The sequence below is a fragment of the Neomonachus schauinslandi genome, chromosome 3, assembly GCF_002201575.2.
Source record: "Neomonachus schauinslandi chromosome 3, ASM220157v2, whole genome shotgun sequence".
Taxonomy (NCBI): domain Eukaryota; kingdom Metazoa; phylum Chordata; class Mammalia; order Carnivora; family Phocidae; genus Neomonachus; species Neomonachus schauinslandi.
In genome coordinates, this window is record NC_058405.1 from 102,943,330 (window position 1) to 103,015,418 (window position 72,089).

At 36.8% G+C, this 72,089-nt stretch overlaps 1 protein-coding gene across 2 annotated transcripts; it reads left to right on the top strand.

The window, feature by feature from the left end:
* Positions 1-13,982: 13,982 nt before the first annotated feature.
* On the top strand, positions 13,983-55,588 carry HNMT (histamine N-methyltransferase). 2 transcript variants are annotated; one of them, XM_021695828.1, is made up of 6 exons: positions 13,983-14,210; positions 22,811-22,863; positions 43,151-43,258; positions 44,281-44,411; positions 46,810-46,903; positions 54,719-55,588. In XM_021695828.1, the coding sequence occupies exons 1-6, from the start codon at positions 14,074-14,076 to the stop codon at positions 55,072-55,074; spliced, it is 879 nt and encodes a 292-aa protein (XP_021551503.1). In that variant the 5' UTR covers positions 13,983-14,073; the 3' UTR covers positions 55,075-55,588. The 2 variants fall into 2 exon arrangements, with proteins under 2 accessions (XP_021551503.1, XP_021551504.1); XM_021695829.1 differs by lacking the exon at positions 43,151-43,258 and having other exon boundaries at positions 14,067-14,210.
* Positions 55,589-72,089: the final 16,501 nt, after the last annotated feature.

Here is a 72,089-nt window from a genome sequence, read left to right on the forward strand (position 1 = left end):
TAGGAACCCTCTATTTCTTCTTTGTCTTGTCTCATTACTTACTCTTTCCATAAACATTTCTTATAAGTTGTAATCTCTAGAATATCACTGGTTGCTCTTCTACAATTCTTAACATTGTCTACCCACCCCTCCTCTTACCTCTCAACTAATTAGTCCCCAAATATTTCTTCTGCATTATTTCATTTGGTTTGTCTCCTCTTTGCTGGGTATTTTGGACCTTTTTAAATGTTTTTCTGTTCTAAGTTAATTAAAACAAAATTATTATAAATTTTAATTTATTTATTTATCAGAGAGAGAGAGCACAAGCAGGGGTTGCCACAGAGAGGGAGAAGCTGGCTCCCCGCTGAGCAGGGAGCCCGATGCAGGACTCAATCCCAGGATCCTGGGATCATGATCTGAGCTGAAGGCAGATGCTTAACTGACTGAGGCACCCAGGTGTCCCAAAACAAAATCATTATAAACTCCGTGCTAATAAAGTGCAATTGAAACAACTATACCATTAAAAACAAGACATATAGCATTATTACCAGTTGTGTGAGCTTAAGCAACTTACTTTGACAAAATGTGGCCGGGAATATTTCATGTACAGCCAAGGCGCTGCTTATGCAGAGACTATCTTCAGGTTATCATTTATGATTTATTGATAGTCTTTGAATACAGTGGCTCTGCCAGTTATGAATACATCAATTTTTAGTTTCACAAACCCCTAGTAATTTATCTTTTTTAAAAGATGAAGACTTATTAGAACTTCAAGAAACCTTAACAATCATCTAGTCTACCTTCTTTCCGCATATTTATATGTGGTAGGGATGGTAGGGGGTGTAGCATGTTACATTAGGTAAATGTTACATCATTTACCTAATGTCATTTACTTACTAAGAGGCTAAGCTGTATAGCACTGAAGTGTCTCCTTTCTTGGCTTATTTCTACACTTATGAGAAACTTAGCCAAATGTCCTGTTAAAAGTTAAGATTCTAGTATCTATCATATTTGCCTGACATTACCACTCTAATTGAGCTCTAATTTTTTTATGTACCATAATTTCAAACTTCCCTTCAAGACCACAGTTGGGTCAAACTGCCTGCTAAATTTCAAATAAACCAGCACATCAAATGAGCCAATCAGTTTGTACAGAATACCTTCCTCCTCCTTGTCTGTCATGAGAAAATAAAATGGGACTCTTCTAAATATTTGATTAAGATAACAATATTGCCATTATTATCTATATACATGTTACGCGAGGGGACATAAGACTAAGGATAAGAAGCCAGGCCAATAAGAACAGTGTTCAAAAGACTACAGACCAGAGTGAATAGAGATAGCTGAAGAATGTTATGTACAATAAAATGGGTACTTAGTGATGTGGAAAACAAAGGCAAAAGAAAAAAAAATTAAATTTCCTTTTTGCAGCCTGTTGCAAGTATTTGAGAAGGCAGAATGACCTTCCTCAAGGAGCTTGGCAGGCTTGATGTTAATATTTTGCTAAATGAAAAAACCCAACCTCCAGGATCCTATAAAAATCCCTTTGAGGGGTGCTTGGGTGGCTGGCTGGCTCAGCTGGTTAAGCATTTGACTCTTGATATCAGCTCAGGTCTTGATCTCAGGGTTGTGAGTTCAAGCCCTGGCAGGGCTCCACACTGGACGTGGAGCCTACTTAACAAAAACAAAACAAAACAAAACAAGTTAAAAAAAAACCCTTTGGAAACTTCCTTCATCTCTACCCCCCCAAGATATATGTTTGTAATCATCCCCCAAGCATATGGCCCACTGATATACATATGAAGGGTCTCATGACTATAAGGTTTTACTAGGCAGTAGTAAATGACCTTATTCTAACAACAGCTACCCCCTCAAGGTCCTGGAAGCCTTGTTTGCAAATTCCTTAGAGACTATGCTGTCCCTAACCCCCTCCCAACTTGAAAGTATATAATCAGCCATTCCTCATGACCCCAGAGTGGGTTCTATCCCTGTGCTTTAATAAAACCACCCTTTTGTACTAAAAATATCTCAAGAATCCTTTCTTGACTCTTTGCTCCCAAATCCCAACATTTTCACATCATTTTGGCATCAAAACATCTGGCTTGAGTCTTCTCATCTAGACTCCATGTCTCGGTGCAAACTTGGTGAATACTTTCTCTCCTCCCCCTTTACTTTCATTCCAGGGGCTTTTCAAGGAGTACTGTCTTACTGGAACACTTTCATGTTGATTGCTCAGCCTGCAATCGGCTGGCCCATGTCTACTCTAGAGGGAGGAGAAAGCCTGCCTCTCCTAGCTGGAAGTTAATCCCCTGGTTGGAATGGTAGTAAGACCCAGAAACTTGATGCCCTCTCTTTATTCCTGTCCTTATACAAAGTTGTCTGTCTTGGACATGGGACAGGCTCCTAAGTCACTAGGACAGCTGCCAATCTTAAGACTCCTGTGTATGGGTTCCTCCTCATTGGTCTAATGTGATCCCCTCCACATCTCTGGTCTAGCTGCTTCTGACCACAAGACCTCCACTCAGAGCCAGCCAAAACCAATTCCCAGCTGAATAAAAACCCAACCGGGAACTGTTTCCTAGGGAAGTTGGCTGTAAAGACTACATGTGTTAGAATGTCACTTAGACCATGATGGATTTCTATCTTTACTATTTTCCATCAATGTCCCCTACTAACTACTTAAATTACAAAATTGGGCAATTTCCCCTTGTAAAACTTTTCTAATATTTCCCATGGGTTAAAAATGGCAGGTTCTTCCCAGCACAGCCTTCACAGCACCACAAGGCAAGGCAAAGGCACAGCAAGGCAAGGCCTTCTTCAGTTCCCAAAGACTCTCCCTTGGAATGCCTTTTAATCCACTGGAAACAATTCAGATTGCAAAATTTAAGAAGGACTGAGCTTCTGTAACACTGCTTGGCCTCAGTATGATCTATTAGTTAGATCTCTTCTGGAGGAAATAGGGCAAATGGACACAGATACCCTAGGTCTAGGCCTTCATGGCTCTAAATCAGAACCTAGACCTCAGGGCCTCTTGTGGAATGTGTTTGGTCTCTAACCAGGCCAGTAAACTCCCTCCTGATATATTGGATGATAATTGTCCAACTAGGCCTCCTCCTGATAGAACTCATGTTGCTGGAGGAAACAGGCCATCCCTAATGAAGGGGATGCTAACTGTCTTTCACTGTTCCTCCTCCTAATAAATGTGGCGGTTTCTTCCTCATTCATTTCGTGGGTTAATGGCTATGATAATCAGAGACAACTGTGGTTGTCCCCTCGGGATGGGGACTTTAAGGAATATTCCCAAGCAGCTGCCAAAACTCCTTTTGTTTCAGAGAAGTTCCCTGTCTTAGACTGTATATTTCCACTTAGTTGGAAAAAAGCATGGTGTCTACTCATCTGTCTGAGCTAACCAGCTTTAGAAGAAGGAGTCCTGTTTCTCTGTCTTCTGGCAGCACTTTACCTCTTCCGCCTTCTTCCTCTCCTGTTTCTACACCACTTTGGGTGTGACCTGTATAACCGGCACCTCTTCCTTCTAACCTTGCTATAAAGGAGCAAAGAGCACCCCCTTGGACTTACACTGCCCACTTCAGATTTCCCCAAAGGTGCCCCAGGTAAAAATTAACAATGGGGAACAAACTGATTGACTTTTAAGTGGACCCAGGTGAAACATAATTCAATATTTAAACTAATTTAAGTTTGTTGGTTTAATTAACACAGACATGTCTTTGGAGTTATCACCATTAAATATGAAACTTTTATTCTACCAAGGTGTACTAAAGGTCAAATAAGCTCATGTTGTCTTTGTTGCAATTTGTTAGCAAAAAGATGACTTAAAATGATGGTTAATTTTCTCTGTCTCAAATTTTTCATGAGTAGTGGTTAAGAAGCTTTCAAAGTCTTTGGTAACCAGAAGCTTTAAAGTTTTTCTTGGATGATAAATTGGTATTGAATTCATTGGACATCTTCATAGGTCTTTTCCAAATAGGATGAAGTACTAAAGCATGGATTACTGAATGAAGGTTTGTGCTTTTGACTTCTTATTGCAAAGAAACTAAGGATAATTGGGCCTGTTGGAAAACATGCTGTATGCTTAATTGATTCATAAATTTACCATCTAAAGAATTCTGGTGTAATAGTACACAATTGGTTACCACTTAGTTTTCACTGGAGACTAAGGTTTCTAAGAGTTAAGACTGATGGAAATAAGGGAAGCAACTCTGCATGTAGGAAAGTAGGAGATGTATGAGAAAGATGTAAGGAACAGGAATACAGTTTTGTTGAAGGTAAAAGTAATTTTGTCCTAAAATGAGACTGGTTGTTTGGAGAGAGATGGCTTGGGACAAAATCTGAATGCAAAAGAAAGTTGTAGAAGGTTGTGAAGGGAAATCTTTGGAAAGATATTTTATGTGTGGCTGGGATGGACTAAGGTTAAAATGAATGGATTTTCAAAATACACTGGTATAAAACTGGAATTCTGCTTTCTCTCTGTTAAAAAGACAAAGTTTCCTTGGATTTGGTCTGCTTCTGATAAGAAAATGGAAACAAAGTTTTCTCTTTTCTTTATCTGCCCAGAAAAAACAGTTTCTATGTTTTGTCTTTATCAGGTCTTTAGTGATCTGTAATCCTACTTACGCATGTGCTTTAAAACTTTCTAAGGTTATAACAAACTTCCCTGAGATTTAAATCATAAACAAAGTCTCTGACTAATAAGGCTTGTTTATTTGGTAAGTCACTTTCTGGTATAAGATCATCAGTCAATATTCTGGTTATTGAAGTGTTATATGTCACAGAATAACTGAATTTCTTTGTCAGCTACATCATAATGAACTCTGTATCAGATCATTAACAGTGTCCATTTCTGAGTTTTTGTTATTTATAACTGTTCTGATGCTTTTGCAAAATGTATTTCATCTTTAAGGAGATTCATAAAAAGGACTTTTAGGACAAATACAGGTACTTGGTATCTTTAAGATCCTAAAACTGAAATGGGTAAGAATTTCAGAACTAAAAAGCTACATTCAAACTGAATAAGAATTAGTAATATGGGACTAAATGAGCTGAAGAAGAGGATTATAGTTTTGTGACTCTTGTTTGAAACACTGCTGGTTCTCTAATGTTTGCTTTTCCAGATTAAGGAAATTTTCTCTTAAGATATCTATGACTTAGAGAAATGTGATAAAATATTCCTTGAACAAATTGAAGCATTTAATGTTTCTCTCTACCTGAACCCTCTGAAATTCAAAAAGTCCCAGGAAGTATTCTTTCTTTCATGGCAATCATAGTTGTTTGCATAAGTTCAATAAGAATCTGTTCTCCTTACAGCAGGACACCACTGGAAACATTGGTTATTTTACCAAGGCTTTGACTGGAATGTCATATTTGAGAGAGACATGCATAGACTCAGATATGACCAGACAGCTTTAAGGAACTGAGGTTGACTTTATGAAACATGGAGCCACAAATCCCCTTAGAAATGTTGGCCTGATACTTTGCTTACAGAGTTCCCAACAGCCTTACCTAATAAGTAAAGAATATCACTTCCTGGCAGGTGCAGGAACCTCAGGATACTTTGGGGACCTTGAGAAGATAAATTCACCCAAATCTATAGGTATTGCAGTCATGTTTCATGGCAAGTATTTAGCTTGGCTTCTGGCCTAGAGACACTACTAAAAGTTCAACCTAGATTTCTTATGAAGAGTTCCAGCAAAGCAAATTTTGAAAGATCTATATGGCCAATTACTATTCTTGCTGAGCTTATGTAACTAATTAGGCCAACTTTGTTAAAACTTGGACATATTTTACAAATGACTTAGTCTCAATTTGGCTATCCCTGGAAATAAGGGTGATTCTGGAGAGAAAAATTGTTTCAGTAATGCATCTTTGAGGATATTAAATTCTAGTTCTGATTGACTTTGAGTGTTTGTTGTTCACCTAAGCTAGACAACTTGAGGTAAACTTCAGAGAAATTGCCGTAACAGCTCATATAGAGACAATTTTCATGCTTGTTATTCTGTGGGGATAATAACAGAGTCCCATGGGCATATGACTATTTGAACAACTGGAAAAATGGGATGGATTCCCCAATAATTGTATAACTCAGCTAGCACCTTGACCAATTCTGTGTGGCTGGAATGACAAAATCAATCCTTAAAAGCCAGAGTGTACCCCGTCCATAGGATTAATTATGGACTTGTGGAAATAATGGATGGCTCACTTTCCTTATGATTGTCTTGGATGTTACACTTGGGGATGCCCATATACCCAGACAAGTCTTCTCCCACTTGCCTGTGAGTCCCTGTAATTAGGATCTCGTTAAGGCTAAACATCAAATAAAGAGGGCTTCTTGGTGGTTTTTCCCTTAGCCATATTTGTCACAGGAGCTGCCTCTAATGATATAAAATTGCAGATAGAGGCTTTAGCCAAGCATACAGTGACCACCTTTAACTAAGCTAGACATGCAGTCACCCACAAATTCAAAATGTGGCCCCCCAAAACCAAATGGTCCTTGATACCCTGACTGCAGCTCAAGGAGGAACCTATGCTTTATTAAAACATAGTGTTATGTATATACTCCAGATTACCACAAAAATGTGCCAGGGCGCCTGGGTGGCTCAGTTGGTTAAGCGACTGCCTTCGGCTCAGGTCATGATCCTGGAGTCCCTGGATCGAGTCCCGCATCGGGCTCCCTGTTCGGCAGGGAGTCTGCTTTGCCCTCTGACCCTATCCCCTCTCATGTGTTCTCTCTCATTCTCTTTCTCTCAAAATAAATAAATAAAATCTTTAAAAAAAAAAAAAAAACGTGCCAGGGTTATATGAATATTCAAAGGTGGGTAGGTGCTTTAAATGATCCCTCTCTTTCCTTTAATGATTGGTTAAATTCCTGGACTGGAAGAGGATTTTTGTCAACTATCAAAGGACTCTGATTTGTGCTTCTTTTTCTTTTTATTATTCTAATCATGTTTTGCTGTTTTCTCCTGTGTCTCTCCACCTGATGCCCAGACTCTTTTACTGCCATATCTTTAAGCCAACAGATGATCCTTTGTACTGAGGGAGATTTTATATATGCAGTCTCCCTTGGTTTCAGCTGCCTCTGCCTTTTGTAACTCCTATACATATAAGTCCCCAACTGATCAATGTTGACTCATAGGTAGGGACATCTCTGTGCCCCTATTCAGCAGGAAGAAGTTACAGAAGATGAGACCTTCCACCCTCAGCAGCCTTGAAGATTTAAGGGTCAAAATTGTTCAGGGGGTAATGATGTGGAGAACAAAAGCAAAAGCAAAAAAAAAAAACTTCCTCTGCAGTCCATTGACAAGTTCTTGAGACAGGCAGAGTGATATTCCTCAAGGAACTTAGCTACTTTTATGTTAATACTTTGCTAAATGCAAAAGGCAACTTCAGCTTGACGTTAGCCCAACCTCCAGACCCTATAAAAAATCCCTTTCGAAACTTCCTTCATCTCTACCCTCCCCCCCAAGATACATGTTAGCAATCATCCCCCAAGCATATGGTCCACTAATATACATCTGAAGGGTCTCATCACTATAAGGTTTTACTAGACAGTAGTAAATGACCTTATCCTAACAACAGCTAGCCCCTCAAGGTCCTAGAAACCTTGCCTGCAAATTCCTTAGAGACTATGCTATCCCTAACCCCCTCCCAACTAGAGAGTATATAATGGGCCACTCCTCACAACCTCAGGGCAGTTCTTTCTGTCCATGGGTCCTGTCCCTGTGCTTTAATAAAACCACCATCTTTTTGCACCAAAGATATCTCAGGAATTCTTTCTTGACCGTTTGCTCCCAAACCCCAACATTTTCACATTGTTAGGATTTTGCTATTGTTTCTTTTTCTTTTGTTTGTTTGTTTTTTGGTATAGCACATACAAAGCAATAAGAATAAAGGGAAATGAACAAAAAGCAGAATCATACCTATAAATATAGAGAACTAACTGATGGCTGCCAGAAGGGAGGGGCATGGAGGTTGAAAAAATGGGTGAAGGGGACAGGGAGATACAGGCTTCCAGGTATGGCAAGAATAGGTCACAGGAATAAAATGCACACCATAAGTAATATAGTCAATGATATTGTAATAGTGTTTCAGGAATTTCTTTTCCTTTGGTGCCCACAGTTCTTGGTCAGGCCGCTTTGAAGAATGAAGAGGTAGACCAGACGAAGAGTGGTGGGCAGCAAAGCAAAGTTTATTGAGGGATAGTACAAAGCTCCTGAAGAGGGAGGGGGCCTGAGAGGGTTGCCATTAGGGCTTCCAAGTCTAGGGGTTTTTATGAGAATGTTGGAGGGCTGTTTTAATCTGATTAAGCCTCCCTGCACCCGTCACCCAATCAGGTTTTTGCCCACCACTCATCTACCTATCAGGTAGTTGTTCATGTGGTAAAGGGTAGAGGGCTCCTTCCATGATGATGTAGAATAACAGGATGGGGTATTTTTCCTTTTAAGGGTAGTTTCCTCTCAGGATGGGGGGCCCTTGTCTCTGTCTGCCTTTCTTGCGACTATCCTCCATTAATAGAGATATACCAGGACAGATGGCAGCTACACTCTGTGATGAACACAGCATAATGTATAAACTTGTCAGATCACTATGTTGTACACCTAAAACTAATGTAACATTGCATGTCAGCTAAACTCAAATAAAAAATTAAAAAATAAATAAATAAAAAAGAATAAACAAGGGAAATCCTTTGCTTTTTGACCTAGCGTGGATAGTACTATATTAATTTGTGGTAGGATGAATACAGAATTACTCTACTTTTTGTTTGTTCCAGAGTTCTCTAACATGGAAAATAAGCAAGTTGAAAAGGTACAAAGTGGTAAGAAGTAGTATATAATTTTTAAAAAAAATGGTCCATGGAGTTAAACAACATGAACTTGAATCCAGATTCTTTTCTCATGAGTTATAGATTTTGTACAATTTATTTGTTCTGAGTCTTGCTTGATGATCTCAATCGTTCCATTCCCAGAGGATTAAGAGTATTATCAGATAATGTGTGAAAGGCACTTTGACAGTAACAGCGTAATATATGGTAGGTTAAAGGGGACAAAAGCCCCAAAGAGGTAAGAGAACATCTAAGAATTCTGATTAAGATAATCTTTCAAAGCCCAGAAGAATCACATCCCAATGTATTGAAATAATTTATAAGAGCAATAATGATGTTATTGCCAGTAACCTTTGAGAAGTCATGGCAAATGATAGATTGCTAGACTAATGCCCCAATTTTCAAGAAAGAGGGGAAAAGAGGATTCTTAAAATTTAGTAATTCCAACCAGCCTGCTAGATATTTTAATCCCCAGGGACATTCCAGATTCATTATGGATTATGAAGCAGATATCCTATTTGTAATTTTAAAAGGAAGTTGTGATTGCTGAAACCAGCATTTAGTCAAGTGCAAGTCATGCTGAAAGCAACAAGATTTTCCTTTTTTTGGAGGGGCTGAAAGACTAATCAGAGAAATGCCCAAATGCCATAGACATGGTGTATCTGCATTTCAACAGGGCCTGTGACAAAGGTTTCATGAAGCTTTAATATGTTAATGTGCATTATGACTATCAGAGGAATCTATTGAACTTGTTTTTTTGTAAAGCATCTATAACATCTGAAAGAACTTGGGTTGGGCAGAACACTAGGGAAATATTAGTTTAGTCTAACCTGGACAGTAACAGTCTGTCTGGCTAGGCAACTTTTGGGATATTGTGTTTATTTCCAGACACCCATTTTTTAAAGAAACCCTGACAAACTAGTCTGTCTAAAGGAGGAAACTAGCATAGTGGATTATGTAAGGCTATATTGGAAATGGTATAACTAGTAACTGTTATGGACCAAGTATTTGTATACTCACCAAATCATATGTTGAAATCTTAACCCCCAGTGTTATGGTATTAGGAGGTGGGGGGCCTTTGGAGAGTGATTAGGTCATGGGCCCTCATGAACCAGAGCAGTGCTCTTATAAAAGAGATTCCAGAGAGCTTTCTTGTCCTTTCTGCCATGTGAAGAGGCAGTTAAGAAAATGACTGTTTAAGAACCAGAAAATGGGCCTTCACCAGATTCTGAATCTGCCAGCACCTTGAGTTTGGACTTCCCAACCTGCAGAATTCTGAGAAATAAATGTCTGCTTTTTAAGCTACTTAGTGCATTTCTGTGATAGCAGTCCAAACAGACTAAGAACTATGAAAGAGATACATTTGGGAGTAGGGCTATCTTATGAGCCAGTTTCAAATTTTTCTTCTTTTTAAAAATTAAATTTTTAAAGATTTTATTTATTTATTTGGCAGAGAGAGAGAGAGCACAAGCAGGGAGAGCGGCAGGCAGAGGGAGAGGAAGAAGCAGGCTCCCCACTGAGCAGAAAGCCCAATGTGGGGCTTGGTCTCAAATCATGACCTGAGTCGAAGGCAGACGCTTAATTGACTGAGCCACCCAGGAGCTCTCAAATTTTTCAATAGGTGTTACATGGGGAAGAAATTAGAATCGTTCCACTTAGATTAAGCAGCCAGAGATGGGAGTACCATGTACAAGTTATAAGGAGGCAGATTTGGGCTGAACACAGAGTTCGTGAGAACACTGGTTTGGGGATCTGACAGATTAGAATTAGATTCCCAGTCCTGCCCTTTCCTTGCTAGGCATCCTTGAGCAAAGGACCCAACCTCTTGGGGTGCCTGGGTGGCTCAGTTGTTAATCGTCTGCCTTTGGCTCAGGGTCCTCGGATCCAGCCCCACATCGGGCTTTCTGCTCAGCGGGGAGCCTGCTTCTCCCTCTCCCTCTGCCTGCCGCTCCCCCTGCTTGTGCTATCTGTCAAATAAATAAATAAAATCTTTAAAAAAAGAAAAAAAGGACCCAACCTCTTGGGATCTCAGTTTTCTCATCTGTCATATAGGAAAGCCCACAGAGCTACTGCAAAGTGAAAAATCCTACACTAAGTTAAAAAAGACCCACACAATTCTTGGCACATAATAAGAACTCAATAAGTGGAATTACAGTTTTATTAATAACAGAATTGCCAATCATGTAAAGGAGGAAGAATATCTGATGGTGGAGAGTATCTCAATAGTGAAAGTGATCAAGCACAATTTTATCTTTTAAAATAACTGAAAGCCTACTGTGCGCAGTTATGACTCAGTCCCTGTCCTTATTAGCTAGCAATCACATAGGGCCTAGCAGGGGAGAGAAGGCAAGTGCATTAACAAACCATAACACAAGGACAAATGCCATCAAAACTATAAGAGGCTCAGAAATTAAGAGCACAGTGCTAAGCCTGTTGAGGGAAATATGGAAGGCTTCATGGAAATGGTAGCATGTGAGGAGTGGGAACATTTTCGGTGGGTGGGGTAAGAGGAGAAGCAGGGCATTACTCACGGAGGGGCTACTGCATGGAGAAGCTGTAGGCAGGAAAGCACAGGGATATACCCAGAGAAGCAGTACAGTTTGAAGGGATGCACTAGAAAGTCTTAAAGGAAAATGAAACACAAGTCTGGATGATTTGGGGTATGGGAGTCAAAGAATGAGCCTCGGACTCAACTTAGGGTACAGTGGAGAGACAGTACACATTTGAGGGGGCAAGAGTGACTTTATCATTACTGTGCTTTAGAAAACTGAGTTTGGCAGTGGCAATACAATTGGCTAGGATCAGTGTGACTCCTAAGACAGGGAGGCCAGGGGCGCCTGGGTGGCTCAGTCGTTAAGTGTCTGCCTTCGGCTCAGGTCATGATCCCAGGGTCCTGGGATGGAGCCCCGCATCAGGCTTCCTGCTCTGCGGGAAGCCTGCTTCTCCCTCTCCCACTCCTCCTGCTTGTGTTCCCTCTCTCGCTGTGTCTCTCTCTGTCAAATAAATAAATAAAATCTTAAAAAAAAAAAAAAAAAAGACAGGGAGGCCAGTATGAAAATAGTGCAGTAGGTAAAAAAAAAAGGAGAATCTCAAGTAGTATAGAAGGCATGAGAAGGGGGAAGAAATCGCAAAGGAGACATGAATGAAGAGCAGACTGTTGAGGAAGATTTGGCAAGGGGCCAGATGATGGTCTCAGGTGAAGAGTGAGTTTTAGTCAACAGTAGGTTTTAGTAGGAACTTTTGAAGGTAAGGTCAATGCCGTTTCTTCACGACCGAGTATCACACAGTATACCCTTACTAAATATTTGTTAAAGTAGATGAATCTGTGAATGAATGATTTGGATTAGATTTAAAGGGAAGGGTGGGAGAGGGTAATGAAGAACCAGAAGCTTGTGAGAGTCAGTTTGAGGAAGATGAGGCTGGTTGGAGAGACACGGGAGTTAAGTAGCATATGTCTGTCTGTCTATCTGTCTGTATGTATGTAGTCCTAGAAGCTAAGTTAGGGCCCGTGGGCCAAATCCAGCCCAGCACCTTGTTTCCGTGCAGCCCTTGAGCTAAGAATAACTGTTACATCTTTCAATGACTGGAGAAAATCCAAAGAAGAATATTTCATGACATGTGAAAATTATATGAAACTCAATTTTCAGTGTCTGTAAATAAAATGGCAACTTTTTTTTGTTGTTTTCTTATTACAGAAGGGACTAGCCCGCCCCTTACAGGAGCAGTAAGCATCTGGTAAGCATATGAAAGTTATCTGTAGAATTCTCATTACAACCCCATGAGATTTAATTCATTGTTCCCATTTTACTGATGAGCAAACAGAAGCTTATGTTTCAGCCCGTGTCACACAGTTTCACACTATACCCACAGCAATCTGGTTTTCCAGATTTCCCATCTTCTCCTAGGGTAAAGGCACAGCTCTAAGAGTAGTGTGACCATGAAGTGCTTAGAAAAGAGTGTTTTGGAGCGTTGAATGCTTGGAGGACAGTTTTGGAACTGAATGGCTTAGGCAGACACAGTTCTAAGAGATGTATATGAACTAATTCATTAATTCTTATAACTCTTCCATGAGATGGATACTGTTATTAACATCCTATGCTGGAGGAGTGGTTTTCTTTCTTTCTTTTTTTTTTTTTTAAAGATTTTATTAATTTGGAAGAGTGTGTGAGAGAGAGCACAATCAGAGAGGAGGAGAGGGGGGCCAAGGGAGTGGGAGAAGCAGACGCCGTGGCTGAGCAAGGAGCCCAATGTGGGACTAGATCCCAGGACTCTGAGATCATGACCTGAGCAAAGACAGATGCTTAACTGACGGAGCCACCCAGGCGCCCTGGGAGTGGTCTTCTTTAACACCACTTCCCAGGTAAAAAGTCCAGCATGTAGATATTCTAACACTTTGGGTCTTTTACTGGTGACAACACTGGGCCACCAGAGGCTCGTCCAACCCTAAGTATCTAAGATTCTATGTTCAGAAGCACTTCGGGAATGATTCCTACAGACTCGGCTGGCTTTTACCCTTTCTCCTGCATTTGTGCCCTGAGAGTCTTCTCTCATTTCCTTCATTGCCCCCCAGGCAGGCTTCTCAGACCTTCTAGTTAAAAGTTCCTCCCTGATAGTTTACGCTAAAGAGACTTCCTTTACAACACAACACAACCAATCAGCGTTTGAAGAGATGCAGTGAATGAGTGTAAAGTTCAAGTACTGAGAAGGGGCAAGGCAAGAAATTCTCCTGTAGAAAGCATGGAGGCAGGCAGAGGACATTCTTCTGTCAAAGATTTCAGCAGGGGTAGATTTCTGAAAGTGGTCTGTAGCCTTTTACGTGGGTGTTTATCCCTGTGTTTGTCGCCTTTGGCCCTTAAAGCAGCCGGGGTCCCACTTGGAATTTAAATTTACTGCTAGTTGCTGCTTGCGAAACAGGAAATGATTAGAATCCAGTCTGGTTTTTTGGCTTTCTCAACTTCAGGCGTTAAAAAAACAAGTTTTAGCAGTGGATTTGTTGCTTTGCTTTACCACCTCCCTTTCTTACAAAACAACAATGTAGGGGTTAAAGTAGCAGCGCAAAGTCCTGTACAAATGACTGACGTAATGAGATTTGCACAGCCGCCTTCCGTGCCTGTTAAATTCAAAGCAGTTTTTTTTTTTTTTTTTTTTGCTGGGGAGGGAGGGTAGAAATTGGTGGCTGTGAGGAGAAAAAATAAGGAACGGGGAAGAAAAGGAGGGGGAAGTTAAAACTTCGTTCTCTGTCTTCCATCAGAAAACCAAACATGGCATCTTCCATGAGGAGCTTGTTTTCTGACCACAACAGATACGTTGAATCTTTTCGGAGGTTTCTCAACAGTTCCACGGAACACCAGTGCATGCAGGAATTCATGGACAAGAAGCTGCCAGGCATAATAGCAAGGTAACAAAAAAGGACGTTTTTGTCAAAGAGACAAGCCTCGGGCTCCTTGTGTGCAATGATAGATGGGTCGAGCCCAGCCCTGTGGGCTGCGCGCGGGGATAAGAAGGAGCTACTGATAGCAGCTTTCACCCGGCCCTCCTCGGCCCCCCCCCCCCCCCCCCCCCCCCCCCACCACGCTTTCTTCTGCGGTGCTTTAGTTAGATGCTCGCTTTCCACGTTCAAAGGCTCCGGTTTGTGCAGTACTTCCAGCTGCGCAGAGATAAGCGTTAACCATTTGAAGGCACACATCCATGTTCATTTGGGAAAAGATACTAAATCTTTGAGCTCAGATTTTTCAGCCCTCCTCCAGATTTTACATTTCAAAAAAGTCCCAAATGCAGAGTCTAGTATTCTTTTCATTAGAATAAAGTATAAATAATTACCAAATACTGTTTGCCCCTGAGGATTGAGGAGTGTGTGCTTCTCAGTTCTCCTAATACACATTTAAATTCACTTCCTTATCCATTCTTACAGTTATCACTCTAAAAAAAAAAAAAAAAAAAAAACAAAAAAAAAAAAACCTTTTTTTTTCTTTTAACTTCATATTAGCAGTATGGTTCTTTAAAAAAAAAAAAAGGGCATTTTCCCATTATCAGTGAAACTCACTAGTTCCTATCCTTCTTGCAGACTTCTTTTTTTGGTGATTAATGTGTTCAATTTGTGCTAGAGCTGATAAGCATTATGAGACTAAAAGATTCCACATGCTAAGGATAATCAAATCACCTATCTGGGGGTGGATTGCTGTAACATACTCTGCTTCAGGAAATAATGATAGAAAACTGGGAAGAAATGACTGACTGTGGGTCCAATTTGCAACAGCAAAGAAAACTGATATTTTATCTTTTGCTGGATTTCTCTATTGTAGGCCTGAAATTCTTTCACTGGGATAGTACCCCTGCCTGATGAAAGCAGGCATTTTTGGATGTGTATGGAATTCTATTTCCCTTTATATTTCTCATGGTTCAGTTTTTAATTTTTTTTAAATAGAGTGTTATATAATTTATTAATAATTAGTAAGTATTAGAACAATGATGCCAAAATCAAAGCATACAGCAAATACAGATAACTTCTTATCTAGGAATTAATAATTTACTTCTGTGGGTCTTTTTGCTCATTTCTAAAATTAAAGGAAATGAGTTAATTTCTGAATTCTTTTGCAATACTAAAGGTCTGTGTTCAGGTTGTAGCTTATCCAGACCCTTGGTTTTCTTCAGTCATCAGTGGTCTGAAGAGGCACCAGGGATGGATTAAACATTATGAATGATGATGACCCCTATCTTCATGGGGTACACAATCTGTTTAGAAATACTGAATGTAGAATTTGTGAAAGACTGAAGAACTTTCAAAAACATTAGCATTGCAGTGGTAAAAAAAAAAAAAAAAAAAAAACAAACCTGCCTCCTAGCCCTACTCACTCCCATCTCTCTGACTCCTCCAACTCTTCAGAAGGAACCACTTCCAACATTCTGAAGTATTTTAGTTGTTTCTTATGAAATTTTCTTTCCTAATTCTAAATAACATGTTATTTTTACTGTATTAAAATAGCTAAATAAACATATACATTTCCTCCCCTATCATGTCAGTTTATTTATGTCAAAATTTTCAGTTCAATAATTTGAATGTTTATATTATTTGCCTATGTACATATCATACATAATTGAATGATACGTTATACTACAATCACATGTCCTTTCAGGTACTTTTTGTTTTTCCTAGAGTTAACTATTTTTTTGATTTTAGTTTCTTTTCTTAGTTTTCTATATACCTGTCACTACTTGGACCCCAAGCAGAAGTATTAATCTTCTCTCAATATAGTCCAACAAATCAAGTCATCTGTTAATTTTTCCTCATGGGAACATCTTTTCTGGAGCTCTCTGTTCATCTTTTCCAGTCTGTGGTGATTTGCTGGTGATCTGCCATACAGTTATTGAAAAGAGAATTTATTTCACCTTCTAGAAATTCTCTTCCCCTCTCTGCAATATTGAATTCCCTGATTCTGGATCTCATGTCATTCTTTTCTTGGTTTCTTTAGACTTTTCTTCTTCTTCTCCTTCTTGTCCTTTAAGAGCTTCCCAAGAAAGAATGCATGAAAAGTAAACTTTTTTGAGATTTTGTATGTTTAAAAGTGCCTTCAATCTGTGGTCATCTTTATTAGATAGTAATTTCTATCCTGAAATGATATTATATTAGAAATTTAAAGGTACTTTTCCATTGTCTTTTAGCAACTAGAGTTTCCATTGAGAAATCCAATGTCCTTCAAATTGCTCATGTTTGGCTTGTGACCTTTTTTTGTTTTTGTTTTTCCTACTTAGAAGTTTTAAGGATGTTCTATAGTATTATGAAATTCTAAGAAGAGTTGTGGTGTGGGACTTTTTTACATTTTTTTTTTTTTAAGATTTTGTTTATTTGTCAGAGAGAGAGAGAGAGAACATAAGCAGGAGGAGTGGCAGGCAGAGGGAGAAGCAGGCTCCCCACTGAGCAGAGAGCCCAAGGTAGGATATGATCCCAGGACCCTGGGATCATGACCTGAGCTGAAGGCAGATGCTTAACCGACTGAGCCACCCAGGCATCCCTTTTTCACACATTTTTGTGGGTAGTGCCTGGGCCATTTCAATCAAGATTCATATCTTTCATTTCAGGGAAATTTTGGTATTATTCTATCATCCCTTCTCTCTGATTTTCTTTCTGGAAGTTCTATTCATCAAACACCAGACCTCCTGAATTAATTCTCTAATTTTCTTATATATCCAATTTTTACAATTTTATCTTATAGCCCTTCTATTAATTTTTTACTATTATATTTTTAATTTTCAAAAGTGGTCTTTTTTATAGCCTGTTCATGTAATACCTTTTTTATCTATTATAAAAATTTCCTCTGCTCTCTGCATGTTTCTTCTGAGTGCTCTTTTTCTGTTTCTTTTGGTCTCTCTTATGTTAGGGGAGCTCCCTAGCTACCTGATGTGATTTGATTGTCCACCCAATCAATAGTGAGACACTAAAACGGTGTTCAGATCCTCTTTGTGTGTGTAAGTGAAGTTTGTTCACTGGGTGTGTGAGTGGGTGGCTCACTGTAGCAACTGGATGTGGATTCAGTTGTTTGTTGGGAGATTCTCAAATGTCAATATTGTAAGTTTATTCACCAAGATGGTTTGTTTCCTTGGAGAAACAATCCCCATCTGGAGGTGAGGTGTGGGATGGGGAGAGTTCCAGTATATTGCTGTAAATAATAAACTTTGTTGTTGTTGTTGTTATGTTATGCATTTAGATCCTTGACTAGAAAATAGTAAGTTTTCAATAATTATTAATCATAATATATGAAGTGAGTTCATAATAGTGTCTAATTCATAGAAAAATTGTGAAGATTCAAAGAGTGAAATCACTTAGCTGTGGCTGGAATAATAACAATTGCTAATATATGTTGAGTACTTGTCATGTGCAGACACATTTCTAAGAGATTTACATGAATTAAATCATTTAATCCCCACAACTGTTCCTTAAACTAGATACTATTACTACAATTCTATACAGTAGGTGATATTATTATCCTATTTCATAGGTAATAAAGATGCAGAGAAATTAAATAACTTGCTTAAGGATAATGTACCAGTAGGATAGGACTTCAACCTTGGTGTTGTGCTCCATAGCTTCATTATGCTATCTACAGATATAAAGCAGTTTTTTTTTTTTTTTTTTTTAAGATTTTATTTATTTATTTGACAGAGAGAGAGACACAGGGAGAGAGGGAACACAAGCAGGGGGAGTGGGAGAGGGAGAAGCAGGCTTCCCGCCGAGCAGGGAGCCCGATGCGGGGCTCGATCCCAGGACCTGGAATCATGACCTGAGCCGAAGGCAGACGCTTAACGACTGAGCCACCCAGGCGCCCCAGATATAAAGCAGTTTTAAGAATTAACCAAGAGCATAGATAGGGATGGTTGTATTAGGACTATGATTATGAGTGGGAAGATAATTAGAACAAAGGAAGGCAATTCATTCATAGGTGTCCTTGAATCTATCCTTTCCAGTTTCCTTAAGAACTTGTTTAAATCTGTTTTTGTTCTACTACTCTGTCCATTGAAGTTCTCATGAAGTTTTCCTGACCTTAGAGGAAAAGCTTTTAGCTTTTCACCAGAATATGATGCTAGCTGTGGGTTTTTCCTATATGGCCTTTGTTATGTTAAGGTATGTTCAAGGTATGTTCCCTTTAAGCCCACTCTGTTGAGAGTTTTTATCATGAATAGATGTTCAATTTTGTCCAATGCTTTTTTGCATCTAATGAGATGATATGATTTTTGTCCTTCATTTTGTTAATGTGGTATATCACATTGATTGATTAGCAGATACTGAATCATCCTTGTATCCCAGTATAAACCCTACTTGATTGTGGTGAATGATCCTTTTAATGTGTTGTTGAATGTGGTTTGCTAATATTTTGTTGAAAATTTATGCATCTATGTTGGATATTGGTCTGTATTTTAAAAAATTTTTTAGTATCTTTATCTCATTTTGGTATCAGGGTAATGCTGGCCCCACAGAGTGAATTTGAAAGCATTACTTCCTCTTCCATTTTTTGGAATAGTTTGGGAAGAATAGGTATTAATTATTCTTTAAAAGTTTGGTGGAGGGCGCCTGGGTGGCTCAGTTGGTTAAGCGACTGCCTTCGGCTCAGGTCATGATCCTGGAGTCCCGGGATCGAGTCCCGCATCGGGCTCCCTGCTCCGCGGGGAGTCTGCTTCGTCCTCTGACCCTATCCCCTCTCATGTGCTCTCTGTCTCTCTCATTCTCTCTGTCTCAAATAAATAAATAAAAAAAAAAAAAAAAAAATGTTTGGTGGAATTCTCTTGTGAATCCCTCTAGTCCTGAACTTTAGTTTGTTGGAAGTTTTTGATTACTGATTCAATTTTGTCAATAGTAATCTGCCTCTTCAGATTTTTCTATTTATTCCTGATTCAGTCTTAGAAGATTGTATTTTTCTAGGAATTTATCCATTTCTTCTTTTTCTCAGTGTATAATTTATTGGCATATAATTTTTCATAGTAGTTTCTTATAATCCTTTGTATTTCTGTGGTGTCAGTTGTAACTTCTCTTTCATTTCTGATTTATTTGAGTCCTCTCTCTGCTTTTCTTAATGAATCTGGCTAAAGGTTTATAAGTTGTTTAACTTTTCAAAGAACCAGCTCTTGGTTTCACTGATCTTTCCTATTGTTTTTTAAGTCGTTATTTCATTTATTTCCTTTTCGATCTTTATTATTTCCTTCCTACTAACTTTGAGCTTCATTTATCCTTTTTCCAGTCTTTTAGGTGTATGATTAGATTGTTTATGTGATATTTTTCTTGTTTCTTAGGTAGACCTGTATCACTATAAACTTCCCTTTTAGAAATGCATTTGCTGCATCCCAAACATTTTGCACTGCTATGTTTCCATTTTTATTTGTCTCCAGGTATTTTTTTTTTTAATTTCCTCTTTGATTTTTTAGTTGACCCATTGGTTTTTTAGTAGCATGCTATTTAGCCTCCATTTGTTTCCTTTTTTTTACCTTGTAATTGATTTCTAGTTTTATATTGTTGTGATCTTTTCTGATGTTTGATACAATTTCAATTCTCTTAAGTTTATTGATACAAGTTTGTGGCCTAACATGTGATCTATCTTAGGGAATGTCCATATACACTTGAAAAAAATGTGTATTCTGCTGTTTTTGAATAGAATGTTCTGTACGTATCTGCTAAGTTCATCTGTTCTGATGGATTATTCAAAGCCACTGTTTGCTTATTAATTTTCTGCCAGGATGATCTATCCATTGATGTAAATGGCATGTAAAGTCCCCTACTATTATTGTGTTACTGTTACTTCTTTATGTCTGATATTTGCTTTATATATTTAGGTGCCTCTATTTTGGGTGAATATTTACAATTGTTGATAATTGTTTTTGTAGTTCTTCTCTCTTTTCTTTTGCTCTTGCTCTATTGCCATGTGATTTGATGACTTTCTTTAGTGTAATGCTTGGATTACTTTCTCTTTATTTTTTGTGTATCTATTAATAGGTTTTTGTTTTGTGGTTACTATGAGGTTCACATATAATATCCTATGTATATAGCAGTCTATATTAAGTTTATGGTTGCTTAAATTCAAACACATTTTAAAATAAAAACATTTTTACTCCCCCTCCATGTTTTATATATATGATGTCATATTTTACACCTTTTTATTCTGTGTAATCCTTAACTAATTTTGGAGCTAGAATTTATTTCACTACTTTTGTGTTTTATCCTTCATCCTAGCTTTATTTGATTTTTATCAGTGATTTTTTTTTCCTTTTATAATTTTCTTATTTCTAGTTATGGCTTTTTCTTTTCCACATAAAGAAATCCCTTTAACATTTCTTGTGAATCTGGTTTAGTGGTGATGAACTCCTTTAATTTCTGTTTGTCTGGGAAACTCTTTATTTCTCCTCCAATTCTGAATGTTTATCTTGCAGGTAAAATACTCTTGGTTGTAGCCTTTTTTTTTTTTTTTTTTTTCTTTCAGCTTTAAATATATCATGCCACTGTCTTCTGGCCTGGAAAATTTCTGGCGAAAAATCAGGTTATAGCCTTATGGGATTTCCCCTGTACGTAACTGCTTTCTTTTCTCTTGCTGCTTTTAAGATTTTCATCTTATCTTTAATTTTTGGCATTTTAATTATTATGTATCTTGGTGTAGACCTCCTCTGGTTCATCTTGTTTGGGGCTCTCTGTGACTCCTGGAACTGCTTCCTTCTACAGGTTGGTGAAGTTTTCAGCAATTATTTCTTCAAGTAAATTTTCTTCCCCTTCTTTTCCTTCTGGCACCCCTGTAATACAAATGTTAGTACACTTGATGTACAGATGTCCCTTAACCTATCCTCATTTTTTTGAAAATTCTTTTTTCTTTTTGCTGTTCAGCCTGGGTGCTTTCCACTATCCTGACCTCCAGATTGCTGATCTCTTCTTCTGCATCCTCTAATTTGCTGTTGATTCCCTCTAGTATATTTTTCATTTCAGTTATTGTATTCTTTAGCTTTGATTGGTTCTTTTTTACATTTACTGTCTCTTCACTGAAGTTCTCATGAAGTTCACCCACTCTTCTTCCAAATCTGGTGAGCATCTTTATAAACATTACTCTCATTTTTGCATCAGGTACCTTGCTTATCTGTTTTGTTTAGTTCTTTTTCTGATTTTTATCTTGTTCTTTTGTTTGGAACATATTCCCGTGTCTTCTAATTTTATATGACTCTCTGTTTATTTCTATGCATTAGTTGGTCAGCTATATCTCATGGTCTTGAAAGTTGTGGTCTTATGTAGAAGGCATCTTGTGGGGCTCAGTAGAGCAATGCCCCCATTTGCCAGAACCAGGTGCTCCAGGGGTGTCCCTTGTGTGAGCAAGCAGTAGACGGAGAGTGTCAGCATTGTCTCCTACCAGCATCCAGCTTGCCAGACTGAGAAAGGGCAAGAAAAATGATGCCTGCCAGCACTTCCATTCCTGGAGAAAGCTTCTATAGATCCCTGCCCCTCCAGCACAAATCCCAAGATTAGTCAATCAATTTCCTCCCTACATGTCCAGGTACTTTTCAGACTTCTGTCTCTGTACTGGGTCTCTGATTGAGTGATATTGTGTGCTGGCCTTTTAAGAACAGTCTCTGTTTCCTAGAGCCTGGCTCTCCTGGAGTTATTTCCTGCTGATTTTCAAAGCCAGATGTTATGAAGGTTTGTCTTCCTGGTACAGGTTCCTATAACAGGGGGTGCCTCAGGTGGGGCTTCACCCCCTCACTCCTTAGGAAGTTTCTCCATGCTTTTGAGATCCCTCCAGCCTATAGTTGCCATGCTGGGGGTTTGCTTCCTACCACATCTCTACCCCTCTTACCTTTCTCGATATGGCTTCTTTATGTCTTTAGGTGTGGAATATCTGTTCTGCTAGTCTTCAGGTTGTTTTCAGGGTGAGTTGCATTATATGTCACTGTGGCCTCAGTATGTCTGTGGGAGGAGATAAGTTCAGGGTCCTCCTACTCAGCCATCTTTCCCTTCTCTTAATACTGAGCTTTATTATCTCACATTTGAACTTGAGAGTAGTGTTTTATTCATTTTTGTATCCCCAATGCTAAATATAGACACATAATAAATGTTTAATAAACATTTGTTCATTGAAAGGAAGTTAGCAAGAAAGAAGGAAGGCAGATATACAGCGTGAATCACTTTAGCCTTCCTCCCATCTATAACGGGTGGCTTATTAGATCACTAGACTCAAAGACCCACTTTATCTGTTTTTGTTCTCCAAACAATCTATAAACAAATGGCATTTCCTATCCCCGAAATGTTTATAGTGCTGTTTCTAAAAGTCTCCCAGTTGAAAATCATTAATGAGTGGAACCTATTTTCTAAAGATTTCTAAACACAACAGTGTAACTACTGACATGAGTGTGACTTTTCATGTTGGCCTAGTGTTTGTTCATTATAATTTTAGTTTGTTCTCTTCAACTAGACTCGATAATCAGATTTTACAAAGCACATAGCATATTTTTCTTAAACTACATAATTTTTTTTTTTTTCAGGATTGGTGATAGAAAATCAGAAATTAAGATTCTAAGCATTGGCGGAGGTGCAGGTATGAATAACACATTTTTAAAATTTGTATTTCACTCCAAACATCATGCTGTTTGATGGCAGTATTGTTCATTCTTTAAGATAACTATTTTTCTTTGTTCTTGGAAGAGATTGGCTAATTAAAACTGGTAAGAGTAGTATCAATTCAACTAAGATTAAGGGCCCCCATAGTTTTATAACACTTAAGACTTAAGCCTTCATTAGTATCTGAAATATGGATAAGATGTGGCTTTTTATTTATTTATTTTAAGATTTTATTTATTTGACAGGGAGAGAGAGTGAGAGAGAGAGAGAGAGCACAAGCATGAGCAGGGGGAGCTGGAGAGGGAGAAGCAGGCTCCCCACTGAGCAGGGAGCCCAATTCAGAGCTCAGTCCCAGAACCCTGGAATCATGACCTGAGCTGAAGGCAGATGCTTAACTGACTGAGCCACCCAGGTGCCCCGATGTGGCTTTTTAGTACTTTTTTATAAATGGAAAAACACATAGAGTAACTTTAAGGATAACTTTTATCCAAAATCATTTAAATGTTCACAGTAAAGGAAAATTTCATAAGCTTGTGCCACCCAAGTGTGGTCCATGGACTGCTTGCTGGTTTGCAAACTGTTAATGGTTGGAGGAGATAAGAAGCATCCACTGGAATGCAAATCAGTGCACAGTTCCCTTCACTGAGAAACTATAAATATGGCGGAAAATGTTTAATTACATAGTTAATTTATATTCTTGTGGCCCCACTCTTTGAGTTGCACTGGCCAAAACTGTTCCCTTCCTCTGATTCAGTTCCCAAACTGCCCTCCAACACACTCCCAAATCAACTTTTATAAACACTTCATGGTCTCACTACTCTTAGAGCTGTTCTTGTATCCTAGCAGAAAATGGGAAATCTGAAAAGGCAGACTGATGTGGGTGTAGTTTCTGACTCTGCCATTAGAATGTGAAAATGTGTGACCTTGGCTGGAATATAAGCTTCTGTTTGCTCATCAGTAAAATGGAAACAATGAATTATATCTCATAGGGTTGTAGTGAGAACTATATATATAATGTTTATATCATACTTAGCATATTGTTACTGCTCCTGTAAGGTACAGGCTGGTCCCTTCTTCAAAAAGAAAGCAAAAAATTTCATCTGCAGACTTTACCTTATATCAAACTTCTGAGTAGTGTTTGTTTTCTTTTTAAGTTGCTAATCACCTGGAGATCTGAGTTAGTATATTAATATGTAAAATATAATCATATATATTATTTATATATTTATACCTTTCTTTCTTTCATTATTTCTTTTGATTAAGTGATGGCTTAGTATTGGTTACCTCCTGGTAACAAGTAGACACTACACTACAACTTGTTATATAGTGTCAAGTGGTAATCTCAAGTATAAGTCCTCTAGTGACACATGAATGAGTTAAATTGTGACCCATGTGAACACAAAGATAACTAAGAGCCCTCTAATGGAATAGAATCACTTGTTTTTAATGTAATCATTTGTTCATTTTTCATACAATATACTGTGATATGATGTAATAAGGGCTAACTATTTAAAATAATTTTTATTTATTATCATCTTCCACCAAGAAAAGAGAAACCAGCAAGGACAAATAATGAAGGATACTGTCATGAACAATATTATAGAGATTGTTTAAGCAAAAATACCCTGTCATTGCTTACTGATATTCTAAGTCCTAAGGATTATAAAAGTAAATTCATTTAACCAAGACCGTCCTTTCCAGTGAGTTTTGCATATGAGTTTCAGGCACCCAACAGGTAATGAGACTATCATTTGATAGTGTCACTTGTGCTTGGACAAGAAGAGAAGCCCTGCAAGGAAAAGTAATTAAAAACAATCTCTATCATGGCTAAGTTAATTGACCTTTTAATATAAAGTTAATTGAATTTCTAATGTAAATTTATCCAGATGCTTATAAGCTATCTAGAGAAAGGAACATTTGGCCTGCACAGTGATTCCTTACATAAAGGTGCACATAGGAGCTAATATAGAGAACTTATCAAAACAAAGGAAGCAACACTTGGAATTTTTCTGACTGAGCTCTAACACTGTATTAATAACAGGCTCTGCCTTGGGGAGAATATGGATGCCCTTTAAGGTTACTCTTCATAAGAGATTGATCAGAAATATAAGAAGAACTCCAAGGGAAATTCAAGCTATAGATATTTAGCATTCTCTGCTCAAGTAAGTAAGCTATATGAAATAAAAATTGATTTATTTAAAATTCCTAGGTCTACATGTTTCTGGAATGAAAAAGCAGTGCTTTATAGCATTTAGTTAGTTTAAGTGCTCACATACCAACTGGGACATGCTTATCTGATAACATGTCATTGCCTAACTGCAAGCACTGGGCAGAAGAACAATATATTAGTATACAATGAGGAAATGGTCTCCCCACATGTTCTACACTCTATAGCATACCTGAGAGTTTTGCATTATCCTGTGACTTCAGTATCCTTTCAAGTCAGTCACTGAACTCCAATCCATGGCAAACAAGGCCATTGGCCCTGTCTAATACTTGTGCTCAACTCCTATAATGTATCTTACAAGGTTCTACTTCCTTCTTAGCTTATAGACCTCTCTGGTTTCACTGTGTAAATGTTCTCTTCCTGGTTGCCCAGATACCTGCAGATCATTTTCTGCATATCTTTAGTGCAAATATTTTCTCTGCATTCATATTGGTGCTACCACTTCTCCCCACTACAATGAAAAAACAAATAAAAGCAAAGAAACTAAAAACCTCTCTAAATGAAATTGCTGCTTTTATCACTTAATGCTCATATTCTTTGTCAGCCTATTTTATGTCCTTTTCAGAAACATGAGCAGGGGGTTACCTATACACACTTTCTGTCTTCTGCTTCTCTTCTGTAGAGGTTGGTGATTGTGTGGAGAGATTCCACTATTTAAGAGAGAACGTAAAGTTTTTGAAAAGGATGTTTGGAAATTCAGTTCAGAAGCTGAGCAATTATTAGGGCTCTGAGCAGTTCAAAAGAGAGGAAACTCATGGCAAACTTTTTAATATCATCTTTAATCTACCACATTAATAAAATACAATTGATAAATAGCACTGCTTTCCATAGATTATATGTTTAATGTTAGGAAAATGTATGAAATAAATATGTGAACCCAAAAATTAAGGAGAGGAAATCAAGAGAAAAATATCATGTAGCTTTTATAGAGCCCAAATTGGGAAGTGTAAAGTTGTGTTGTGTACATTGCATGTGTTTGTGCTTTAATGAAACACAAAGCAACTGGAATTGCTTTTATTCAAGGTCTTGAAGTACTCATACCATGTTCATTTCAGCAGTTGTTTTTAGATATTGAGAACAATTGCACTGTATTCTAAGTGTCATAGAATATGCTTTTTGGTTCATCCTCAATACTGATGCTTGAACCACCCAATGGGGTTTCATTATTATTTGATTCTTAATGAATATCGTCTTTATGCTAGATAGTACATAAAGAAAAAAAAGAACATATTCTTTTTGGTAAAGGAGAATGCTAGTAATTTACACTGCATGCATTTACGCCTGGAAAAATATTCCAGAAGGCAGTAATGAGCAATGTGTTCTCCTTGCTCTGGGCTCTGCTTAAAGGGGAACCTGCTGTACTGTTCAGTTCTTATGTTCAAATGCCAGAGAGTTTTATAAGGATTAGACAAGACGATAACTCAAATAATCTCATTTTATCCAGCTTTCTACTTCTATTTTTATTAACCTTTTGTGTACTGACTCAATTGCCATAACATATATAATGGTATATATGTTTACTGAAAATTTTTTAAGATTTATTTATTTTAGAGAGAGAGAGAGAGAGTGGGGGGAAGGGTAGAGGGAGAGAGAAAATCCTCAAGCAGACTCCTTGCTAAGCACAGAGCCCCACACAAAGCTCGATCCCAGGACCCTGAGATCATGAACTGAGCCAAAATCAAGAGTCAGATGCTTAACCAACTGAGCCACCCAGATGCCACTATAGATGCTATTTAGTCAACTGAAGCAACTCACATATGAAATACAGGTAGTATGAATCTCTCATGACATCTTTTTGGTAATAATTTTGCTGACATATGTTAAGAGCAATTAGGTGGTTTTCTTGTTCTGCAACACATAGGCATCGGCATTCCTACTGAGATTAAAAAATAGAAAAGCGTTTAGAAACCATCTCATTTTACAGATAAGAAGCCTGAGAACCACCAAGGCAGAACAAAAGCCAGGTCTCTTGACTTTAGTCCAGTTCAACAGACTGTATGAAACAAATATAAAAGTTAATTATTGACTTGGAAAAGGAGATATTAGGTACTTAGTAATAACCAGCTATTTAAAAATTTAATCTTTTAGATTATTAATTCTGTCTCTGTTCATAATGACATGTTAAGGTGACACAGAAGTTTTATTTTCTAAGCTAGTTGGATAGAAGTGAAGCAAGTATAATTAGGGCAGTGACAGAAAGAGCCAGTGTGTCAATTTTAGAAGCCAGGAAGTAGTAGGAAGCAAAGGTTAATGTTTTTCAGTGGCCCAGAGTAAGCCAACAGTTTATATCAGCAAATTGGGAATGACTGGGGAAATACAGAGAATTAGGGGATTTTTTGGGGGGGGGACCCAGAAAAAAATAAAAATTGAATGTGCTTATTCCCATCTTCAGATATTTCCTGTTGATCAAACTAGAGAATATTTACCCCTAAAGAACCAATGGTTGTAATAGAGAAAGATTTCTTGAGTCAGTATTACAATTTACTGATCAAACTTGTCCAGAAATGAAAGCACACATCTTGAGCGATAAGGTGTTATCTGTGACTCTAGGAGTAAGCATAGGCTTGAAAAGTACTTTTCGGCCATGCTGTGGAAAGGACTTAGGCCCTAATTTCTTGGATGTTGGGGCCATTAAAGGTGCTTTTGGTCCAGAAAATCTACGGTTTCATGAGTAACCTTCTAGAAAGAGGTAGGCATTTCTCCAGAGTGGTATGGCTAACACAATGTTTGGCTATATTGAGGAAGTGGAATTTAAATGGGACTTCTAGACATGCAGATAATTTTTAATCTGTATTCTAGTTGCTTATAACTTGAAATGAATAAGTACTATTTTACTCATGTGCAGCATGCTAGCAGTTACTCTATGATATGGACTCTACTGATTCACTAATTTTTAGAATTTAGGACTGTCTGCTTTGGGTAATCATAGTTTGGGGCCTCAGATAAAAAGTTTTGTTAAAGACATTCATAACCCTATTATTAAAAATACATATAATTTTAACAAAATAGTTTACCCCTTTGTATTGTATTTAAAACTTTCAAGTGAAATGGAAGTATTATTAACAACAAATACATTACCAATTTGAAGCAAGCATAATGCTACAACATTGGAATCACTGTCATTAAAACTAGAGTAAACAAGATAGTTTTGGGTAATTCAATAAGGCTTGAAACAGGAAAACAGGATAATGAGCAGAGTGAAGACAAAACTACCATTATTTGCAGATTAAATGACTGTATACTTAGAAAAGCAAATAAGCTCAGTTGTGCAGCCTTAGAATTCATAAGAATGCAGTAATGGTCTGATATAGGTAAAACAGATAAAAAGCAATGTGATAGATCCACATTCTTTTCTTGTTAACATATGAGTTTTTTATTCAGTTTTGAGTATCTACAATGTGCTTGGAAGTCCTTAACATGTGGTTATCTTCAATTCTGCTGAAGGAAAAATTTGTATCTTGTCAGTTCCTATGACAGTTTGGGACAATCTCTTAATTAGTGAATAGGCTTCCACTTGACATTTACTACTGAATAAAACTTTGTGATTTAATGTAGACACTCATGCAACCCTGGTGTAGGGGGTCTGTTCTCATCTTCATTTTGCAGATGGTGAACCTAATAAAGGGCCTTGGGGATTATACAGATTGGGGTCAATGCCCAGGGTCTTCTGTAGCTTTGTCTCCATTAACAATAATGATAGAAGTGATAAAAAATATTTGATTAGCTAATAATTATATTTAATATGAAAATAAGCAAACTATTGGAAGAAAAGTTCAAATTTTCACTGAGAACAATTTGAGAAGATATAAAAAGCCAATATATAATACTAATGAGATTACAGTAATATGGAAGCTTTCATGTACAAAAGGTAAAGGCATGAAATGAAATGAAATTTTCCTGAAAGTAATGTATCAAAAAAAGTTCTGATATTCATCAAATACACAAAGACCTGTTCATGCTGGCCATAAAAATACTGACATACTTAATACGTAGCCACTCCCCTGCTGTTCCACCACAGCCCCAGCTGCTGCTTCAGCCCCTCTTCATGGACTCCTGGACATGCCTGCTCCCACCCCATACCCCTGGCTTCCTGCCCCCCATCTCCAATTGCTCCAGCAATTAGACTGATCTTGCCCAACGAGGAGGCCTCTAAGAATGTGCTACAATTCTTCAACCTGCATCCTTTCTCAGCATCTGGCACCCTTGTCCTTAGGCCTTGTCTTTTGTTTTGTTTTGTTTTATTTTTAAAACAACCAAAGACCAAGGGGCTTATTCTAACCATTAATTCTGGTTCTTGGAATTAATCTGAAAAAAATCAAGATTTTTGCACAAAAAGTCATGGTTTGTTGTCAGGTTCTTCATAATAGAAAAAAATTAACTATATATCAACTAACTATATATAAAATTATATTTACATATAAATACATATTCATATATATTTATACATTTATATTACATTTATATCATAGTATCAAAGATTATAATTAAAACAATTATTCCATTTCAGAGAATATAGTGTTGCTGCCATAAATAACACATTTAAGTACACATTTTGATATATTCATGGTTTAACTCTCAAGTAAGAAAATCAAAATAATTCATATACATAATGATCTCTCCTGGGTAGACTAAAGGAAATTATTTGTTTGAAAGTAAAAAAAGAAGAGCTTAGAAGGAAATAAGCCAAAATGTTAACTTTTGTTTTCTCTGGTAGTGAGCTATTTATTTGATTTTCTACTTCATATCTTTATCTATTTCTCAAGTTTTATACAGTATTTATTTTATAACCAGGGACAGGAAGAATAAACCGAGTTAAAACTATAATCTTATGGTTGATGAGAGATGATGGTAAAGAGTAGACTCACTGACTTCTGACAGCAACTTTAGGTATGTGGTCGATGCCCATAGCCCTGCTTCCACATATATGTTTTTTGGGACACTCCTTTGGCCATTTCTGACTCTCTGGTAACAGCATTATACCTGTACAAATATTTTAAGAACCACGTAATCTGTGTTATAGCTTAGCAGAGTTTTTTTTCAGAGCACACAGATTCTCCCATGCCTGATCCAAGTACATGTTAGCCATTATGATGAGGGTGATGGTGGTCAAAAGGATGGTGGCTATCCACTGTCTCTTCCTTGAGACATTTGGAAATATTGTTTCTTTCTTTTTATTCCATGAGGATAGCAGGTCCTCAGATTCTATTCATACAAGGGTATAAATGACTGATAATTTTCCTCAACAAGGAAATTTGTGTTTTAATGATTATTAATGTTGCAGGCTCATATAAGAACCTGTGAAGGTTATTTGAGAGACAGAGAGGCATGAGAGGGCATGCATGCATGCCAATGTTGATGAAATCACACCATCTACATGATTATCTTGGACTACCTTAGCCAATTCAAGTAGTTTCATCTTATAAGTTCTGTCTTTGGGTATGAGGAAGAAAAGTTAAGAGAAAGTTAGCACTTCATTAAGGGTAAATCAATATAACTTTTGAACATTACAATATTGTATTGATAGAATTTACTTCTTTCTATGTATGTGTTGAAGTAGCAGTCAAGTATCTATGTGTTTAAAATTTATAAATTAAAAATTAAGGCAAAATTCAGTCTTTTATGTGAGTTGTCTATCAAATATCTCTACATTTCAGTGTTCAGCACCTTTTGGGACATTTTCTCTAAGTTGTACTTCATACAACATTTTGGTAGCATGGCTCTTCTTAGGCCTCCTGCAGTTGCAAAGTATTAGGCAGTTTTGTTCCTGGGCTAACAGCCAGAAGACACATGAAAGCAAATGGCAATGCCCTTTTGACTCAATTTATATTTATAATTCCCTTCTTGAGACCCTACAGCTATTTTAATATTCTATCTCATATTTCTATACAGAATTGCCTGAATACTGAGGCACACAGGGAAAGAGAGAGAGAGATGGGGAGGGAGAGGGAGAGAGGGAGAGGGAGAGAGAGAGAGAGAGAGAGAGAGAGAGAGAGAGATGAGGTAATCTTGTCAAGAATCTTCTATCTTTCCCACTGCAGCTCAACATCAGATTGCTCTTGCTCTGGTTGCAAACCCATAGCTGAAATTATTTTTCATCACTAAGTACAGAGCTATCTGGGTAATTTTTCTCCCTACAATTTTTTTTTTTTGTGCCTGATATTCTAGTAGAGAGAACAAGGAAGATAATAATCTTAATGCAACATGTAATAGAATAAAATTTTTCCTGCTGATACTCTAAAGAATTCACATACATTTCAATATGAGAAATGAAGCAAGAATAGAAGGAAATCAAATGGCAAGCGATATCTCCAGTCTTTAATCCTCCATTTTCTTGACCTGCAGATTTTCTCATTTTGAGAAACCCCAGGGTTCTCAAGCTGGGATTTGTGTTTCATTTGATGGAGGATAAGTCAGAAGAACAAGCCAGATAATACAAATACATGATGAGTGCTCTTATAAGTTATCATTTTATTATGGAGCTGTCCATTTAGAAGGGCAAAACTTCATTCCCTCATTCCCAATCTCCTTAAACTTTCTCTTAAATGTCACTTTTTACGTGAAGCCTACTTGACCATCCAGTTGAAAATCACAAACTCCCCTCCATGGCTTCCCCTTGATCCTTTTGCCTTGATTTTCTCCATGAGACTTATCACCATCCATAACAGTTGAATGTTTTTGTCTGTATTATTCATTGCTTTATTTCTAGTGATTAGGACATGGCATTTAGTAGGTGCTCAAAAATATTCATTGAGTTAATGTATAATAGCTTCAATTTATTGAGCAATTACTATATAATTATGAACTGAAGTACAAGATCTCCATATAGTGCCTCTGACCTTTACAATAGCATAGACCACATTATCCCTAATTTACAGATATGTACTTTAAAGGGCAGAGATATTAATACATTTGTATAAGGTAATTCTGGCAAATACTAAATTTGAGCTCAGTTTTGTCTATCCATAACCTCTAAGTTTTCCTTTTCATATTTTTTTTTCTATTTTTAATCAGCTGACCTTGGATTTCAAGCAAGAATGCAACATTCCTCTGACATCTCATTAGATATATCATTGAAGTTCAGGGAGTGGAGAAAGGTTTTCTAGAAGATGAGATCCCCCTTTCCTTGTTTTTGAACTTTTCATAAGTTCCACATCTTGATTTCATATGAGCCATATTTTAAATTCATCATGCCTATATTTAGAGGGATGATGCATTTAAAATATAGCTCATATGAAATCAAGATATTACAACCACAAAAATATCTGACTATAAAATTAAATAAAGATTCAATATAGCCCCAAAGAGACATGAAAAGTCATTTTATAGTTGTAGCTGATTTGAGGAATGGGGTGGTACAAATGAAGGCAATTTGCAAGAAGGGGGATTTTAAGAATTCGGTTTTCATTTAACTTTGTAGATCAAGATCAGCATATTTTGTTTGACAGAAAATAACACAGGAAGAAGGAGAGAAGGGGGCAGAAAATTTATGCAAAGAAATAATAACTGAAAACACCCCTAATTTGGGAAAGGAAACATATTCAGATCCAAGAGCATAGAGAAATTCCATCAAAATCAACAAAGGCAGATCCATACCAAGATATTTTGTAATTAAATTGGCAAAATATAATGATAAGGGAAAAAATTTAAAAGCAGCAAGACCAAAGAAGACAATAACATGCAAAGGAAAACCCATAAGGCTAGGAGGAAATTTTTCAATAGAAACTCAACAAGCCAGAAGGGAGTGGCATGATATAGTCACAGTGCTGAATGGGAAAATCTTCAGCCAAGAACAAAGAGTTTCCTAGACAAGAACTAAAGGAGTTCATGACCACTAAACCAGCCTGCAAGAAATATTAAAAGGGACTTTGAGTAGAAAGAGGAGACCAAAAGTGACAGTATAAATGTAGAAAACACAAAAGTAGTAAAAATGGATATTTCTGTAAAAAATTTGTCAAGTAACTCACAAAGTAAAAGGATGCAAACTATGGCAACATATACTTACAACATGGGGAGTAAAAGGGTAAAGAATGGGTTCAAACTTAAATGACCATCAACTTAATGTAGATTGCTATATGCAGAAGAGGTTATATGCAAACCTAATGGTAACCATATATTAAAAACCACTAATAAATATGTAAGGAATAAAGAGAAAGGAATCCAAATATATCACTAAAGAAAATAAGCACACCATGAAAGAGAGAAAGACAAGAAAGGATCAGAGGAAATATTCAGAAACAACCACAAAACAAATAAAATGACAATAAATACATACCTATCAATAATTATTTTGAATGTAAATGGAATAAATGCTCTAATCAAAAGATGTAGGGTGACAAAATGGACAAAAAAATAAGACACATCTATATGCTGCCTATAAGTGACTCATTTTAGACCTAAAGACACATGCAGATTGAAAATGAGGGATTTATCATGCAAATGAATGTCAAAAGAAAGCCAGAGTAGCAATACTTATATCAGACAAATTAGACTTGGAAACAAAGACTCTAACAAGAGACAAAGACACTATATAATAATAAAGGGGACAATCCAACAAAAAGATATAACAATTGTAAATATTTATGCACCCAATATAGGAGCACCATATACATAAAACAGTTAATAACAAATACAGAGGAACAATCAATAATAGAATAATAGTAGGGGACTTTCATACCCCACTTAAATCAATGGACACATCATCTAAACAGAAGATCAACAAGGAAACAATGGTTTTGAATGACACACTAGAACGGATGGATTTAACAGATATATTCAGGACATTCCATTCTAAAACAGCAGAATACACATTCTTTCCAATGCACATGGAATATTCTCCAGAATAGATCACATATTAGGCTACAAAACACGCCTCAAAAAATTCAAGAAGATCAAAGTCATTCTACGCATTTTTATTTTCTGACCACAACACTATGAAACTAGAAGTCAACCTCAAGAAAAAGTTTGGAAAGACCACAAATACATGGAGGTTAAATAACATGCTACTAAACAATGAATGGGTCAACCAGGAAATCAAGGAAGAAATAAAAAAGTACATGGAAACAAATGAAAATGAAAACATAACAGTCCAAAACCTTTAGGATGCAGCAAAAGCAGTTCTTAGAGGGAAGTTTATGGCAATACAGGCTGACCTCAAGAAGAAAGAAAAATTTCAAACAACCTAACCTTATGAAAGGGTGCAAGAAAAAGAACAACAAACAAAACCTAAAACCAGCAGAAGGAAGGGAACAACAGAGCAGAAATAAATGATAGAGAAACTAAAAACACAATAGGACAGATCAATGAAACCAGAGCTGGTTCTTTGAAAAAACTCAATAAAATTGATCAACTCCTCACCAACTTAATGAAGAAAAAAAAGAGAAATGACTCAAATAAATAAAATCACAAATGAGAGAGGTGAAATAACAACCAACACCCAGAAATACAAACAATTATAAGAGAATAATATCAAAAACTATATGCCAACATATTGGACAACCTACAAGAAATGGATAAATTCCTAGAAACATATAAACTACTAAAACCAAAAAAAAAAAACAACAACAAAAGAAGAAATAGAAAATTTGAACAGACCAATAACCAGCAAAAGAATGGAATCAGTAATCAAAAACTGCCAACAAACAAAAGTCCAGGACCAGATGGCCTCATGGGTGAATCTACCAAACATTTAAAGAAGAGTTAATACCTATTCTTCTCAAACAATTAAAAAAAATAGAAAAGGAAGGAAAACTTCCAAATTCATTCAGTGAGGCCAGCATTACCCTGATACCAAAACCAGATAAAGACACCACTAAAAGGGAGAACTACAGGCCAAGATCCCTGATGAACTTAAATGCAAAAATCCTCAACAAAATACTAGCAAACAGAATCCAACAATACATTAAAAAAAAATCATTCACCACTATCAAGTGTGATTTATTCCTGGGAAGCAAGGGTGGTTCAGTATTGCAAATCAATCAATGTGATACATCACATCAATAAGAGAAAAGATAAAAACCATATGATTATTTCAATAGATACAGAAAAAGCATTTGACAAAGTATAACATCCATCAATGATAAAGCCCTCCATAAAGTAGGTTTAAAGGGAACATACCTTAACATAATAAAGGCCGTATATGAAAAACCCACAGCTAACATTATCCTCAATGGGGAAAAACTGAGAGCTTTTCCCCTAAGGTCAGGAATAAGACAAGGATGTCCACTCTCACCACTTTTATTTAACGTGGTACTGGAAGTCCTAGCCACAGCAATCAGACAACAAAGAGAAATAAAAGGCATCTAAATCAGTTAGGAAGAAGTAAAACTTTCACAATTTATACATGACATGGTACTCTCCATAGAAAACTCTAAAGACTCCACCAAAAAACTACTAGACCTGATAAATGAATTCAATAAAGCTGCAGGTACAAAATCAGTGTACAAAAATCTGTTGCATTTCTCTACACTAATAATGAAGCAACAGAAAGAGAAATTAAGAAAACAATCCCACTTATAATTACATCAAATATAATAAGATATCTAGGAATAAACCTAACCAAAGAGGTAAAAGATCTGTACTCTGAAAACTATAAAACATTGATGGAAGAAAATTGAAGATGATACAAAGAAATAGAATGACATTCCATGCTCATGGATTAGAAGAACAAATATTGTTAAAATACCCATAGTACCCAAAACAATCTACATATTTAAATGCAATCCCTATCAAAATATCAACAGTATTTTTCAAATAACTAGAACAAACAATTCTAAAATGTGGATAGAACCACAAAAGATCCCAAATAGCCAAAGCAAACTTAAAAAAGAAAAGCAAAGCTGGAGGCATCACAATTCTGGACCTTGAGTTATATTACAAAGCACAGTGATCTAAGCAGTATGGTACTGGCACAAAAATAGACACATAGATCAATGGAACAGAATAGAGAGCCCAGAAATAAACCTACACTTATATGGTCAATTAATCTACAAGAAAGGAGGCAAGAATATACAATGGGGAAAAGACAGTCTCTTAAGTAAATGATTCTGGGAAAACTGGATAGCTACATACAAAAGATGACCCATCGTATTACACCATACACAAAATTAAATTCAAAATGGATTAAAGGCCTAAATGTGACACCTGAAATCCTAAAACTCCTAGAATAAAACATTGTCAGTAATCTCTTTGACACTGGTCTTAGAAACATTTTTCTAGATCCGTCTCTTCAGGCAAGGGAAACAAAAGCAAAAATAAACTATTGTGACTACACCAAAACAAAAAGCTTTTGCTCAGTGAAAGAAACAATCAACAAAACAAAAAGGCAACCTACTGAATGGGACAAGATATTTGCAAATCCTATATCTGATGAGTGGTCAATATCTAAAATATATAAAGAACTCCTAACTCAACACCAGAAAAACCAAATAATCCAATTAAAAATGGGAAGAGGATCTGAATAGATAATTTACAAAGAAGACATACAGATGGCTAACAAACACATAGACAGATGCTCAACATCACTAATCATCAGGGAAATGAAAATCAAGACCACAATGAGATATCACCTCACATCTGTCAGAATGGCCAGTATCAAAAAGACAAGAAATAACAATGGGCAAGATGTGCAGAAAAAGTAACCTTCATGCACTGTTGGTGGGAATGTAAATTGGTACAGCCACTGTGGGAAGCAGTATGGAGATTCCTCAAAAAATTAAAAATAGAGATACCGGGGCGCCTGGGTGGCTCAGTTGGTTAAGCGACTGCCTTCGGCTCAGGTCATGATCCTGGAGTCCCGGGATCGAGTCCTGCATTGGGCTCCCTGCTCGGCAGGGAGTCTGCTTCTCCCTCTGACCCTCCTGCCTCTCATGCTCTCTGTCTCAAATAAATAAATAAAATCTTTAAAAAAAAATAGAAATACCATATAGTCCAGTAATTACACTTCTGGGTATTTACCCAAAGAAAACAAAAACACTAACTTGAAAAGCTATATGTATCCCTGTGTTCATTGCAGCATTATTTATAGTAGCGAAGATTTGGGAGCAACCTGTGTCTATCAATTGATGAATGAATAAAGAAGATGCACACACAAACACACACACACACACACACAGGAATATTACCCAGCAATAAAAAAGAATAGAATATTGACATTTGCAACAATGTGGATTATGCCAAGTGAAATAAGTCAATCAGAGAAAGACAAATGCCATATGATTTCAATTACAAATAGAATCTAAACAAAAACAAAACAAACAAGTGAAGCAGAAACAGACTCCTATATACAGAGAACAAATTGGTGGTTTCCCAAGGGGAGGGGGTTGGAGGTATGGGCAAAATGGATGAAGGTGAGTGGAAGTACAGGTTTCCAATTCTGGAATGAAAGGTTAAAAAAAAAAAAAGTGGGAGGGGGAATGAAAAATAACCTATAATTCCACCACTTGAGATAACCAATGATTGTAAACTGGTGCATATCTTTCTAAACACTGTACATTGAAACGAAGTACTCTATAACATTTTGACACATTTGAATTTTCTCAACTTCGCTCATTTCACATATTAACCAACTGGGAAAATCAGTTACATCATCATAAAATGCACAGACTCTAAAAGAAGGATAGTATATTGAAATAGAGTTGTTTAATCATTATAGTTTTTCCATTTGTCACAGGAAACTGCAGATTTTTTTCCAAAACTTTAAGGGGAAACACATAGTAAGGCTTTAGTTAACCAAACAACTATTGGCATTTATGTAGCTGAAGGCTTAGAATGTTATAAATAAGTAGTCTACAATTGTCAGAATTATGATCAAGCAATGCCTAATAAGAAATCGTTTGTAAAAAGAGACTGACTTTGAGATAAACATGTATTACCTTTTTCCCCTTAAATCCTGTTTTCTTGGATCTCAAAGTTAGGATTCCCAGGAGGCTTTGCAATGTACAATAAAAGTGCTGGCTTCCACATTTCTTTTGTTTACCTCTGAATTTGCTGAGAATTTCTGAATTATTTGATCGATTCATTTCTAGTTTACTTTCTGCCATTCTTTTGGCACATTAGTTTGGCTTGTGTGCTGTCTAAAAGCATTTATAGGGTGCTTAATGTCTGATAGTGGAACACATTCATAATGTTATGGCTCCTACTAAGGAAGATTCAGTTGAGAAAGAAAGAACAAATGGTCTCCTTCCTTTTTTTTTTTCTTTTTTTAGTTTTTGTTTTTTTATTTTTGTTTTTGTTTTTATTTTTTTTAAAGATTTTATTTATTTATTTGAGAGAGAATGAGAGAGAGCACATGAGAGGGGGGAGGGTCAGAGGGAGAAGCAGACTCCCTGCCAAGCAGGGAGCCCGATGCGGGACTCGATCCAGGGACTCCAGGATCATGACCTGAGCCGAAGGCAGTCGCTTAACCAACTGAGCCACCCAGGCGCCCCTTGTTTTTGTTTTTTGTTTGTGTGTTTGAATCTCTCATTGCTGGCTCCTGGAACTACAGTTCAGATAACCCCTCACAGGCTTTTCAGTGATTGATGATCAAACCTGCTCAGTTGTTCAATCTAGCATTTTAGAGTCCTTGATACTTTTTAATAAACTCATTAGAATCAAGTCTTTGCTAGCGAATATAATAAGTGAAGTAAAGCAATAATTTAGATTAGGGAACACAAGGTTTTATCTGTGTTGCCAACTCCAGTCAACTGATGGGTAGTTTCTGTCTGAAGGATTTTAATGCTACTTCCAGGCTCTGTGGGAAAGACTACCAAGGTAATCAGTAATATGTAGAATAGTTCAAGATGTGTTGGAGTCAGATGATGTAAGGAAGTGAGGGGAGAGAATTCCTGGCAGAAGACAAAAAAAGCACAGAAGAACATGGTGTATGTGGAGGGCAGCGGCGGAGAAAGAACGGTAAAAATGCAAGAAATTCAAGGTTCCTGGAGCCAAAAGTTTCAAACTATGAAGCTGTGAGAGATGAGAATAGGAAGCAGGCAGAGTGGTCTATGCTCAGTTTAAGAGCCTGGACTTTATCTAGTTGATCAGTCAGAAGGTTTTAAGCAGGGAAGCGATGGGCTTGCTTAGCTTAGAGTTTTGAATGATTGTTTTAGTGATGGCTTTGGGGGACAAAGTTCAGCAAAGATAGGGTGAATTTTTAGGGTATTTTTGCAGAATTCCAAGACATAGATAATTTGGGCCTGAGCAAGGATTGCTAATAGGAATGGAAAAAAGTAAGAAACATTTAGCAGGAAAATTTACACATGGCTAGAGAAGGAGAAAGAAGGAAGGAGCAAAGCTTGGGAGACTGGATGGATAGTGAACAGTATAGGTAATATACTAAAAAATATATTTATAACTAAATGCTAGATGTTTAGGCTAGACTATAGGACATAATACTATAGAACATCTGAACTACCTTTTTATTATTCTCTCTTTGTTGAGGAAGATGTTCACATAAATCATTTTTTTAAATGCATATCTCCTATTTCTGAGGGATACTAGAAAGCAAACTATGTAGGGTATGAGAACAAGGAATGTATTATATTTTGGGTGACCTCTACATCTATCTATTATCTATCATCTATCTACCTATCATCTATCTATCTATCATCTATCTATCTATGTATCATCTATCATCTGTCTAATCTATTACAATAAGAAATAATATAGTCCATTATAAATAATATATATAAATATATAAATATAAATAATAAATACAGCACATGAGAATAAGTGTCTCATAAGCATGGTGGCATTACTTATTGTCAAACCCAGAATACGTTTAAGAGTGAGAGCCATAGGGGCACCTGGATGGATCAGTGAGTTGAGCATTGGACTCTTGATTTTGGCTCAGGTCATGATCTCAGGGTCCTGGGATCGAGCCCCGCATCAGGCTCCACACTCAGTGGGGAGTCTGCTTGAGGATTCTCTCTCCCTCTACCTCTGCCCCTCCCCCCACTTTCTCCCTAAAATAAATAAATCTTTGTTTTTTAAAGAGTGAGAGTTATAGGGACTGGGTAAAGAATTAAAATTATTATAATTTTAAAAAATATTTATTTATTGAACAGGTTTTTATTATATTGGTCAATTTATAAAATAGTTATTAAAAAATTATTTGCAAAAATAATATTCTAATAAAAATGATATTTGGTTAAAAATTAAAGGACAAGAATAGGACAAGAATAAAACCAGATGGGACACCAGTACAACAAGCAAAAAGTATAACTGTCCCTGGCAAACAGGAAGTGTGGTTACTCAACTTATGAAGACAGAAATGGATTTTATGTGCTAATTCCTGGTGCAATAGTTTCATTATCTCCTTCTGTTGCTCATTCCTTTCTGCTAGGGATCCAGCAGAGAATGTACAGAGGGTTTATGTCCACACATGGACTCACAGTCCAGAGGTTGTTAGTAAACCCATGTTTTCCATGTCTCAGGTGCTATTCTAATACTGTGCCCTCCATCATTGCCCTAAAAAGAGGGACTGGCTGGCTCTGTGGTAGAACATTCTGCTGGGTGGGAAAATAACAGTATTGGAATATACCTTGGGGATGTGCTAGATACATTCTGCCATCTGGGCAGATCCAAAATGTTGGGGTTCATCTTAGGGGAAGAAGAGCTCATCAAGCCCCAAGGGGAAAATTACTGCAACCTTCTGAGTTTCAAAGTGTTGGATTTGGGATCCTCAGAAATAATGACTTTTTTTGTTTAAAATATATGGCTAGGTTGGGGGTGCCTGGGTGGCTCAGTTGCTTAAGTGTTCGACTCTTGGTCATGGTCCCAGGGTCGTGAGTTTGAGCACTGGATCAGGTTCTCAGCTGGGCATGGAGCCTGCTTAAGATTCTCTGTTTCCCCCTCTTTCTGTCCTTCCCCTCCCTGCTCACATGCTCTGTCTGTCTGTCTTAAAATGTATATATCTAGGTTGATAGAGGGCCTCTGGCCCTTTGGGGCAAGCTGGAATCTATTTCTCATTAGTCCACAGCTTTTCTTATCAGCCTTTTGCCCTAGTAATTATTATTTTTTTTATCATTCAAAAATAATTACTGCAAAGAAAGGAAAAAAAAAACTTCTTATGCCCTTTTAGTATTTGGTATCTTCCTGTTTCTTAGTATGAGTAGTTAGAAGAACAAACACTTTAGAGTCAGAAAAATGTGCCTTAAACTTTAAGCATATTAATATCTCCTGAGTGTCAAATTACTTTAATCAGCTTATCTGGTTGGGAATAATATTGGGAGTTTGTGATAACTTTGTGGTCAGAATTAAGTGAGATGATCCAAGTAAAGTGCCGAGCACAGTGTTGGACAAATAGTAGGTGGCCAAAAAGTGGCAGCTAGAGTTATTACAGAAAGTATAAAAAGTTTCATGTTGGTGAAGCCAGAAAATTGTCACATAAGCTCCTTTATCCTCTATTTCAGCTTCCTTTCCACTTCTTCCCCTCCACATCCCCACCAGCTCCTATTACCAGTACTTGGGGCTCTCATGGTGCTGTTTGACTGCCCTTTTTCCTAGTCTAGCATCTTTTGTTCCTGATTTATCTCCCTCACTTCCTTTCTGCCAGACCTTCTAGTCTTATGACTTATGCTTTTGTTGCCTGCCATATCTAACCTTGTAGAGGTTCTGTTAATGTCATTTATACCAAAATGTTAAAGACAAACATCATTTTCATAGGCTAGTCTTGCCAGCACATAGATCTATTTTAGTAAAGGTCAACATCATAACCTTAGAGAATAAAATTGCAGAACTTAAGTTGGAGACATCAGCAATAGGGACAGAGGAGATTTTTTCATTTTCAATGAAAGCAATAAAACTAATGAAAAGCTACTATTTAATGGGTGTCTATTTTACACTGAGTTTTATATGCATTTTCTCACTGAACCCTCACAATTAATAAATTATGTGCTATCATTATTGCTATTTTTCTGATGAGGAAAATACAGCTTGGAGAGGTAAAGCAAATTGCTGAAAGTTATATACACCTAGTAAGTGGAGAAGACAGGTTTGGAACTCAAGTCCATCAAACTTATCACCATCTCTCTCACTCAATCATTTACATGGTAAGTTTTCATCAGGGCAGATATCTTTGTGCTCTTTCTAACTTTATTTGCTAGAGCCTAGTGAAGTGCCGGACACACAGTATGCAATTAATTGTTGGTGCATGAATTAATGAATACATATCTATTCTACCATAACCTCCTTTCCATTTTACCTCACTGAAATCATCTTTTGCTTGGATGCCTGCCTTGTTGAATATTCCAAAATTCTGAAGTGCCAGTAGTCCATATACACCGTTCTGTTCCCTGACTTCATGTCTCTATCTACCTGTCCTATCTACCTGCAATTCCTCATTTTCCCAGAAGTCTCTGAGCTATCTTCCACTTACCCTGTAACACAGAGCTCAGGCTTTCCCTTTCTCTGACCTCTCCTCCTTCCTTTCCCTCACCGTCTCCTTTCCTCTTCCCACCATGGCCCAACCCGACAGGGTTCCTTTCATGCCTATGTCTTCCACTAGACCATGGTGTATTTGAAAGTGAATGTCTGACATCTTTTTTGTCTTTTTTTTTTTTTTTGTACCTAACATATTTTTCTTCTGACATATTTTTATATGCTTCTGGCCTAGCCTAGTTTATCAATTCTCAGGTGCTTTTTCTTTTTTTTTTTTTTTTTGTATTTTAACATCTCTGAATTTGGGATACCTCTTTCAGTTGATGGAATCTTAAAATTATAATTGACAGTGTTTTTTCTGATCTAGTGATACAAAAAGAAGAGTTGACCGAGTCCTAGAATTAATGGCATCTTAGATTTAACATAATATGGTAATAATATATAAGGATTATATGAATGAAGGAAGGAATAACAATCATAGCCCTCCTCAAGTCATATTATTATTCCTACTTACAACCTACCTGTTCTGCATCATAGACAATGTGGCAGGGCAACAGTTGAACATTATTCTTTATGTTGGGTTTTCCTAGTACAAGTAAGACATAATATACTACCTCAAATTATTCTTAATCATTTCTTTCTGGACTTACATTATATATTCCATATGCTTGTCTCCTAGGTGAAATTGATCTTCAAATTCTTTCCAAAGTGCAGATTCAATATCCAGAAATTTATATCAACAATGAAGTTGTTGAGCCAAGTGCTGAGCAAATTGCCAAGTACAAAGGTACCTGTAACCATGGTGCTCTATGTCAAACCCTATCCTGAAAGGCTTATCATCCCAAATTGTCTCCTCAGTCATTAACAACATAGTTACTAGGGTATGTTCTTTGTTAAGCTTATTGGGAAAAGAACATATTTAATTTGTTTTCTTGGCAGACATGACTAACACCTCAGAAATATGAACAGTGAATAATTAGATTTCTTTTTTTACTGACTCCTCTATTCCCTGGTCATCAACTATTATTTTTGATGTTTATTCTTAGAGACAGAGTCATTAATTCATTCAGAAATATTTAAACAGAATCCTTGCTCTTAAAGGGTTTGTGTTTAATGGATTATAGCAGGAGTCAGCAAACTTCTCTGAAAAAACGCACACTGTAAATATTTTTTAGGCCACACAATCTCTCTCACAACCAATCAACTCTCCTATGGTAGCACCAAGGCAGCCAAAGATGCTGCTGATAAACTGAGTGTTCGTATGTTCCAATAAAACTTTATAAACACAAAAGTTTGACTTTTATATCATTTTCACATATCATCAAATGTTATTCTTTTGATTTTTTTCAACCATTTAAAAGTCTAACAGTATGAGATATGAAAGGCATAAAGTCAGGAAGTGAAATAGTATGTTTTTAGCTTTAAGTCTATTTAGAAATAGGTGGTGAGCCAGATATGGTCCATGGGCCATGGTCTGCTAACTCCTGGGTTACAGAATCATATCATTTGCTTTCCACTGATAAAATTCACCAGTTGATTCCCCATTTATACTGAGATAATGTAACCAATGTCTGATCAGGGTTCTCATAATTATTTCTTATTGACTCTTTCTTTCATCTTTAATTTCATTTAATACTAGAAAAAAAAAATCAGGATGAACTCTCTGGTCTTCCAGAGCTACATAAAAAAGAAAAATGTGCTTTATATCTGTTACGTATATAACATTGATTGCATTAAAATTCGAAATGGAAATGGATTCTGCATTTGCAATTAAAATTGATGGTGTGCCATCTCTTTTCTATATTTTAGAGCTTGTAGCCAAGACATCAAACCTCAAGAACATAAAGTTTGCTTGGCATAAGGAGACATCATCTGAATATCAAAATAGAATCATAGAGAAAAAAGAATTTCAGAAGTGGGACTTTATTCATATGATTCAGGTAAGAAATATTTATTGTTATATATTCTCAGAAAGATTTTTTTCAGAAATATTTATGAAGAATGCCTAATATTCTACCTTTAGGAAGAAAAATGGAAATCTGGTTTCTGATTTTACAAGTGAACATTATCTGTCCGAATTGAGGATAAAGGTGTTGATATACTGAGAGATTCTCTGTAACATTCAAAAAGCCAATTTTTTTTATACTCAAACACCTTCAGTTACTGATTTTTTTTCAATGTTGGCTTAATTAATTTTTGTAGGATTGGAAGTTCATAGATAGTTTTGAGGGCAGTAGAGCGTTACATATCCTAGCACAGCTCTAATGGTCTGGATGGACCGATGTCCCAGAGTTTTTCTGAATCCTTTCTTTCCCTTCTGTTGATGACCTGGCTAGTGTGCATGTGACAGAAGGGGCAGGTTAGATCATTCTTAGGTCAATAAAGTTTACTTACATCAGTCAGTCATTCAGTAGGAATTTATTTCCATGATCCAGCCCTGATAGTGTATTTCTTAGAAATACACTGGAGGGTTTCTTGGAAAGGGAGTGAGCATTCATTAGATGTTATGGGGACATATGAGTGTATAGACTTTGGGTGTTGTCTACTATCAGAAAATGTGTATATTTTAGAAATACCAATATTAACAGTAAGAGACATCTTTCCACAGTCCACAAGTGCAGTCATCCCAAAGGAATAAACTTACAAGAAATCAAAGGAAGAAATGACTCCAACATTAGTTATCCAAGCAATCCTACACCTCTGCTTTCCTAGCTGACAAAATCATTTACCTGTAAGAGAGTACTTAAATTGTCCATCAAACCTATAATGTTTCTCTATTAGATTTAATTTCCTCCCTCCTCATATTAACTATTTCATACCTCCTTCTCTCTCCTTGCATTTCCTGTAACCCCTGCACCACCACTCATTCCCAGCTGATGACCTCACTTCATACTGTATAGCAAAAAGAGAAATCATCAGATGGAAAGTCATTTTTCACCCTCCAAATTTATAAACACAGCTGCATCTGTACCCAACATCTCTTTCTTTCATCTAATTACAAAAGCCACCTTTTATCAAAAACCTGTCCCTCCACTTGTACTCTGGATCCCATTTTTTACCTGTTATAAAATGTTGCAGCTTCAGAGATCATTCTCCTATTTCTCTCAAAATTTCCATGCATCTTCCTTCTTTCTAAAGCAACTCTGCTTCCTCTGCATTACTATTCTATTCCTCTATCTTCCTCCCTGTCTAGTATACATTTTCCCTATGTTATACCTTTGTCTCTTCATTGTTCCTTATAGTCTTAACACTCTCATGACATTCTTTCGACTTAATGTTCACAGTCAACTTCAGAGAATCTCAGTATCTATTAGATCAAATTTCAGAGCATCTGTTCTGGCCCACCTCCTCTTTTTTAGCCAGGTCACATCATAGACTGTTAGCCATCTTATGGATTATGTATCTGGGTACCTATCCCTGTCATGAACAGCATGGAATGACATGATACTAAATATGGTCCTGAAGCAGCGTAGGCCATGTGCAGCTCCATTTTATTTCATTCATTCATGTGAAAGGGGCGTAGTTTAAGTTGTGTTTGCTTAATGCAAAAAATTCTATCATGGGCATCTAAATAGAATATTAAATTATTGCCCAAGAGAGATGGAGATGAGATTTAAGAAGTAAGTATCTGTGGGGGTAGATTCCAGGGATGCAAGCCATTAGGGAAAATTTTCCACTGCCAATGTATAATTCTAGGCTCTACCTGTGTTTAGTGGAAAGGCCTCTCCCTGAACTTCATCAGAGATGGTCCAGAGTTATTAAAAAGGGGTGGGTTGACCCCTAGCACCTTGTGACCAAGTATGTAATCTCATGCTTTATTCAGTCCATTTTCCTAGAGAATCTGTCAACATCAGAGCCTGCCATATTTTCTGTGATTTAAAAAAAGCATCTGTGAGCATATGGTAAAGCTGGTACAAGGGGCTTAATTTTAAAGCAACGTTCCATGAAATGGGGTCTGTTTTTATGGTGCCAGCACCATCTTCTCCCAGAAGAACTATAATTCACAAAATGTAGAGTAAGCATAGAATTGATGCCCCAATGTGGAGTGGAGACTAAGTATCTCCAGCTATAAATGTCTCTGTTATTGAAGTCAGAAAGAGTACATTTAAAACTATTTGGCTGTAATTGAGCAAATACCATAGTTTTCCCTTTTCTCAAATATTTTATCACATTATTACTTTCTTTCTCCATATAACATCTTTAATTTTTAAATTCTTAAAGCGTTTTGTTGAGTACAACTCTCAACTTGAAAATCAAACTTTCTGATGAGTATCTAGCCCAAGTAACAAAGACATTGACATAGAAAAGTGTCTAATTTCTCTTTTCTTTCATTTCTAGATGCTGTATTATGTAAAAGATATCCCAGCTACCCTGAAATTCTTCCATAGTCTCTTAGCTACCAACGCTAAGATGCTCATTATTCTTGTGTCAGGTAAATTATTTACATTCACCCTGAATTTTAAAACAGTAATAGTGCATATGTGCTGGATATATGTGTTTGAAGGCAGCCTGCTATATTTGGTCTTCATTATGAAATTCTTGACTTGGCTTCTGATTGTAGTCAATTAATTAACACAGTATTAGGAAAGTCCTTCATAACAGCTATCAATTTAGGGGGTCTAGTGGAATTAAATGTCTATTTACTTCTTTCTCTGGGGAAAATTTGTCTTTGCTGTCTATATATAAATTCTTTTTTATATGACATAGAGCAAATACCACTAATAGGAATTTTTTTAATGAGGCCAAAAACAGCAAATATTTCTGTACCTCCTTTTTGCTTCTTGAATGTCTCTTCCCCTTCTGTGATGTTTATTAAATATAAATAAAGGTTTAAATATTTGGAATGCCTTCATATTTGATTATTTTGCATTTCTAGAGCCATTATCAATATTGTTCATGGTAGATTTTCTCAAATAACTACCAGAAATTCTTCACTTGTTTTGTATTTCTGTCTTATTTTCCAAAGAGGGCATTTGATCATGTCATGTTGCTTCCAGTATATAATAAGTACCACATAGAGAAGTAAACATGTTAATAAATGAAACACTGACATTGTTGAGTTCATTAATTCATTACTTCTTTCATTCAGCAATCTTCGTGGATTGTCTACATAGTGCTAGGCAGATTGATTCTAGATATACAACAGTCTCTATCTTCCTAAGTGTATACCAGACCTCTTACTCAAAACCGTATGTCACAAAATTCATCAATTCTTAAATATGAGAAATGACTTTAAGGATGGCAAATAGGGTTGTTGCCTGTAATTCTAGGTTTGAACTCATGTGGGAGTTTTTGCAAATGAGAGTTCCTGTATACAACCTCTTCCCTAAAGGAACATTTTGATATACTATTTTTATCTCTGGTTAATTAAAAATACTCATTTATGTGGGAGAGTTCTGTTTTCCCATTTAGAAGGGCTTATGTAAACTGGATGCTTCCTACTAACCTCTGTCTAAATTAAGACACTTGGGTAAAGCCATTATACTACATTTAGGAATACAAAAGAAAACTTAGTTGTTACCAGTGAGAGCTGTCTATTCTTGATAATCTGTATCAATAATAAAGAAAAAGTGTTACCGATAGAAATAACAATTTATCCAGAAGTCATGTATGTTTGATTTTAGGATATATTTCATATCAATAGAAGATCCACTCTTTCTTATATTTGGTTTATTCTTAAATATTTTCAGAAGTTAAGTATTTCAGTGTCAGAAAGCAGTTTTCTATGAATATATTTCTACCAAGAGGAAAAAGCCAGTCTAAAGTTTGACATGAGTAGTCTGCAAACAACTGAGAACTGACTAAGTACCCTTATGAATACAGTATTCTGCTGGCTATCTCATGAATTATATTAATACAATCCATGGTTTATTAGTATCAAGAAATGTTCAAACCAAAACAGGCACAGTGAAATATATGGTGATACATGCAGCAAGAATGCTGAGGCATTTCCTAGTTGTGTGAACTTGGTCTATGAGTCTTAGTTTATTCAAGGGCTATTTCTAGGTAATCATACCTACATTACATTGCATCTACGCATATATGTGGTTCATATGTACTATGTATGTATGTACTATGTATTATACTATGTATATATACATTCACAGGGAAAAAATCAAAGAAAGGGAGTAAAGACTCAAATATCAATTAGCTTTTTCTTAAAAAGTATTTTGAGTCAAAAGATACTCAGTCAATGTCGTTTGATGGTGGAAATATTTTGCTAACTTTTTCTGTATACAGTAAAAAACTCCTCATTACTGTACTCATCATGGGAGACAGGTATCCCAAAGAGGACAACATTGTTCATAGACATTGTTCCTACACGTAAGAATGCAACAAATAACAAGTGTCCAATTATTAAAGGGACTCTAATGACCCCCCGCCTTTATCACATGCACTTTTCTTAGAAGAGATTTGTACAGCTACAAGAGAAATATCATACATACATTTCTTCTTAAAGAACCACTTAACAAAAGAAGATAAATTTAGGCATTTTATTTTGGACTTTCCAATTATCTCCTAAGGCTAAAAGTTACAGCTTTATTGCCTCTATCAGAAGAGTTATTAAGGAAAGAAATTAATTAAATATATGTAATAAAAAATAAGCCACCTTGTTCAATATAGTTTCCTTTTCAGTAAAGAAAATATTCTACTTGAAAAGGTAAATAAAATTGTCAAATATGTTGATCTTGTCATCAGTTTAGTATAAACTGAATGTCTCCAGATTCCCTAGTCTTAGGGGATCACTTATAACTCTTACAAATCCAGAAAAAAATGATGGGATCCCTTATCCCAAGTAACTTGGGTCATCCATCCCTTTCCCCATGACTCCTAAGGATCTTGGGGGTCATGCTTACATGCTCCTGATGGTTGCCAACCACTGTTTGCCCCAAACTTCTGCTGCCAGTTCAATTTTTGATTTCCTATCTCCAAACCTTGCATGTCTTTCACCTGCCTTTTCCTATCCTGTTCTGCTTTGCTCCAAACACAGACAGAGCCCTACTTCCTTCATTCTCGAAAGCACCATTCTTTGATTTTTGGGAGATGGCAAGACTGATGGCATAGAAGGACAGCAGGAACAGAATTTAGCGCAAAGTCCCACAGCCACTCTTTTCCTAGCTTTTCTCCTGCTCAGTGGTGCCCTTCTCTCTTGCACCCACTCGTAACTTCTCCCAGACCTCACCCATATCCTCTTACCTCACTACTTTTCCTAAGATACCAACTCCTCACTTTTCCCTTCCATCCCTCTTATTTGTTCCTTGGAGCAGTTTAACTCCCTTTTGATCTACCTCTCTCACCTGGGTAAATCTGTGCACCTATGAACCTGTCTTAGCCACAGTATATTTCCCCAGGATAAACTGTATTGCCCCTTAGTGTATGGAAGTGGCTGCAGTTTCCTTTTTCAAAAATAGCAATATTTTCTTTGTTGCATTAACAAAGTCAATACAAATATATGGGTCAGCTTTTAGAAAGATAGATCATGGCCAGTTTCCAACAGAAAAAACAAATTGAATCACAAGAAATTTGCAATCAGATTTGTCTTATATCCAATTAACATGTATAGGATTGATCTACATTTTTATTGTTCATTTTTTCATTTGCTGATACCACTTCAAATCCCTGTCTGCCCAGACCAGTCTTGTAGATGGCAACCAAGTTTGAGAATGCTTCCCGGGTCATATGAGGTGCCTGAGTAACTTCCTCCTTCACCCCGTAAGAAAACCATTGCCCTAAACTGCCTTCTCAGCTCAAACTATAATCCTTGAAACCCCCTTCTCCATATTTACCCCATGAAAACATTCCTTAAACTTGAATATTGCCCTAAAACTTGGAACACATATACCCAAATGGTTCACACTAAGTTCTGTTCTTATCAAGCCTCTTGCAGTCACTTTCTGGGTGGAATTTGCTTCATAATTACCTAGAAGTGCAGAAACCTGTTTGGGAAGAAAGCTTTGTTTCAGGCAGCATTGTCATCCATAGCTACACTTCAATGCAGAAAACTGGGTGCTCACTGCAGACGATTCAGACAAACCTAGAACTAGTTACTAAATTAAATTTCCAGGAACACTCATATAGCTAATATCTAGGCAGATAATAGTATGTCTGGATTACCATCTTGCTTTAAAGGGTCGTCTTAAATATGCGACATAGCTAAGGCTCTTTCCTGTCCATCTCAGACACTGACCTATTACTGAATTGACAAGTTATTTCTCTGAATAGACTGAATTACTGTTATTTGAGTACCATATGGACACTCATTTTTGCAATTTATTAATCATAAGATAATGAAATATGGGGTCAGTTTCCAGAATTATGCAGAAATCTAGGTTGGCTCTATGTTCCACGTGTACCATGTGTACCTAGGTACCATGTGTGTTCAGCCATATTGAAAACAGTACACAGCCTGTACTCTCAGTCCCATGTTGTCTGCACAGGATAGCTGTTTTGTAGGTTTGGTTCATTCAGCTTTTCTTGAGCTTCTACAGTCAGTCACTGCTAGGCTCTGCAGGATGCAGATGACTATTACTTTTCCTCTGCTTTTGGACAGCTCCTATGTAGTGGAGGAGGCATGTAAACACTTGGAGCAGTGTGCTACATTTCTTATCAGAGGCATACGAGGAGTTTAAAGAGAGCTCTTTGAGAGCAGCCATTCTGCTTCTCATCTCTTTGGCACCTAGAACACACCCAATAGATATTTGAATTGAATTGAATAAATATTTTATAATCACTTATTATTTCTGCCTTATAATATTCTAAACTACTAGTTCTGAATGTGTCTAAAAAAAGAGCATGTTTTGGCTAAAACTACATGATGGACTTGGAATCAGAGAACATAGAAAGTTCTGGAGATTTGAAGATAGGTTTAATAAACAGGAGTAAAAGACTCAATAAAGAAGATACACACACACTAAAGTGCATGCTGGAATAGGCAGAGAAAAGCGGTGGAGAGTAGGCAAACGAAACTCATTAGGAAAAGACAGAGAAATTGAAATCAGAGTTAAATGACAGCATTTACTGTTAGAATACATGTTGCTTGAGGGAAGAGAGGCTTTTATCTGTATTTGTAAGTATCAGTTACAGAACTAGCCCAGCTCAGTAAATAGTCATTTAATTATAACAAGCAGAAGTTCCTGATTATATAAAGATAAAAGATTTGATCTGGGGATGAAAAGGAAGAGAAATAAGGACAAATGAGGTGGATTTTTAAAATGAGTGTCTCACACTAAAATGATATCAGTAGTAGCATGTTTTTCTGCAAATGTAGTAGCCAGGCATTAGTTTTGAGAGTTGCTAGTTAAAATGCAACTTCTCTGGTTAAGGGGGTTTAGCCAGAAGGAGACACTAGTTTTTTGTTCTCCCCTCTCCTTACCTGACTAAGGAAGGAGGCAAATCATGGGGTGTTATTTTTAATACAATGAGAAAAAAGAACCTGGTTTATATCATGTTGGAAACAAAAGTAACACCATATGTTGTGCCCACCGAGAGCCATTATGATAATGCATCAGTTAGAAAGTGTATAATTGCTCAGCTCAGAAATGGCACCAAGTCACACAACACTGACACCAGTAAATTTTCTGCAATCAGTATTTGGTTATTTTTTTTCTCTATCAGCTTAAAAATAAAAATAATAATGATAGTAGAGCTTCTTTTCAACTCATTGAAATATTTATTTTCTTGTAAAGTCTTATTTGTAGGCGTATTCTTATTTGGGCAGATAATCACTGTCTTTGTAATGAAAGATTTTTTAATACATACTCATGACCCTATTTTTTTTCATTGGACTGAGGCTTTGTTTTTTCTGCTTCATTCCAATTTTACCTTCTAGAGCATACCCTGCAGTTATCGCTCCCTCTGAAATATTAGTAGAATGTCAATTATCTAAGCTATTTAAATTTTACTCTTTTCTGCCTTGGATAGTCCGTTTTGTTGAGTTCAATCAGGAGACTTTAGCCTAATCCATGGATGAGGGCCAGGAGTCTCTGAGCATCCAAGAATCATATGCATAACTGTATAGGTATTTATTGTTTGTGTACTTTGCTGGAGAGTCAGTTACTTCATTAGACCATAAAAGAGGCTTGGGAACCAAAAAAATCTCAAGCCTTTGAAATCTTCACTATTAATCCTGGAATATAGGTTCTCTCTTACATTGCTTTGCCAAGTCCAACTTAATTTTCCAGTACTTGAACAATGTTTATTTGCTACGTGTGCCAGTCATGGTTCTTATTTCCTTTACTTTTTCTTGCCCCAATTCTATGCATAAATTCTATTGTTATCCCTGTTTTGCAGGTGATAAAACTGAGGGAAAGTTTCATAGAGCTAGTCAGAGGAAAAGTCAGGCTTCGTACTTAGGCAGTTGGCTTTACAGACCCTCTTAATTACTACACTGTATCAACTGTGTATGTAACATCCCATTATTATATGCAGGTATTAGAGGGTCCACAAACAGATGCTCATTTGTGTTGATGTAGTAGTATTATAGATTTCTAAACAGCAAGTTTGCTTTTTCACAGTCTCAAGATTATAGCCAGTGAAAATATATTATCAAACTAATTCCATATGATGTTCATTTATAAGTACTTATTACCCATCTGCATGTGCTTAGCATTATGCAACAATTCACTTAAATTATCTCATTTAATACTTGCAGTTGCATTTGAGGTAAGTATGGTTATCCCCACTTTATAGATCAGAAAACTAAGGTTCTCAGAGACTAAATAACAAATCTCATCTTATTCATGAAGTGTCGGAAGTACATTCCAACCTGTGTCTCTCTCCCTCAGAGGCTGCATCTCTTAGCTTCTACACTGGGCTGGGTTTACAATTAAATACAATAGACATTGCTAAAACATCTTCTAAAGCTGGGAAGAAAATTTGTAAGAATCAGCCTATTTATTGGCAGTGCAAGGCAGCATCTTATAAGTGGAGACATGAATGGCTACCCCATTTTTTGTTTGAGAAAATTATCATTGTATTTATTGTGCTCTTTCTCTCTGTTTCAGTTCTTACTCTTAGATCCTCTCCTCTGAACTCAAGACTCACATAAACCCCTGCCTTCCTCCTATTACTGCTGGAATGTCCAAGAGGTATCAATAGATATCTCATATTTACATTTCCAAAACTTGACACCTGATGATACATTTAAAACTGCTCCTCCCTCATTCTTCCCACTTCCAATAATGGCAATTCTCTCTTTTCAGGTACTTGGGCCAAAATCATCGGGGTCACTGACTCTATTTTCACTCATACCCAATATCCAAATTGTTGGCAAATCTCACTGGATCTAGGAGCGTAATATATAAAAAATCCAACCACTTCTCATCACCTCCAAAAGCTAGCTGCTCCAATTTACCATCTTCTGTCACCCAGATTATTGCCATAACCTCCTTACCGTTCTCCCTGTTTCTGCCCTATGGCCCTATAGTCTATTCTCATCTGTGTGACTAAGTAACCTTATTAAAATGTAAATCAGGTTAAGTCAATCTAATGTTGTGTTGTCCAGTATAAAAGCCACATTTGGCTATTGAAATTGATATGTAAATGAATTGCAATGAAGTAAAGCTTAAAATTCATTTTCTTGTTCATACTAGCCACAGTTCAAATGTTCCTTAGCCACAGATGGTTAGTGGCTACCATATTGGACAATGCAGATATAGAATATGTTCATCGATCCAGAAAGTTATTTCAGACAACTCTACAATGGCTTCCCATCTCATCCCACATGATACGGCACCCTATCTACTTCCGCACCACTCATCCATTCTTATCTTCTTCTATTCTCCCCTTTGCTCACTGAATTCCAATCTCACTGGTTTCCTGGCTAGTTCTTAACATGACAAGCATGCTCCTGCCTCAGGGCCTTTGTAGTTGCTCTTTTCTGTACCTAAGGTAATCTTCCCTCTGATACCTACATGGCTTGTTCTCATATCTCTGCTCAAATGTCACATTATTACAGAGACTTTCTGTGACCACTCTATATAAACAGCAACCCATCCAACTCTTTAACCCTCCTTATTCCTTGTTCTGATTTGTTTTTCATTAGCACTTAGCACCATCTGATATGTGATTTATTTACTTGTGTATTTAACTTTCTTTCTCCCTGCTGTGCACCTCTTAAATTAAGCTACCCAAAGGCAAGAATATTTCTTTATTGCTGCTTTATTCTAAGCATGTAGTATACTTCCTGGCAGAGAAGGGAAATGAGAAGAAGAATAAGTAAAAGCATGAACTTTGTTTTATCACACAGGAATCAGTGGCTGGGACAAGCTGTGGAAAAAGTACGGATCCCGCTTACCTCAGGATGACCTCTGTCAGTATGTCACATCGTCTGACCTCACTCAGATGCTGGATAAATTGGGGATTAAGTATGAGTGTTACGACCTTCTGTCCACCATGGACATATCTGATTGTTTTATTGATGGCAATGAAAATGGAGAACTGCTTTGTGATTTTTTGACAGAAACCTGCAACTTTAATACAACAGCACCACCTGATCTCAAAGCAGAAATTATGAAAGATCTGCAAGAGTCTGAATTCAGTGTAAAGAAAGAGGGAAAGGTTCTTTTTAATAATAGTCTGAGTTTCATAGTGGTTGAGGCATAAATATCAACATGTAAGTGTATTAAAAAATTATATTTTGAATAATGTTGATCATTTACTTCTGTATTAAAATTATAAACACATCTCAATATAAATAGATCATTGTCTCATATATAAAATCTAGAAAATTCCAAGACATTCTCAGATTTCCATGTGAATCATAGAGGATACTGTTAGTCTTATCCCATTCCTTCCCCACATCAAGAGGCCACATTCAGAATAAATACCACATAAGCTAGAAAAATGAGACTACTAAGTTTCACTGGCTTATTGGCAAGAAAATCCTTTCCATTTGTTGATTGTACTGGAATTTCCCAAAATATTAATAAAACATGTGCTATGGATTCTTTAAATACTACAAAAGTATATACTTACTGATATATATGAAAAAGTATATGTTTATTGATTTTTTCCCTTTTGTGAAGAATTATTTGTCTGTGCACATTCTTTTAGTAGTTTCTATCTTGTTTTTATTGATTACTAAAAATAAGCACCTTAGGATATTACAAAATTATTTGTTATGTGTTCCATTTGTTTCTACTTTGTTTTCTCTTTTATCTTTATTGTTTATCTTTTATCTTTGATTTTATAGTATTTTGCTTGTTTTTTGATATAGTGAAGTTTTTTTCTATTTTATTCAGTCAAATTTTAGGGTTTTTTTCTTTCTTTCTTAATTTCTGGGTTTCTGACACATTTTTAAAGGCCTTCTTAAAACAAGGTTTTAGAATATTTACATATTTTATTATAAAAAATATAGTTTCACTTTAAAAAAATAAATCTTTGATATGTTTGAAATTTACATAAGTGTAAGAATCTGGGAAGATGGCAGAGTAGAAGGACCCTAAGCTCACCTAGTCCCATGGTAACACTCAAATCAGCATAAATAACAGAAAACCACCAAAAGACAGGCAGAAGAAACTCCACAACTAAAGGTAAAGAAGAGGCCACATGGAAGAGGATAGGAAAGATGAAGATGAGGTGGCGAGCTAAAAGGGTCCTGGCTGTCTGCAGTTGGGAGGAGCCAGGGGCATGGAGAAGGGTGAGAAATAGACGGTCACACCAGTGAGCCTGCATGGGGAAGAAGAATCCGCATAACATTTGGCTTTGAAAGCAAGAGGGGCTGAATTTCATGAGTTCTTACAACCAGCATGACTTAAAGACTGGAATTTTAAAAATTAGTAGGCTCTGCTCTGGGAGAGCCCACTGTGTTACAGGAAACTGAGTCCCTGTCCTTAAAGGAGACAGCACAACAAATAGCCTATGGAGATACAGCATAGAAGCAGCAGTTTGAAAAATACCTGGGGCATATGGGAGGGAGAATTATTTACTAATCTCAGAACATGTCCCAGAGAAACATATTTCCCTGACAGACTCCTCCAGAAACAAAGGACCTGCCATTTCCATCTCCCACCCATCAGCATAAATGCTTCACCACCTTCAGAAACCAGCAGAGCCCACATTCCTTACCTAACTTGCTTACACTAAGCCCCTCACATCAGCAGATTTGCCCTTCCCAGTCACTTGACTGCACTGCAGTCTCCTCCCTTAGAAGACTGGCATAAATCTTGCCAACACTGAGTCTCCTGTGTGTTTGGTGGGGCCTTGTTCCAAGCAGCAGGTCACCTCTACACACACCTTGTTAAAACTGCACTCCCTACCCATGTGGGCTTTGCAGAGCATCACTGGCCAGGCCTGGTCTTCACAGCAATTGCATGTACCCTATGGAAGAGGACCAGCACCACCTTGTTAAAAGTGGTGCCCCACCCACTACTTTCAAGAGTAGGAGACATAGTTGACTTTTCCAACACACAGAAACAGACATAGAGAGTTAGACAAAATGAGGAGACAGAGGAATATGTTCCAAATGAAAGAACTGGACAAAACCACAGCAAGAGACCTACATGAAATGAATATAAGTAATATGCCTGTTAGAGAATTTAAAGTAATGATCATAAAGATAGTCACTGGACTTGGGAAATGAGTGGATGCATCAGTGAGATCCTTAACAAAGAGATAAAAAAGAACCAATCATAGATGAAGAACACAATAAATGAAATTAAAAATACACTAGATGGAATAAATAGTAGGCTAGAGGAAAGAGAAGAAAAAATTATCAACATGGAAGACAGTAATGGAAAGCAATCAAGCTGAGGAGGTAAAAGAAAACAAATATACAAAATGAGAATAGACTTAGGGAACTCAGTGACTCCATCAAGCACAGTAACATTTGCATTATAGGGATCTCTAAGAAAAGACAGAAAAGGGGGCTGAATATCTATTTGAGGGAATAATAGCTGAAACTTCCTGAATCTGGGGAAGGAAACAAACACAGATCTAGGAGGCACAGAGATTCCCCCAACAAAATCAACCCAAGAAAGTCCACACAAAGACACATAATAATTAAAATGGCAAAAAGAAGTGATAAAGAAAAAAAAAATTAAAGCAGCAAGAGAAAGGAAGAAAATTACTTACGAGGAAAACTCCATAAGGCTATCAGTGGATTTTTTAGCAGAAATTTTGCAGGCCAGAAGAGAGTGGCATATATGCAAAGTGCTGAATGGAAAAATGTGCAGCCAAGAATATTCTATCCAGAAATGCTAGCATTCAGAATAGAAGTAGGGATAAAGAATTTCTCAGACAAAAACTAAAGGACTTCATGACCACCAAACATCCCTACAAGAAATGTTAAAAGGGACTGCTGCAGATGACATGATTATATATGTATATAATATATAATATGATAATATATATATATCCTAAAGATCCCACCAAAAAAACTACTGGAACAGATAAATTAATTCAGTAAAGTTGCAGGATACAAAAATCAATGTACAAAAATCTGTTGCATTTCTATACACTAATAATTAAGCAGAAAGAGAAATTAATTCAATTTACAATTACACCAAAACCAATAAAATACCTAGGAATAAACCTAACCAAAGAGGTGAAATACTTGTACTCTGAAACCTATAAAACATTTGATGAAAGAAATTGAAGATGACACAAAGAAATGGAAAGACATTCCATGTGCATGAACTGGAAGAACAAATATTGTTAAAATGTCCATAGTACCCAAAACAATCTATACATTTAGTGCAATCCCTATCAAAATACCAACAGCATTTTTCAAACAATTAGAACAAACAATTCTAAAACTTGTATGGAACCAGACAAGACCCTAAATAGCCAAAGCAATCTTGAAAAAGAAAAACTAAACTGGAAGCATCACAAAGACTTCAAGTTATATTACAAAACACAGTGATCAAAACAGCATGGTACTGGCATGAAAACAGACACATAGATCAATGGAACAGAATAGAAAACCCAGAAATAAACCCATAAGTATATGGTCAATTAATCTTCAACAAAGGAGACAAGAATATGCAATGGGAAAAAGACAGTTTGTTCAAAAAATGGTGTCGGGAAAGCTGGACAGCAACATACAAAAGAATGAAACTGGACCACTTTCTTACACCATACACAAAAATAAACTCAAAATGGATTAAGAACCTAAATGTGAGACCTGAAACCATAAATATCCTAAAATAGAGCACAAGCAGTAACTTCTCTGACATCAGCTATTGCAACATTTTTCTAGATATGTCTCCTGAGGACAAGGAAAATCAAAGTAAAAATAAACTATTGAGACTACATTAAAATAAAAAGCTTCTGAACAACAAAACTGATTGGAAACAACCAACAAGATTAAAAGTCATCCTACTGAATGGGAGAAGATATTTGCAAATGACGTATCTGATAAAGGGTTAGTATCCAAAATATATAAAGAAATTATACAACTCTACACCAAAAAAAAAAAATTCAATTAAAAAATAAGAAGATATGAACAGATATTTCTCCAAAGAAGACATAGAGATGGCCAACAGACACATGAAAAGATGCTCAACACTTCATCATGAGGGAAATGCAAATCAAAACTACAAACAGATATTCTTCACACCTATCACAATGGCTAAAAGAAACAGGGGCGCCTGGGTGGCTCAGTTGGTTAAGCGACTGCCTTCGGCTCAGGTCATGATCCTGGAGTCTCGGGATCGAGTCCCGCATCGGGCTCCCTGCTCAGCGGGGAGTCTGCTTCTCCCTCTGACCCTCCCCCCTCTCATGTGCTCTCTCTCTCTCATTCTCTCTCTCAAATAAATAAAATCTTTAAACAAACAAAACAACAAGTTTTGGCAAGGATGTAGAGAAAAAGGAACTGTAGTACACTGTTGGGAATGCAAACTGGTGTACCCACTGTGGAAGACAGTATGGTGTTTCCTCAAAAAGTTTAAAACAGAACTACCCTACAATATAGTAATTGCACTATAGGGTATTTATCCTCAAAATACAAAAACACTAATTCAAAGGGATACATGCACCCCTATGTTTATTGCAGCATTATTTACAATAGTCAAGATATGGAAGCATCTTATATATATATAATATATATATGCATAAATATATATATAATGGAATATTATTTAGCCATAAAAAAGAATGAAATCTTACCACTTGCAACAACATGGATGGAGCTAGAGAGTATAACGCTAAGTGAAATAAGTCAGAGAAAGACAAATAGCATATGATTTCACTCACATGTGGAATTTAAGAAACAAAGCAAAGGAACAAAGAAAAAAGACAGAGAAAGAAAAACCAAGGAAACAGACTCTTAACTATAGAGAACAAATTGATGGTTACCAGAGGGTGAGGGGTTGGGTGAAATAGGTGATGGGGATTAAGAGTACACTTATTATTATGAGCACTGAGTAATGTATAGAGTTACTGAATCACTGTACTGTACACCTGAACCTAATATAACACTGTATGTTAACTATATTGGAATTAAAATTTAAAAACTTAAAAAAAAAAGAAATTTACGTAAGTGGAAGGAGTTAAAATGAGAACAAAATGTTTACCCTCAAAAAGAGAGGTGGCTATATCAACACAATTTCCTTGGTGGGGGGCAGATTTCCACTGACTTAAAATGCACTTTGTATCATTTACCAAATTTCCAGAAACCCTGAATCTATTTCAACACTCTAGAATCTCTTATGTTCCTCTGTCTAAGATCTCCTTTAAGACTAAGAGTCATCCTTGGACAGGATTTCCGAGGATTTTTGAAAACTTATTGAATGTGTTTTATTTTATCTTTAATGGCAAACATCTATCATTCTTATAAAAACAGTACATCTCTTTAAATAAGTAAATAATCCAATAATTTATAATTAATAAATGAAGATATATTTAAAGTAAGTAAATAATTACTACTTTTTGTTACATACAGAATAAAAGTTAGGTTTTACTGAAGAGCTCATGAACCCCCATTCTCCCAGTTATGAAGCCTTCAACATAGTGTGGTATTCACTTTTTCATCTTATAGAACTACCACTTAATGCTGCAGGAAATACTTGTAGAGTTAATACCCCTCCCTAATCTCCTAGCTGAGGTCCAGGAAGTATACTGGAGTGCACAGCCTATTTTTGCTAACAAAAGACCAAGCCTTGTTGTTCATTATAAGTAAAACTGGCTTGCATTGCCCTCTTTTCTTAGACAACTTCATCAATGTTTTCTGAATTATCAGTGATAACAAATGAAATGACAGTAATCCAATCAAGTTCCTGAATATGAACCCTGAACCATTAATCATATTGATATGTACTACTGACAAAGGAAATCTGTGAGGCAGGCATAATTGATGGATATGGGCCATGACGACCTTGAACAACTTCCCCAAAAGGATAGAAATCAAGACTATAGAGCGAATTATGGCCTTCTCTGAAAAGCACACGTGCAAAACAAGAATAGAATTAACATGCTACTTACAGATAGAAAAGAATAGCACTCCGTAGATGGATATTTATAAAAATGGCCTTTCTTATCCCTATAAACATCGCTTACTAAAAAAAAAAAAAAGAAAGAAAGAAAGAAAGAAAAAGAAAAGAAAAAAGATAAATTCTCTGCTTCAATTTGTTAATGTAATGGGAACACTTGAGCCTTTATATATATATTAAAAAAAAAAAATCCCCATTAGTACCTACCAGGCAGTGGTGGAAAGTTATATAGGTACAAGGAATGAAATTGCTGACTTTTCAAGTTCATACTTTTGGTTCTGAAAAAAGAGTGTAACATGAATTTGGAATGTTGTTTTATACAAAATTATACATTTCCTAGTGTTTAATAGGGTGCCATGAATATGGATCCTAAGTAATGGGTGTTTAGTGAATTCTTTCTTTCTCAAGCATTCACCTTGTATCTATGTGTTTATATATATATTTTTTTACCTGTGTGTTTATATTCTTACTGTAAGCATAGCTCAAGAACCCAATAAAATTGATGTTTGCCCTTAGTGTTTGTATAAACTTTAACTTATTTAAAGCATTTCTGACACTTTTTTGATTTTGTTGTTAGAGAGTATTTCCAAAATCCAGAGAAGACATTAAGTGGAACACAGTATTACAGGGCCCTGATATTTGCTCATTATAAAAATTGGCAATTTTCTTAATGAAAAATTCTGCCAAACTGGTCAAAAAAAAAGTAATTATTTCTGGTGTATCTCCATAAAAACAGATTCAAAGATCACAAAGAATACTAGATAATAAGTCTGTGAAACTGCACATACGTAAATGTATATTTAATGTATTTTAAATTTTTGCTTAAGAAGAATAGCTTACTCAGAATATTTTGTCATTTTAAAGGCGTATTTAGATGTGTTTACCCCATCAGAATGTTATTTCTAAGGAAATAAGGACTTCTTGCTAAACCCAACAGGGAAATGAATGTATAACATAAAGCCTTGCTAGATGAAGAAGCAAAACCAGACCTCTGGGTTTAAACCCCAGTTCCGTTAGTTATTCACTAAGAGACCTCGGGTAACTGATTTTTCTCTCGATTCTCACATTTCTTCACCTTCAAAATGAATATAATCATCCTTTCTACCTCAGAGGACGGTCATAAGGATTCCAGGAGTTAAGCTACATATATACACTCATAAAATGGCAGACTCAGGGAATTTCAAAAATATTATCAATGATTATTATTAATTGCTCATAAAATTTAATATAAAATGCAGAGCAGATAAAAAAATTAAAATTAAAGAAAATTATGACTGAGGCCAGAGAGCTAGTACTTAGAGAAGTCAATCTAATAATTCATAACCTTGACATTTCTAGCCAAAGGTTGACGGGCTCTCTGTGTCTTCTGGAGCCGAGCTGATGCTTCATGAAGCCCAAGCTGCCATCAGGGTTGGGCCACTCTAGACCCACTTTGGGATATCTGCCCATCAGATGCTATAAGTGCCCGTGCTCTGTCCTGTCTGAAGTGGCCCCATCTCAACCCCATCTGAATAGACCAATGGGTGGGCAGCTAACACAAGGAGGCAACTCACTGGTTGGCCAGAAATTGGAGTGGTTTCTCTTGAAAAATATGAAATGGGTCCTTTTAATTCTTTTCTTAAAAAAATTGAAATTATAGGGGTAACTGCATGGCTCGGTGGGTTAAGCACCTGCTTCCAGCTCAGGTCATGAGCTCAGGGTCCTGATATGGAGCCCTGGGTTGGGCTCCCTCCTCAGTGGGAAGCCTGCTTTTTCCCTCTCCCTCTGCCCCTCCCCCCTGCTCATGCTCTCTCTCGCTCTATCTCAAATAAATAAATAAAATCTTTAAAAATTTTTTGAAATTATGAATCAGGGGAGATTTGGCATTTGTACTGTCACTCATTCATGAAATATACCTTCAACCAATATTTATTGTGTGAGGCATTGTTCTAAACAAGAGCAGTACTGCAGTAAAGAAAACTAAGTTCCCAATGCCACTGGCCTGATTTCTAGTGGGAGGGCAGACAGAAAAATAGATATATGTCAGATAGCTATAGGCACTATTAAGAAAATAAAAGTAGATAAGGAGAAAAGAGTACCAGAGGGTATAATATTAGTTAGAATGGTCAGGGAAGTCTTCTTTAAAGGGGTGGGATTTGAACAGAGGTTTAAATGAAGTGCAAGGGAAGGCATGCAAAGAGCTGAGGGAAGAGAATTTCAGAAAGAAGGACAGGCAAGTACAGAGGCCCTGTTGTGGGAATGAGCTTAACATATTTGAAGGACCTTCAGGAGGCTAGGTGGCTTTCTGTAGTAGCTGAGATGAAAGGTCTTAAGATAGAGTCAGTCCAGAGTAGCCATTGTGGGCCATATGGGGGAGGCCCTCATTAGGATGTTAGTTAGAAAGACAGGAATGGAGCACACACAGGAATGAGAGATGCCAGGAATGTAAAACTACATGGCATTTGAATGAGAGATGAGCTTTGGCTGTCTCAAGTAATGCTCCTTGCCATTTCCAATCCCTGTCTATGTCTGTCCTGGAAACAAATACCCTTTTCCTCACAGTATCCTCATGGGTATCTACTTGCCACCCAGATGTCCTAGATAGAACAGCATATAACATCTCATTCGATTATTACTTAATTTGAAAGACTGATAATTTTATCCTATTTTGAAGGTGAAGAGGCTGAGGTACTAATAAGTTAAATGATTTAGCCCAGTTGTGAAAGAAAGTTTGTAACAGGGTGTAAGCTAGACTCCATACCTTCTGAATTCACACTATGTGTCTGTACAGTGGGCAAATTAAATTAATATGCTTTTTCATCTTAGATGTAGCTTGTCTTAAAAGGTAAGACTTCATAGAACTAAATTTCTTTTGCTCTCAAAGGTCCATCTGCAAACAGAAGGGGAATGATCTTTTTACAGAAGGGAAGAAGAAGCATCAGCGGCCCAAAGGGTAATATTAAAAAAATGGTAAAATAATACTCTTTGTAAACACTATGCTTCACTAGTAAGTTTGCTTTAACCAAGTCACAAATACCTGGGTTCTCCCAACCATTGCCTTGACTTTTGCCTTTATTTTTCTACCTCTATTCTTACCAGGTCCCAGGCATTACTAATTTCATGTTTAAATTATCTGTCATTCATATCCTAGCTCCCCTATGACTCATACACCGTGCAATACACATCCATAAAATGCAATCAACTAATGCAGGGTAGTTAAAGCTATGGGTTGTGTAATCCATTTCTCAATGTGATATACGCTGTGAAAAGGCAACTGCAGTAAAGGGGTGGGAGTTGATTTAAGAGGCTCCCTGGGCAACAACAGTCACAATTTCCAAATGTGCCAAAAATTCATTAGGGCTCCATGTCAGATTGCCATAATCTCTGTAGCAATGGATTAATAAATACAGTGATGCGTTGTTCTGGAGGCTGCAATGACACATTGTGGATATTCTGTATAAGCAATGTCTTCCCATGATAATATTCTTCTCTTGAAGAATTATCTGTTTCCTGATTTGTCTTAATGATACTTGAAGGACTTTGCAAACAACCTGCCTAGGGTAGAAAACGTTGAAATAAATCATAGGGGCCATCAACTACAGTCCAAGCTTGGTGAGTTCTCCAAAGACATTTGATACAGAAGATGCAGGAAGATGTCAGTACCCCTATTTATGTCCTACAGCTAACTAATTTCATGCTAATTTCATTTCTACACTGTGATTCCTCTCTCTACCTGTGTTGATAGATGGATTTCATGAGTTAATTCTCTAGTTTCCGATGCAGGCAGACTGGACATAAATCCCAGGGTTTTATAAAAGAGACAGTTCTTCCATGCTACTTATTATCAGCACAAGCACATTGCAGCCTTGGCTTATTTATTAAGATATTGCTACCATTCTGCATGCTTTCCAAGAGGTTTAATGTACTTCACAATGGCTTTTAATGGGAGGTGCTTTACAGTTTTTGTGGTTTGTTCAATACTATTTTTATTAGGTTTTTTATTTCTCCAGGTCCGATTGGGAGAATAGTTTGGACTTCTTTCTCATTTTTTAAAAAATACCAAGAAAGCGAGACAAGGAAATGAGCCAGGGATTACTGCTTCAGAAGAAATCTCATGGGACAGATTTGTTTGGGCAAGGTTGGCAACCCATGGGTTTCCCATCTGTGTGTCTTAGGAATGGTGGAGTAAACATTGGCTCCCTGTGTTTTCTTTGGTCTGTCTAATTTATAGATTTCCAGCTTGAAAAAGGGTTGATCATGGAGAAATAAATAAAACAGACCTTAAAGAATTTTAAGGACTCCATGTTAATAATAGTTAATATTTATTGAGGAGTTACAATGTATTAGACACTGTGTTACATTATTTAATCTAATCCTCCTAACAAGCTTATGAATTAGTAACTATTTTTATCCCAATTTCACAAAGAAGAAAGCCAAGGTGTAAATTGCTTGTATCACTTCCCCCACATTCTCACAGCTTGTGGAACCAGAATTCCAACCCACACAGATGAACCCTAGGGACCATGTTCTTAACCACCACATCCTGGCTGCCCTTAATGTTGATCCTTGTTGATTCTCTGTTCTTTCTCTCCTAACCCTCCAAGCTTCGTTATAGGTATTACCTCCTAGCTGATGAATTTTCATTCTATTTCCCAGGGACTGATCTCCCTTGGTGACTCTGGTACAAAGACAGCACCTGTTCAACTTAGTCAACTTTGATCCTACAATGTACTACCCTCAAAAGGCAACTCCTATATAACTTTGGCCTGCCCTATTGGGCAGGGGAGGACAATTACAGTGAATTGATCTAGTATTTTGGTCTTGTGTAAACATATTATCAGTTATTGAGTATCCATAACAAAAGAGACTTGGTAATGGCAAATGATGAGGTCTATGTAACTCCAGCTGCTGGAGAAACGTAAGGTAATGTGCAGAGACTATTTCCCAAAAGCAATGCTCCCTTCTTCTCTGGTAACATAATGTCTAATTTTTAATGAGGTACATGGCTCCCCAGATGAAGACTACATTTCCTATACTCCCTTTGAGCTACATATAGTCATACGACTAAGTTCCAGCCAATAGGATGTGAGAAGAAGCAACACAGTGTGTGGGTTATGCTGACAAAGCAAGAGTTAAGTTCTCCTCTTCCACTTTTTCTCCTTCTGGATGACTAGAATGTGGATGCGGTAGTGTGCTATCTCAGAATGTGCAGAAAAAGCAGCAATGTCATAGGAAATTCAGAGCAAAAGGTGGAAGGAGCTGAGTCTTCATGGAGCAGAATTAATCACAACAGGGGTGTGTTTATTGCCTATCCTCAGACTGTTACATGAGAGAGAAACAACATTCTACCCTCTGTGTACAATGCTAATTTACTTGGAGTAAGATAATGCCCTAATCCAAGCAGGTTAATCTAATCCAAGTCTTTCCCATCTTTTTCAGAATCTTTTTTCTAATCTGTAAAGTAGACCAAAAAGAACATTGAGAAAATAAGAGAAAAACTTTTGAAAAATACAACACAGTTTATATTGGGTCTAGGAAAGTCAACAGGTATTTTTGAGGAAAAAACATTTTTCCCCAAATAGGCCCAAAATATCAAGATGAGAAGTGTACATATTCTATCAATCACTTGGATTCTAGATGTTTAATAAGCATGATGTCAAATCTCACCTAGCAGATGAACTAGTCAGTCATGGTATTTTAGTTCTGTTTCAACAATTTACAGAGGAATGAGCATCAACAAATTCTGTAATTGTACCAGTGCACTGCTTTTAAAATTTCAGTGGGCAGAAGAATCACCTGGGGAGATTGTTAGATATGCAGATTTCTTGGTCCTACTCTAGATTTGTGTGTGAGGCCCAGAAATCTGCCTTTTGATCAATCAACCAGGTGATTCTCTGGCTCACTAGAGCCTCAAAAGCTACAAGATATGGAAGCTTGTAAGGAATATTAAAAATAATGATAGCAATACTTATGCATATGTTAATCATTCACTGACATATCTGGACCAGTATTTCTCTAAACAATACAAATAAAAATAATATCTAAAATGAATTATGCACTCACTATTTGTCAGGCACTATGCACATTTTTTTGACATTATTTCATTAAATTTTCAAAATAAAAAGGCATTTTTTACTAATCTAATTTTTCAGATGAAAACTCTGAGGTTTGGTAGGTTTAGATGGACTTGTACACAGTCTAAGCTAAGAAGTGGCAGAACTGGGTCTCCTTCTCCAGAGTCCAAGAGCTTAATTCTTGGACGCTGAGGCCACTCATCATTCTTAGCACCGTGGTGGGTCAGAGGGAAAAACCACAGTTCAAAATTTATTTTAAGTAAGGACAGGAGTGAGTACCAATGCATTCATTATGTGTATACCTGCCATTTGCAGGATATCATATAGGACCTATAGAAATAATGATTTCAGGGATTAAAAGAAAAGGAAGAACGTTAAAAACATATATTCTGATTTTAGGGATCAAGCTTTTTAAAAATTCATCTTTTTAAAAGTCATCTTAGCTTTTTTGCACTCACATACACACACACACATTTTATAGATATAAAATGTTTTCAGTGGGTTCCCAAGACTGTGCCTGCTCTATGTTCATAATTTTAAATTCATTATCACTTAACTCAAAGTCTTTTGGTGAATTATTTCATTTTTTGTAGTTTAATTTTATTGCAGTTTTTGGTTCTATGTTTTGTTAAGCTATGGTTTGCATTTTCCAGTTTTGTCTGTTTTTGTCGATATATATATGTGTAGAGACTGTATATATGTGTGTCTGTTTGTGTGTTTATGCCACATACACGCACACACACACACATAAATCATTTATATATGTACTTCCACATTTATTATCACAGATGTCAATCTCCATAGTGAGAGGAATCATGATGTGGATTATAAATTCATGTTAACATGAATACTTGTGGGTTTTCTTAATTTAAAAATACTCGCATAAGCTAGACACCAACATATATAAAATCTTAACTGGGTCCTTAATTACAGCAGGAAGTTAAAGAAATTAACATACAAAATGTTACACTTTACTGAAAGACATCAATATATCTCATGCTTTCGTTTTATATCAAGAATTTTTAACCAACAGTACTACTCAGGAGAGAAAAAAGTCTCCATTTTCAATAAAAATAAAAATGCTAAAATGAAATAGATTAATATCTAATTTTATACTTTCATTTATATTATGTGAAAAATTATCTTGAATATTTGTTATGGATGAAGTGGCTTTCTACCAAACTGGGCCTTTTCATAGCAGAAAATGTTAACATAAATTGTAGCATAAATCATTGCCTTGTAGAATACCAGAAGACGCATATAAAAACCCATATCTTTACTGCACATATTTCCCATTAACCATAATCTATTAGTAATTGAAGTTCATTACAAATTCTTGTAGACTTTATTGCTATCATGCTGCATGACATACCAAACCTGGCTTGCATAACAAGAAGTCCTTGCTGGGAAATATCCTATTAACAATGACAGTGCATTTGTCATTGTGATAATAAACCCAAGAGCTGCCTGTAGACTATAAATTATCAAGGCGCCATTTGTGCTGCCCTGGCTTAAAGTTTTGTCAGTGCTTCCCTTTTAAACCCCTGATTCTCAGTGAGTTGTAACTCAACAATCAGAATCTGCAGTGAGCTGCAACTTTGCGTCCAAGGACTCAGCTCAAGACTCTTTTTGGAACAATTCTTAAGTGTGATTTACATTTTCAAAAAGAACAGAGATCTGCTGGCTTGTGCACAATAGTATTGAAGGGAACTGTAAGACACAATCATTTCCCACTAAGAATAATATGTTTAAATCTGGCCCAGATACCTATGGCTATTTAAAATCAGAGTTTTTAGCAGTCCCAGTTTTGTGCCTTAAAAATACATTATTTAATTCTTAGGAGGGTAACAACTAAACTCAAATGTCAGGTATTCAAGATAACCATATATGCCAATTGACTTTTCCTTTCATGCAAGATCCCCCACTCCTACCCTCTTTGGATCAGTAATTTGAAAAATAAAAGAATTTGCATGGAGCAGGGAGAGAAGCATTGGAGAAGCAAAAGTAATATTGAAATAAATAACCACAACCATGCAAATAGATGTAAAGAGGTCTCCTCTCCTCTCCTCTTCCAAAAATTGGCTTTGATGCCAGTTTTACCAGTCTATGCCAAGGAGATGGAAGGCAGCAGGACCAGAAAGGCCCTTTTGCATTACAGGGTAACTGATTCCACAATCTTCGATCTTTCTTTCCTCAAAATGGGGTTTTATTTAATTACAGTTACCTGAAAGATCTCCCCAACTCCCAAATTAAGCATTTCCATGGATACAATCACAGTAAATAAGACTCTCAAGTCTTGGGGGCACCTGGGTGGCTCAGTTGGTTAAGACTCTCAAGTCTTGGGGCACCTGGGTGGCTCAGTCGTTGAGCATCTGCCTTCGGCTCAGGTCATGATCCCGGGGTCCTGGGATTGAGCCCCGCATCGGGCTCCTTGCTCCGCGGGAAGCCTGCTTCTCCCTCTCCCACTCCCCATGCTTGTGTTTCCTCTCTCGCTATATCTCGCTGTCAAATAAATAAAATTAAAAAAAAAAAAAAAGACTCTCAAGTCTTGGGGTTACTGCAGAGAGGGAGTGGTTGACAGCGGCTGACTTTGTTTGGATGCCTGTGCATAGGACTGGATGCTAGGTATAATAGAAAAGTGGCAGTGAATGAGAAGACAGCCTAGCTCTCATAGTGGTTATTGACAGCTAAGAGAGACTAACAAGAAAACAAATATAATACAGGATAAAGTGAGACATAACTGTAAAATTAAGCAGTAGAAATTACTTGAGGGAATATAAAACAATTAATTCTTACTAGACAGTTGAAGATTTCTTGAACAGGACACATTTGAGCAGGAACTTCAAGAATCTCATCTGTTTTTTGTTTTCCTTAGAGACTCCTCTCCCATCCCACTACCCAGTGCAATATCCTTTTCTGGGATATGACACAACATGAGGGAAATAATAAATTTCTATTTCAGGAATGACCAGTGGCTTGCAGTGGGGAGGACTAATTTATACTTGCCCAACTTCTAATAATGACAAATACAAAATCATAGCCAAAACATAGCGACTGCTTAGAGAGAGAGGCAGCAAGCAAAGCACAGCCAGAAGGAATAAATCTGCTTTTTATTTAAGGGAAACTCTAATATCTAGGTCCATCTAGCCTTCTTCCCATGGGACACTAGGCCTTATGTTTTGCTTAGTCATTAAGTGGGAAAAAGCAGAGCAAATGGGTTCTTTTATTAAATTTATTCCCAAACATCTTTGAAAGAAAAATTGAATAGTCCAGGTGATATCAATGCAATCCGTTGCATAGCAAATTTACTGGGAGAGACTATATGCAAAATCCTATTTCTATGTTTCAGACAGTATGCTAAGAAATACATGTATTTCACTTCATCTCTGCAAATCATGAAGGAGATTTTAATATTTCCACTTTACAGGGGAAACTGATACTTAAGGCAAGTGGTACAGTGGGAGTTCAGACTCGGGTCTGATTGCACAGGCTGTGCCACACTCTAGCCTTGATACACAACTATTGTCTTTGAGCTTATTTCAAGTAATAGCTATAGCATTGAGACAGCCACTTCCCACCCTCCAAAACTTTGTTCATATTACTAATTAACTATGCATGCTTCAATCTTTCTTTCTTTCTTTTTAGGTCCAAATAATTTGATTGATGCTCTTCAGTCATGTCTCATTTAGCTTTACTTCTATTCTCAAGAACTATTCCAAAATATACTCATTTCAAATTTAACTAAAATTTTAAAAAAATGTTATTTCCTCATAAGAATTATTGGTTCCATCAAAGTTACACGATATTCTCTTTGACTTATTTAGAACAAAATCCATAATTCAAGATCCACTTTTCACTTAAAAATACTCCTGGTCTTGGGGCGCCTGGGTGGCTCAGATGTTAAGTGTTTGCCTTCGGCTCAGGTCATGATCCCGGGGTCCTGGGTTTGAGCCCCCCACATTGGGCTCCCTGCTAAGTGGGGAGCCTGCTTCTCTCTCTCCCACTCCCTGCTGCTTGTGTTCCCTCTTTCGCTATCTCTCTCTGTCAAATAAATAAAATCTTAAAAATAAATACTCCTCCCGGGATCGAGTCCCGCATCGGGCTCCCCGCTCAGCGAGGAGCCTGCTTCTCCCTCTGACCCTCCCCCCTCTCATGTACTCTCTCTCATTCTCACTCTCTCAAATAAATAAATAAATCTTTAAAAAAATAAAAAAAAATAAATAAAAAAATAAATACTCCTGGTCTCTACAACAATGAAGCATAAAGAGTTTGCCCATGTCTAGATAAAAGCTCTGCCACCTAAACTTCAAATTCCACAATGTACTCAGAGTCTTTTCTTCCTCTGTTAGCATCTTTGCCATTCGGTGATGGATATCTGTTCCTTCACTTGCTTTGTTTTCAAACTTCATCCCAGTGCTCTAATAAATCACAGATTTTTTTCCTAGCAAGTTTTATGTCCTTTTATAATGGTGAACATGACTTGCATAGTACATGGAGTACTGAAATATTCTGAACAAATGGAGTAGGGTCATTTTGATTCCAAATATTTGCCCAGGCAATAGTTTACCATTTGGAACCAACCTGAAAACCAATGAAAGCATGACGAGCCATCTGCTCATTCCTTCTTTCTCATTCTCAAAAATTTAAAACAATTATTTCCGTTCCTATAGCACCCTTTTTCCCCAAAGAGTTTGGCAATTGTCATGTGTATTATTTCACTTATCAATCCAAGCTTTTCACTAAAATAAAAACAGGTCATTCAGAATAAAGTAAAAACTTACTATGTATCTTATCCAATGGTATCTTCCAAGTTTTCTCCTCATGGGGAACCACACAGTACAAGGACATCAAGAGTCTTACACCAGCCTATGACTTCAATAAGTAGAGATTTCCTCTCCCTACCCTGACCAAGTTCCCATGTCTTCTTTTTTTTTTTTTTTTGAGAGAGAGAGAGAGCCCACATGAGTGAAGGGGGAGGGGCAGAGGGAGAGAGAGTATCCTAAGCAGGCTGCACGCTCAGGATAGAGCCCACTCAGGACTCTATCTCACGACCCTGAGAGCATGACCTGAGCCAAAATCAAGAGTTGGACACCAAACTGACTGAGCCATCCAGGTGCCCCATGGAATCCTTTTCTGA

What these genes read in the sequence shown, in the direction of transcription:
- HNMT (XM_021695828.1), top strand. Translation starts at nt 14,074, where the DNA reads ATGGCATCTTCCATGAGGAGCTTGTTTTCTGACCACAACAGATACGTT. An exon ending in ACTTTATTCATATGATTCAG is followed by an intron (nt 44,412 to 46,809) that starts GTAAGAAATATT and finishes TTTCATTTCTAG; the next exon opens with ATGCTGTATTATGTAAAAGA. An exon ending in GCTCATTATTCTTGTGTCAG is followed by an intron (nt 46,904 to 54,718) that starts GTAAATTATTTA and finishes TTTATCACACAG; the next exon opens with GAATCAGTGGCTGGGACAAG.